Source organism: Gouania willdenowi, chromosome 13 (genome assembly GCF_900634775.1).
Source record: "Gouania willdenowi chromosome 13, fGouWil2.1, whole genome shotgun sequence".
Taxonomy (NCBI): domain Eukaryota; kingdom Metazoa; phylum Chordata; class Actinopteri; order Blenniiformes; family Gobiesocidae; genus Gouania; species Gouania willdenowi.
The window spans coordinates 26,901,265-26,959,923 of record NC_041056.1 but is presented as its reverse complement, the minus strand read 5'-3'; the positions used below and the strand labels follow the sequence as shown (position 1 = coordinate 26,959,923).

General features: G+C 37.0%; 3 protein-coding genes across 4 annotated transcripts; 2 read left to right on the top strand and 1 right to left on the bottom strand.

The window, feature by feature from the left end:
* The first annotated feature begins 10,766 nt into the window (after positions 1–10,766).
* Positions 10,767–14,782, top strand: serpinh1b (serpin peptidase inhibitor, clade H (heat shock protein 47), member 1b). Its single transcript, XM_028465622.1, has 8 exons — positions 10,767–10,887; positions 11,485–11,516; positions 12,506–12,655; positions 12,753–12,945; positions 13,050–13,320; positions 13,392–13,490; positions 13,583–13,815; positions 13,891–14,782. The coding sequence occupies exons 3-8, from the start codon at positions 12,537–12,539 to the stop codon at positions 14,191–14,193; spliced, it is 1,218 nt and encodes a 405-aa protein (XP_028321423.1). The 5' UTR covers positions 10,767–10,887; positions 11,485–11,516; positions 12,506–12,536; the 3' UTR covers positions 14,194–14,782.
* A 2,664-nt stretch (positions 14,783–17,446) lies between these two features.
* On the bottom strand, positions 17,447–33,377 carry gucy2f (guanylate cyclase 2F, retinal). The gene is made up of 19 exons (XM_028464482.1): positions 33,323–33,377; positions 32,427–33,219; positions 28,301–28,602; positions 26,892–27,246; positions 26,671–26,755; positions 26,392–26,488; positions 26,174–26,299; positions 23,650–23,730; positions 23,087–23,263; positions 22,866–23,022; positions 21,922–22,071; positions 20,702–20,850; positions 20,438–20,601; positions 20,152–20,344; positions 19,829–20,003; positions 19,525–19,623; positions 19,344–19,438; positions 19,179–19,264; positions 17,447–17,636 (listed from the first exon to the last, which is right to left on the bottom strand). The coding sequence occupies exons 2-19, from the start codon at positions 33,166–33,168 to the stop codon at positions 17,555–17,557; spliced, it is 3,315 nt and encodes a 1,104-aa protein (XP_028320283.1). The 5' UTR covers positions 33,169–33,219; positions 33,323–33,377; the 3' UTR covers positions 17,447–17,554.
* A 7,108-nt stretch (positions 33,378–40,485) lies between these two features.
* tsku (tsukushi small leucine rich proteoglycan homolog (Xenopus laevis)) lies at positions 40,486–56,794 on the top strand. Of its 2 annotated transcripts, XM_028465770.1 has the most exons (4): positions 40,495–40,652; positions 51,506–51,568; positions 52,238–52,549; positions 54,408–56,794. In XM_028465770.1, exons 3-4 carry the CDS (start codon positions 52,244–52,246, stop codon positions 55,146–55,148), a joined length of 1,047 nt encoding a protein of 348 aa, XP_028321571.1. In that variant the 5' UTR covers positions 40,495–40,652; positions 51,506–51,568; positions 52,238–52,243; the 3' UTR covers positions 55,149–56,794. The 2 variants fall into 2 exon arrangements, with proteins under 2 accessions (XP_028321570.1, XP_028321571.1); XM_028465769.1 differs by lacking the exon at positions 51,506–51,568 and having other exon boundaries at positions 40,486–40,652.
* Positions 56,795–58,659: the final 1,865 nt, after the last annotated feature.

The following is a 58,659-nucleotide window of genomic DNA, read 5'->3' as shown; positions in this document are numbered from 1 at the left end:
TATATGTTGTACAATGACAATACAAGCTTTTATTCTATTCTATTCTATTCAATAGTTGTGTTTTTCATAGTATTCTGAGCAAAACGTTGTATTTTGACAAAGGGGTATTTGGATTCAGAAAAAAAGAAAAGGGGTACATGGCAAAAAAGTTTGGAAACCACTGCTCTAATGCACTCCTGAATGTTATTTATTCTTGTTTATATGATCTTACATTAGTTACGAATGCATACAAAACCAAGCTCATTGTTTTCTTTTTTTTTTGTTTTTGTAATTGAATACATCTTTATCATTATGTGTAAATCATGCTGTATTTGTTTAATAGGTATGGTTCTTATTTGCTAAACCACATGGATGTGTGTGTTAGTTATTTACAAACCACAATTCAATGCATATTTTGCATGCAAATATAAACAATAACATTCCTATATTGTCCATATTTCTTTATAACACTTTGAGCTTCTTTTTTTTTAAAGCTCCCCTAATGACTAAATATAGTCAACTCCATTTATTGTGAACAGAATTATATAAAACATTGAAATATTAGTAATGTCCTTGCAAAACATAAGGTTCAGATGTGTTTCCCAGATTCATTATTTTCCATACATGTCATACAACCCGAAGTGCTTCACATTAAGCAAAAGAAACAAAAAAAAAATAGTAATATTTTTATCTGCCACCATGACCCCAATGACTCCAATGACCCCATGCCTAAAAAAAGCAACCCAACCCAGACAGGTTAAAAACCCAAGGCGTGGAGTCGGTATTAAAAGTAAAACACAACTAAGCAAAAACAAAACCATTGCAGGAGTTAGTAAAACATCTGATTTATTTTGGCTTTGGTCAATGTTTCTGCAAATGGAAATTATCTTAAAAATAAATACAAAATGATGAATGTAATAAAGATCAATCATCCTTTCATAAAATGAAAAACTTCAAGCCCTTCATTACTGCTATTGCCCTGACAACCAAATTCAACTCTCCTGATTATTGGTAATGCCATTCATTGTCACAATGAATGTAACCCTCTTGGGCGCTGCACTCGTCAAACAACGTCATTGTTCAATTGAACGGAAATCTAAGATTTTTTTTCTGGATTAAAACTATCAAAACATTATGTTTGGTTTATTTGGTTTAGAACATAGTAGCAATTGTTCTGCCTGTGATGGATGTTTGTTATGAACAGATTTTTCTTGCTTTAAAAATATCTTAATTGTGATGAAGGCTCGCAGGCTAAAAGGAGAAACAGTTGAGATGTATCACCACGGAAACAGTGCCCTGAAGTTATACCTTTCTGCAGATATCTCATCAGTAGATGGAGAACATAATGAAAAGCTGTACCTATAAATAACACAAAAGCCACATCTGTTAAAATGTGTTTGTCTTTAGTTTTCTTCATTATCACCATCAATATAATTTTATGTTGTAAATGACCAAATCTTGCCTTATTCCGTGATTTGTTGGATGCTTTGTCACAAATCTCAGAGTTTATACAAGTTATTGTTAGTTTGCTTATTATCCTCAAGTAAAGGTTTGATTAACATATTGAGACATTAACCCTTTAACACCTAATATTACCATCTCCGGCTTTTACACTTTTTTCCACAACACTTTAGACTTTCAATAACTGTTTTTTTTTTTTTTTGTTTTTTTGTTGTTTTTTTTTTTACAATTTATTACATGTTAACAATGTAATATCAGATTACAATGAAGAAAAACACAAAAACAAACAAAAAAAAAAACAGTTATTGAAAGTCTTGAGACTTAGTAGGAAGAAAACAATGAAAGCTCACACAAATAACATATTTTTTTCAACAAATACATACAATTTAGAATGTACAGAACTTTTCACAATTACATTTTTTTTCATGTTTCTAAATGTGCAAAAACAGGCCATGTTATGACAACTATAACAATCGCAAGCCGAAGCAATTTCTTCCCAGGCTTTCTACAAAGGAGGGGACATGATTACTATTAATATTATATGTTGTCAGTAAAGCGCAACGTGTTAGCTTTCTGGAACAGTTTGAATTTTTCCAATAGAGTGAGTTTTAACAGAGTTACAGCAAATTTAATGTGCGCATATCAGGATGTGTCGCTGGCGACGCAGTAGGTGTTAAATAATTTGAATAAAGGATTAAATACGGAAGCTGAATAGGGCCAATTTTGATGGAGAAAATAATTTTGGGCAAATCAAGAATAAAGTCGAAATGTCGAGATTAAAGTCGACATTTTGAAAATGAACTCAAACTACAATAGATAAAAGTCGAAGGTCTGCCAATAAAGTCAAATCTATGGAAGCTGACAAGGGCCAATTCACCATGACAACAAACAGCAGATCATGGTTGTCTACAAAATGCTGTGTATTGATGAATGTGTTAAGCTGTACTTCAAAGTTGGGTTTAATAACAAAGACATTCTTTATTTTTTAGCTCATAAACATGCCGTTGTAATCTCTTTAAGGACTTTGTAGAGATTTTGTCAAAAACGTTTTCTGTTCAGAAGGAAAAACCAGTGAAGTTTGGAAGAAGAGGAACATTCAGTCCGTCTGTGCTTTTTGTTTTCTGTTCCATCCATGGCTTTGCACCTGTGTATTTATGTGAGACTTTGACCCCTCACCAGCCGTGCAGAACCCTACGTTCTGCCAAACACCACCTGCTCGAGGTGCCCAGGTCATGTTACAAACAGTGGGGTGATCGTGCTTTTGCTGTGGCAGGTCCAAAATTCTGGAACTCGTTGCCGCTTGAGTTACGTGTCATCAAAGACCTGCCCCTGTTCAAAGCAAAGATAAAGACTCACCTGTTTAGAAAGGCTTTTAGTTCTGTGGCGCTTGTTTTAAATGTGATAATGGTCAGTTTCTAATTATGTATTCTGCTGTTTTTATATTGTATTTTTTATCATGTAAAGCGCTTTGGTCAATTTTGGTTGTTGTAAAGCGCTTTAGAAGTAAAACTTGATTTGATTTTGATTTGAGCTACGGAAACAGGTTCGGGCCCTTTTTGATGGAGACTGTTGTCGTATATAGTGAGTTGGCCCTATTCATCATCCGTAGATTTGACTTCCCTTTGACTTTTATCACAATATTGTGTTTTGAGTTTATTTTCGAAATTTCGACTTCAATGCCGTCTTTTCGACTTTAATCTCGACATTATAATTTTATTCTCAAAATTTCAACTTAATTCTTGAAATTTCAACTTAATTCTCGAAATTTCAACTTAATTCTCGAAATTCCAACTTTCTTTTTGACATTTGGACTTTATTCTTGATTTGCACAAAATTAGTCTCTCCATCAAAATGGGCCCTAATCCTTTTCTGTAATTAACTACCCATTTCAGCATTCAGCAAAAAAAAAAAAACATGTGAAAAGCGTTAATGAGAGCCTTGATCAAGTCCCTTAAAGCAAAGCTTGACATTATCTTCTCTCCCTGTGAGGAAGTAAAGGTGACAGGATGATTCATTCAATGTCATATCCCAGTTTGATGTGGCATTCCTTCTTCCTGCTCCACGGGTTTGCACCAGTCTGCAGTGCCCCCCAGTTGCTTAGCTTTGCTTTGAACTCCACCCACATTAAAATGCCAATAGATTTCCACAGACAGGAAGAGAATGAATGGCAGGGGTTGCCTCTGCAGGGGTTGTGACGTAAATGATGCAGGATAAGAAAGCTAGAAGATCTGTCACCCATGGAACACAAACATGACAACTGTATGGCTTGAGCTGTGGTTCTCCAACTTCTGCATTTTTTCCTTTTGAATGATCTCTATTTAAGTAGGATGTACACAGTAGGCTCTGGATAAACCCTTCACTCTAACTTATCATTTCATTTTTCATAGACCTTGTTTAATAATTCATTAATTTGTCTGTTGATTCAGTCTAATCTAGCTAATGTATGGTGCAATGCAGGGTATATGGAGCAGCACTGCAAATGCACATAACAAACATGAGAAACATTGCTGTGTGCATTAGCATAGTGACACCAGTGGGCGTGCGCTGCAGCTGTTCCCACCCAAAGTTCTTGAACCCAAATTACAGCTCTTAGAGGCACTTCCATCTTGCAAATTTGACATCAGTTGGAGCCAGAGTCTGCGCAGTAGGGTCTGGCGGTAGGAGCCGTGGGAATACGCCCCGCCCATTTAGCGTACTACCCTGATGACTTACGCAAGCCCAGCTACGCCAAGAACTTAAGTATTTTTCCCGCTAAAAATTCTACCAACGACTTGGTCAGATCATAGAGGTTAGAACAAAACCACAATATATTTCAACTCAAATATTTAGTTAAATGGCGTCTCAGCTTTCCTTCACAGCGTAATTGCTATTCACAAAGAGAGCTACACAAGATCCACGGCTGTCAATCATCGTCATACTGTATATGAAGTAAAATCCAGTTTTTCAACCTCAAATAAGTGATTTAAAACAAACTTCATAGAAAAATGAGCACTTGAACACAATGTAGGGTAATAATAACTAACGCAGTGGCTATCCTACGGTTGCCGTATCAATATACTGACATTCTTTCCGTACGCAGCGCCCCTACAGTCATTGGCCAGTTTAGGTCGCGTGACTAAGACTAAACCTTACCCTAACCCTAACCCTAAAAATTGTTGCGATATTGAGTTATAACTAATCCTAACCATAGCCCTAAACCTAACTCTAACCCCATCCTTAAGACGCTACGCACTTGTACTTCGGTATGACCTTTCCTGCAGCGCCACCATCAGGTCAAACTTTCAGTTTTAGAGTTAGTGTATCTTGAGCATTTTTCGTCCATATCTTTTCAAATCAACTCAAAAGTATCAACTCTGCACCTGCAGGTGTGGGAATGTATAGTGTCACACATGGGTCACACTCAGACAGACAAGTTTTACACAGCTGAAACAGCTTAGGGTCAAATTGACCCCTGAGGAACACCAACATGTGCAATATATGTGTTCAGCAGATTGAAAAATAACATCATGATCATTTTACGAGTACTCAATTTTAACCATCAAATTAGGAAAAGTCGTGAAATATAACACAAAAAAAAAAAAGAAAATATTGAATGGGGTCAAATTGACTAAGAATAATATTAGGGTTTAGTAACTTTTCAATTTTATTTTCTGACCACATCCAGCAGGGCCAGAACCTGGGAAATGGGAAATCTATTAAATCTTTCACGTATCCATATCTCAGTATGAAAGTACATTTGTGCCTTTATTATTCAATCAAAAAAAGTGAACTTCAATCAAACAAATGTTTTCAATTAACGAAAAAAGTGTTCAAATGTGATTATATGGGTCTGATTTTTCATTTATTTATTTGCTATTGAACACTTTGAAATTATTATTATTATTATTATTATTATTATTATTATTATTATTATTATTATTATTATTATTATTATTATTATTATTATTATTATCTAATCATTATTCTGTCCCATTTCTATTAGCAAAATAAGTAAGACATTAAATTCCCAATTCTACAGTTAAAACATGCTTTTTTAATTTTTCAATGTTCAACTTGTCACAAAATCCTGTCCAAAGCAACATGCTGCACGTTAGGCTCCAGTACATTTTGCTGCTGCCATCTAGTGGTTGTTTGTTCATATTGCAGTGTGACGTACGAGGTTTAAAATTAATAAATAAATAAATAAATAAATAAATAAATAAATAAATAAATAAATAAATCATTTAGGCTGAAAAGCAGCAAGTCAACAGAAAAAGAAAGAAATAACCTCATGGACAATAAGGCCAAAAGAGATTTAGGGAGTCAATTAAGTAACTATGAAACGACTGATTGTGTCTCAGGTTTCATTTATTTATTTTATTTTGTTATTTTGTTATTTTTTTTAAATAATTGAATTAATTTTACATTTTTTTTTAATTTTATTTATTTATTTTTGCTATCTTGGATTTCGTATGTATTTCAGTGCTTTCCTTGTCTGTTCTGAGGTTTTTGGAACCTCTCTGTGATTACAGCCACTCCCCATCTTGTCTGTATGTACAATATATGGTTAGGTTAAAAAAAAAAAAAAAAAAGCATAGAACATGAGTAAATTGTAATATATACCAATTATCCTTGTTATAATACTCTCACTCACAAGCTCACCTCTGGTAACAATAACATTGTACCCCCAGTGACTGAAAAATAAATAAATACATAATAATAATAATAATAATAATAATAATAATAATAATAATAATAATAATAATAATAATAATAATAATAATAATAATAAAACATTTAAACAACAATAAAATATACAACATCCAAGTATAAACAACCTACAACATACTGTAACATTATTATTTTAATGGATGGCAATTATGCATCTGAAATAAGCTTCAACCAATACAAATAACATCCAAAAAATAACAGCAGCCCTTCAATGTGTTCCATGAGTTCCATCATAGTCATTTAGCAGCAAGTTCTCCACTCCATCAGTTGGACTCATCTTTTCTCTAAATGTGCTCTCATTATTATTTTTTAATCACTTTATCAGAACACTACTGAAACATTCAAATCATGTGGGTAAATTTTTCCTATAGCATCAGGAGATACTGCTTTTAAAGCTTTGAACATTCCCTGTTTGACTATTTATCAGGGCCAACTTAAATCAGTAAAGTTTTTTTTAAGCACAAATGAAAACATGTCAATGCAAATCAAGGCCTAAAAAGAGTGTTGACAAAGTTAACAAACTTTAGGTTATTTACAGTAGTTTGAAGAACTAACACAGATGGTGGGACGGAGAAGTCACTCAGTCACAACCCCATTTTTCAACACCCCCCCCCCACTTCACTCTTCAAGCACAACAGCTGTACACATCTGCTGCCTGCAACATATATTCTGTTTCTCAATTTTACACAAGCAAAATAATAATAAAAAAAAAAAAAAAAAATCACGATTAAATGCGCAATCCAGATCCGATCCAGATGAAACTCTGTGGGGTAAGTTTAGAGCCAAACCTACAACATAACTGTCAAATTTTAATCATGAACAAAGATAGGATTTTTTTTCTTCTTTTTTTTTTGGAAATTGATCCAGAATCAGTATATTGATCTGGATGATAATTCCCAAAATCTAGTCACTTGTTTCTTTAGTCTATTATTTAGACTGTTCACAGCAAACAAACAAACAAATAAAATAACATTGGTAAAAGCACAACCTCCTTGGCGCAGGTAAATATAGAATAGAACAGAATAGAATAGAACAGAATAGAATAGAATATAGAACAGAACAGAATAGAATAGAATAGAATAGAATAGAATAGAATAGAATAGAATAGAATAGAATAAAACTTTATTGATCTCCAGGGTGGAAATTCAATTGTAGCAACAACATGATAAAAAGAAGAGTAAAGCAAGAGCAGACAGTAAGATGCAAAATAAATACCAATATAGATAATAGTGCAAAAATGTATTATATATATATATATATATATATATATTTTTTTTTTAAAAACGGCAGGACAGGCATAAAATTAGAAAAAATTAATCTAATTCTAAGAGGGTAAGAAGGTTGAAGCATTAGCAGATCATTTCCTCACATAACTTTTTAAATACCCAATAATTAGGCCTAAGAGGAACAGAAACTAATAATATCAAGTGAGTGGTATGGTAAAAATGTCAGCCTTTAACAGTTGGAAGCTGGTTCTGAGGTCAGTGTAATGACACCCAGATGTTGTGTGTGCTCACATCCTCAAATAGCATTCCTTTGCTGTTATTATGTAAGTTTTGCTCCGCCCTCTGATTTCCCTTATTCCAGGATCAGACTCAGTTAGAAGCCAGACTTCCTTACAGTCAATGCTCTATTTCACAAGTGTGTAATATCATGAGGTCGCTCGCTGATATCATATAGCATAATAAAAAAAAAAACAACAATAGCTTCCAACCTGTTGGGGTCATCTGAGGTCACCATTCTGACATATTGGTGACACTCATGCATTTATGGGAGTCCCTATTTTGGTTTTCTTGTTCCAGAACTCACCAAAGCACATACATTGATAGAGTATTAAAAACAATCTAATAAAATCATGTCAAAGTTTTACAAAAATCATTGAAAGCATAGTGACAAAATGCAATTATTCATTTTATACTTTTTTTTTATTGCAACGTTTTGCACTTCTTTGATTTTAATACGAATGAAAAAAATAGAATAAAAAAACAACAACTTTTGATTACTTGAATAAGTAGTACTATATTAATTAGGATTTGGGAACATTTTTTCCAGTTTTGAGTGCAGACGTGCAACTGGTGGCCCCCAAAGTACTCACACAAAAAAACAGACTGAAATAGACACACAAGATGACTACAAAAATAGCCAGAAATATGTATAAAACAACCACAAAAATACAAATAATAAAAACCATTAAGAAAAATCTTCGTTGGACAGATAATTTTCGGGTCCCGCTGCAACCATTTCACTGTTTGTTCATGTGGATCTTGTTGGGTTCTTTCTTTCTTACTGTGGATTCTAGTTTTTTTTTTTTTTGTTAAGCGCTTTGAGATGAATTTGTTGTAATTTGCTATATAAGTAAAGTTGAAATGAATTGAATTGAATTGAATGTAGTGTAGTGTAGTCGTGATAGTGCGATGTTACAGTAAATTATACATTTAAAAAAGAAAAAAAAAAGAATGAATGTGACCATTTATTTTGAAATGTGAGACTAATTACAATCATAAAATCAATCCTAATTATGTGTTAAACTTTAAGACTTTTGAAATGTTGATTTAAGACATTTAGATTACAATTAAGGCCTTATTTTTAGATTCATGAATTTAATGCCTTTTAGGAGTTTTTAACGATCTGCGGGAACCCTGTGTTTGTTCAATTCACACCATGAGGTTAGGGTTAGGATTAGAAATAAAGATTTTACTTTATCTCTACCCCAAATGATGCTGTTTCAAGCTGATGTTGCAACTGTCAATGGTTAAATACTACTTCCTCAGATACCACATATTAAGGTGGTATCTGACTGCTACTTCAACTGTGAGAGATCTTAATGGGGGATGGGGCCAGACTTGCCTGACCCCAGGGTGGCCTTCACTCAGCACAAGCTGAGGAATTCCAAGATAAACTCTGGCTCCTGGTCTTTTTCCCCCCACTTTACTTGACTTCCAAAGAGGAATAGTGTGTGTACGAGTGCAGGAAGGCATGTTTGTGAAGTTATATTAAAACACTGTAATGCACTGGTGTTTGAGTTTGTCCATGATCATAATCCTTAGAACCAGAGTAGTCCGAGTTCCTGAATGTTAGAGAGAAAAGGTTAGCCACTCATCAGCCAGCATGTTGTGTGCCGAGAGCTGTAAGAATCTGAGAATTACGGAACTGACGGAATTTCATTGGTAAAAAGCTCTTAAGGATAAATAAAGTGAGTACTGTTAAGCTATAACTTCATTATTCTTTTAACTCTGCATGTGAAGCACATTTATGTTTAGCCACTTGAAGTTAATTTATGGTAGTTCTAAGAGAATAAATTAGCCAGACCTTTTCAAAGCAGTCCTAACCAATAACACGACTCTGCCTTTTGAGATATACTGTAAATACCAATAAAACCTCCAACATTCAAGGCAGAGGCTCATCTATATAGATATCTCCTTGCATTTTTTTTACGTGCAGACTGTCCTGGTGAAGACACAATAATATTTAAGTCACTGTTTCTCTACTGCACCCCCATCCTTTGAGCAGGAGACGTGGCACTGTGATGGTGGGGGCGGGGCTACACAACTTGCTGCTTCTACATGAGTAACAAAACCATGGAGATTTGAGTAACAATACTTTTTTTTTGCAATAAAAAGAAAATGTGACAATGCTAGCAGCTAGAATGAATTATTATTCATGTTTTTTTTCTTGTTTAATACTATAATTATATATCTTTATACTCAATAAATCTATTCATAAAATATATGCAGGACATGCAGTTTCAGAACATCTCATTTCAACTTAATCTGGATCTAACAGCAACACATCCAAGTACGTAAGCGAAGAGACAAATCAGATAAAAATGACTAGGGCACTCAGATTAACACTAAAATGTCAGTTTGACCCAAAATGCACAACGTCTAAATCATTAACAATAAGAATAATTATATTTAAAAATTAAACTTAATACAAGTTAAACAACTCATGTTCATATACCTAAATAAATGAACTAGACAGACACCATAGACCCTTAAATGATAAATAATAATAAGGAATAAATCAATAATCTTGTTTTAAATCACCAGTAAATGACATTTTGAACTAACTACAGTAACTGATCATTTGATTTCAAAATGTAAAACATCTTCTAAATAAAAGAATAGTGTAAGATTTAAACTTTTGAAAACTGTGCTTTGACTTGTAAATTTCGCAGCTATACCTCAATCATTTTCCTACAGAAATACCTAAAAATCTTGATTTTATTCTCAAATCTGTTTGGACAGTGGAAGCTTTAACTATGAGTTACTCCTGGTACTTTTCGTGATCTTTTTTGGAACAAATAACACAACAGTGCTAATGTTTAACATAATTAAATACACAAGGTTGAATGACATAAAGATCACAGCTTAGTCTGATGAAACCCATCCTGGAAGTGAACTCATCCAGCAGTTTTAGGACAATCTGACCTCCAACCAGACTGTGCCGAGTCTCTACATTACAACTGCTTCTTAGAAAGTTTTGCGACTGATCCCAGACCAGGGGTGAGGTGCAAAATCTCAGCCATCTGCTTTCAACCCCACACTGTGATTTGAACGGGGGAAGGACGACCCACCTTCCCACTCCCTGAGCAAACGGAGACACCCTCCTTTGTGGATCCCATTCCCATTTCTAGAAAGTTCTCAGTTGTGGATATAAAAGACAGAGGTTTTGACTACAGTTACTTCCACAGGACACGTCTCAGAGGAGAAGAAGAGAACATCAGTGCATTGCCAGGTAAGGAGAGTAATATATCAGTTCTCTGGAAGACGAATAGACTGCTTTGCTTGAATTTAAGCTGCAGGTCAGAGTCTCTCCATTCCTACCAGTTTAAAATCCTGTATCAGGATGTGAATTATCTTCATACACCAGTTATTGACAAACATTTTTTTCTGGTTAAACTCTGCTTATTTATGCACCATGTTAGGAGCTTTTTTTGTTGCCATTTTTCATTCTGTCACTCCCGTACTAACTTTTAAACTGCATCAATTCTCTAACTGGCATCACACAAATGAGATTTAATCATTGACTTTTAAATGAGGTGGAAATCTTTCCTCCGGAATTTAGTCTTGCATGACTGTGGCACGCCTGATTGGATGAAAAATAAAATGTTTGGGTCACACACAATTAATGAAAAGTGTACATGTTAGATTTTTCGTAAGCAGTGACTGATATAGCAAATGTATAACTTAATCTTTAATGTTGTAAAGCCTTTTAATGAAGGTGTAGAAACCGTACACAAACTCTTTATCCAGAGTTTATTCTCTGTAAGATCCTGAGTAATTTTCACTGCCTGGTCCATGGAGATTACTACATAAACCTCTTGTCTTTCAGAATGAAAATCGCAGACATCAAAACAACTCAAGGTATCCAAACAGTGATTTCTGCTGCATTACAAATATGTACAAATACAGGCTAGTTATATCTGGATTAGAAACAGGATGCCAGTGCAGCTGGAAATTTACAGCCATAGGCTATGCATTTGATCCTTTGTTTTAGCAAGTTATGGGATGCCTGCAAGCACACACCCTTTTCCCGTGGTGAATGCCACAAAAGACACAAAAGTGTAGTGTCTCTAAATGTATTTCATAGCCTGTATTTAAATAAAACTACACCACTAGTGCTGTTTGCATCAATTGCAATCAACGCAGATCCTGTAGGTTGGTGTCATGTTTCGGCCTGGAGTTAAACAGCTTCATTCTTAACGGAACGTGCACAGCTGAGCCTGCAGCCACTGCTGATGTGGCAAGAAAACATGGCTGCCTCAAAGTGGGGGTGGGGCTTTTCCAAGGTTCTCCACCCTGCTCTCTCCCTCATCCCAAGTACAGACTTTACCCTGGAATTTTCTTTCTTTGATATTTTAAAAACTGATTCTACACTGTAAACCTGAATAAGTTACCAGAACTCAAAGAAATCGATTCCCTCAATTGTTTTTTAAGTTGATTAATTTAAAAGTCAGAATTTTCCAGGCCACTTGTGCTTTTTGATAAAAGCTAAATTAAAGTGATATATGAATTGGATTTATTTATTAAATAATCCCCATTTGAAACAAAAGAAATAACATGACTATCATTCTTAGCATGTAATTACTTAATTCTATTAAGTTATACTTAAAATGTGTTTTTAAGTTACTTACTTATAAACAAATGTAGTTCCATTTACTCAAAAAATATTAGTTAAAAAGTAACAAAATGTTACACCAACTTGACACTAAGTTAGGAGAACATTTTCTATAACTTTGAGTATAAACTATTTAATCTATTTAATTGCTTTAAACATTTGGGTTTACAGTGATTAGCAACCAGTCTTCTACTGGTTTGAACAAGTTGATAATGTCCTTAATGCTTCCCAACAGGCCACTGTAGCTGCTTTTGGGGGCGAACAGGATGTGGATGACTCACTTTGTTGCTCTTTGTCTGCTGGCCACCGTGGCCTCTGCAGAGGACAAGAAGCTGAGCAGTCATGCTACCACACTGGCTGATAACAGCGCAAACCTGGCCTTCAGGTTACTATCACTGTTTAAAAATACTGAAGAACATTCAACATAGGTGTTTAAATAAAAGTTTGTGATTGATGTGCATATTCATTGACATATTTTACAGCCTTTACCATAACATGGCAAAGGAAAAGGGCACAGAGAACATTGTCATCTCTCCTGTAGTGGTGGCCTCCTCTCTGGGGATGGTGGCACTGGGTGGCAAGGCTTCAACTGCTTCCCAGGTCAAAACTGTCCTCAGTGCTGACAAACTCAACGATGAGCACCTTCATGCAGGTCTTTCGGAGCTTCTCTCTGAGGTAAGCATCTATACACACCCTCAACAACCACAAATAGTTCATGACTCAGCTCAGACTTTGTTCACTTTCTGAAAAACACAAACTTGTATGTTGCTTCTTCTCAGGTCAGCGATGCCAAAAAACGTAACACCACATGGAAAATCAACAACCGCCTTTATGGGCCTAGTTCAGTTACATTTGCGGACGACTTTGTGAAGAGCAGCAAAAAGCATTACAACTATGACCATTCCAAAATCAACTTCAGGGACAAGAGGAGTGCAGTGAACTCCATCAACGAATGGGCAGCCAAGTCAACTGAAGGAAAGCTACCTGAAGTCACCAAGGATGTAGAGAACCCAGATGGAGCCATGATTGTCAATGCCATGTTCTTTAAGCGTAAGTATTTGATGGCTTGTGTTACAGTGATGCAACGTGTGGCTCATTCTCTGGAGTTTTGTCCTTCACAGCTCATTGGAATGAGCAATTCAATGATAAAATGGTGGACCAGCGTGGCTTCCTGGTTACCCGCTCATTAACTGTTGGTGTTCCTATGATGCATCGCACAGGTGAACAACCCCTGCAGTGTATCAGATGATATACTTGTCAGGTCTCAGAAAGCATTAGTCTCATAAGTGCGCATTGGTTAATTTCTTTGTAGGTCTGTATGACTTCTATGATGATACAGAGAATAGAATCTATGTGCTAAACATGCCTCTGGGCCAGAAGCAAGCCTCCATGATCTTAATCATGCCTTACCACTTGGAGCCTCTGGAGCGTCTGGAGAAGCTTCTTACCAGGAAGCAAGTGGACACTTGGCTTAGCAAGATGGAGAACCGAGCCGTGGCCATCTCCCTCCCTAGAATCTCAGTGGACGTCAGCCACAATTTGCAGGTGCATATTGGTAGTCAGATAGTTTGATCCCAACTATAAATACTTTTTCGTGCCAACAAATGTGTTGTTTTACAGAAACATCTGGCTGCGCTGGGCCTGACCGAAGTTGTGGACAAATCAAAGGCTGATTTATCAAACATCTCTGGGAAGAAAGACCTTTATCTCTCCAATGTCTTCCACGCATCAGCCCTGGAGCTGGACATTTCTGGAAACCCATATGACACCAGCATCTTCGGCACTGAAAAGCTGAGAAACCCCAAGCTGTTCTACGTGGATCATCCCTTTTTCTTCCTGGTTAAAGACAACAAGACCAAGTCAATCATGTACATTGGGAGAGTGGTTAAACCCAAAGGAGACAAAATGCGTGACGAATTATAATGTTAAGCTTGTGCAGTTCTTTACAAGGTAGTCTCTTTTTTTTTTTTTACTTGATTGCAAGAAACTGTGTGTATGTGTATTTTTTTGTATGACTTTCACTTCCAAGAGCACATTCCAATAGACAATATGTGGATTGAATGTCTGGGCTTGCTGTTCTTTCATGGGGATAATGATGTATAAATATTTGAGCCAACTGAAGTGAATCGTCTTATCTGAGATTCCACAGTAAAGAATAAGCAACATGCTTATATTAAGTACATTCTTTTTTTCTTTAACACTTCATCCTTGTGTTGGTTTGGCCTTCACCCATGTGCATTTTCTTGCATTATCTTTAATGTTTAAAGAAAAAAAAAAAAAGATGGCACTTGCTTTGTTTTCAGTTTCATTTTCACAGCTTTTACAGATTAGATTCCAGTCTACACTGAATGCTTCATCTGCCTGTGCTGAGTTCGCAATAGAAGGAGGCCGCCTTGAAGTCCTCAGGTTCATTGCTAACAACATTTGGCATGCTGTTGCTGTAGGCATCCTCCACATTTAATGTATTGGAATTGTGTGACAATGCATCAAGTTTTTCAATAAAAGGGTAAAAACCAAAATGTGTGATTTTGAAAACGAAAACTTGCTGCAGCCATACAACGATCACTGCTGTGAGGAGTGTCAGCATTGCAGAGTTAACATCTCAGTGAAAAAAAAACAATCATCACGGATGGCTGAAAGTCTGACAAACCTTCCAGGTCTGGAATGCAGGGATTACCAATAACAAACTTTTGCTTGAACCACTACCTGCCAGTTAACGGCCAACCAAAAGAATGCAGCAGTTCATGTGTCAAAGCAGCACCACTGCCCTCCAAAGAAGAGATTAGATGTTGAAAGGTTACACACACATAGGAAAAGCACACAATGCATGGCGCAAACTGGAGTGTAGGGTTCGACTGGTGAGTACGAAACAGTTTTCCCACAACTGCTGGGAGTTTTTCTCATTCACATTGGTACATCCAAGATCCACTTTAACATTTGCACAACAGTAAGTGCATTTCTCAAAACAATTCGCGCAAATACCAAAACACCATTAATCACCTGCGAAAAGCCATGCAGTAACTTGCTCGAAATCCTTTGTTCTCTCAGTGCCATCAGAATGACAAGTTCTTGTGTCAATGTGTACAGATAAGACAAACTAATTGCTTAGTCATGTTGTCAGTGTATTCCAGAGGGATGTTCTGATGTAAGCTATGGCCAAAGTTTGGATGTAAACTTTACATATTAGAGTATGTAAGAGATCGATTGCAAGAGACTGGAGAAAATTCACATTTACATACAGCATTTACTGTTTGTTCTATAATTTGTTGACAAACCATGTTATTAAGATACAGAAAGGAAAAGACATCACTGCATAGCACAAAGAAAAAAAAAACAACAATCAAAAAGTTGAAATTTGAACATATGAAATCATTCTCCTTAAAGTGTCTGACACAAAACATTGAAGCTTATCCTAAACCAAACATTTTATTGTCCAGATGTGGTTGTTACTAATTTAAAGCGCAAATATTGGGACATTCTGACGTCTCTGTTCAGTGTTAGAAAATATGAAAGGTGGTTATTTTCGATTAATTTCGAAGAATTGCACAAGCACAAAGCAGAAGTGACGTAAAGAAGGGATACGTCTTTGTGTTTACGTGAATGAACCAATGGCACGTCAAGTGGTAACTCGTATTTTAGCACAGATGTTGTGCATTTTCAATATGAAAGGGAAGAAGAGTGATGTAAGGATGATCTACAATCATCAGACGAAGGCTTTGTGCATGTTTGGGGCCGCGTACTACGTGTTTGAGCCAGCTGGCACACAGCCATGTGATCCGGACAATGGCAGCAGAGGCAATGAAGACACAAAACATTGATTAGTAGGTCAAGCTACTGGACACAATCATCTTATAATCAGATAAAGACAAAGCTTAGGGCTAATATTTTTCCTAGTTTCCTCCTAGTATTCTCCATCATTACGTAAATGATGGAACTTTCCGTGTAAACCTCCCAAACAAAACATTTGCTGATAAATGTTGAACTTCCGCTTTTTAGGCCATATCTGTCGACCTTGTATTTGAGAGACAATTTGTGACAGAAATCCTTTGTTTTTGATAATATGGCACAAAACATGCGATTACGATTACATCGGTTACTACATTATGTACTTTATGAAAAGTATAAGTTGTGGTGGTGGTGGCACAGACACTTTAAGGAAAACTCTATATGTAGTGCTGGAGTGTGCAGTGGACAATGATGTGAAGATTGAACAAGTAGTTTTGAGGATTTCAATTCTGATTTGAGAAATGAACCAACACAACTAATAAAAACTGTATGGAACAGTTAAGAGCAGTGTTGCTAAAAGGACTCGCACGCTCTAGAGAACTTGTCTCTGCATAAACAAGAAAGAAAGTGGCAAAACATAGACAAGAGCCTCGGTCGTCTTTCTTGCTCTTCAGTGAGAAATGAACTATTTTCGAATTGAACTACAGTCAACTGTGTAGAAATCATTGAATTATGCATTTATTAATTATTTACCACAAACCAGGATCTTCACATGTCAGAGATAACAAAAAGGCCAGAGGGCAACAAACCAGGTACAGTCAATCAATAGCAAACTCAGTGATTGAATTAGTTAAATTGCTAATCATGAAATAAGTGATAGATAGATAGATAGATAGATAGATAGATAGATAGATAGATAGATAGATAGATAGATAGATAGATAGATAGATAGATAGATAGATAGATAGATAGATAGATAGACATTTTTAAGAAAGATCTCTTTCCAGTGTAAATTATTATTATTTTGCTCTATTGAAAACAGCTAAAACTTTTCCTAATAGTTTTTGTATTTCAAGTACAGTACCAGCATATGTCTTTCAGTTTGAACATTATACTCTAGAATAGGACCAACCATGCATACTGTAGCTCTTCAACCATCAAAGACTTTTTATGACCTACAAGAACAGATCATTTAAAAAAAGAAGTGATTTCTCACTTTTATTAAAGGCGTCAGGTCGAACCTCTGGGTAACCACACGGTGGCCATTGTGCACAGAGAGGATTGAATCCTTTGTGCATCTGTGGGTTCACCTTCTCCTGCAAAGTACATGTGCAGATAATTTAACAACTCTCATTACATTAGCTCCACTGTGTTCTGCTGTGCTGGCCACAGGCAGATTAGCCAGTCCATTGGACAATCCTCTTAGGGAAGTCTGCATTAAGCCACGCAGTGAGAGACTGGGTGGCGCTCTCTGTCCTGTGACTGCTCTTTGTGTATTTCCTTTTCTGAAAATGTTGTCTTCTCAAATTCCAGCGTGGAATGTCTTCTTTATAGTTAGTCATTTCTTTTTGTCCACTTGCCTGTTGGCCCGACGGAAAATGGTTTTGATCTCCTCCGTCACCATCTCCTGCCAGTTGTCCCTGTTTAAAACACAGAGAGCTGTTGATAGATCACCTCTAGTACCTTGAGACAGATTTTTAAGAAAGCTTTAGGAGGAAACAACAGGCATCACTAATAAGATGGTGAATAAAAACGTCCCAGCCACAATTAAAGCGGTTGTACTGAAAACAGATGTTTTCCCCGATCTGTTTATAAGATGCAGAAAGTGATACGATCAGGAGATTAGGGAGAGCAGAACATCACAAGCAATTAACAAGATTCAAAATTCAATGTGAGAAGATTGTGTTTGGAGACTCAAAAGAAGGCATGTGGTTCACAGCAAGAGGACAGTAACAGAAACAAATCCACAACAGAACAAAACCAAACAACACCAGCTGACATGCAGAGTGATACCTCCTGTTTTTGGAAAAGGCTCAAGCCCTTTTCTCTGCTTTCTTTTTCCTGTATGCAGCTACGTCTTCTGGGTTCAGCCCATGATTTTCTTCCCTGAAGCCACATGTGTACAGGTCAGAATGGCGACATGTAGCATTCATAATTTGATCAATCATCGCTTTAATTCAGTGGATCTGGACAAGTGTGGTTATGGGACTCATCATACCCCCATTAATAATAAGTCACATTATAAAATAAAATAATGAATAATGTTGATACTGACCCATACAAATAGGAGGACTCACATACCCCCCTTTCTAAAAAAAACTTAATTGGCTGCCAGTGTCTTATAGGATCAATTTTAAAATTCTGGTTCTAGCTTTCAGAGCCTTGCAGGGTCAGGCTCCTTCTCACATCAGTGATCTGATCCAACCTTACACCCCTGCTCGGGCTCTGAGGTCTGTGGATCAGAATCTGCTGATGGTTTCTCACACTCGTTTTCGTACCAGAGGCGACCTATCCTCCCAGACTGTTTCTCCCAGGCTTTGGAACGATCTTCCGCTCTTTCTGCTTTCAATTGACTCTGTTGACACCTTTTGTTCAAGCTTTTAATTAGCTACTCTTGGGCCACTATGCTTTTATGTTGTCTTGGCCTTTTATATTGTGTGTACATTTTGATTTTAAACTGTGTTGTGTAGCACTTTGTGGCTTTTGTCTGTGAAAAGAGCTATATAAATAAATGTTACTTACTTACAGTACGGTAAATGGATTTAATTTCTAGTGTGATTTAATCACAGCTAAAGTCCCAGAGTGCATTCACATTCACACACAAATAATGACAGAGGTGCTATGCATTATGCTAATCTATCATTGGAAGCAACTTTGAGTTCATTGTCTTGCTCAAGACACACAAATAGCTCATTGAGAGCAAATCTCCAAACTTTCAATCAGAAGACAATCTTTTTACCACCTGTGCCATGGTTGTCCATATTACAGAATATGAATGTAGATGGAAACTTGGAGTTTATTTTTTTATTAAAAAAAGACCCCTGTTATTTAATTCAAGTTAAAATGATACTGTGCTTATTGTTTTTATTTGTAATTTTCATATTTGACCTAAATGAACACTTTCCATTAAGATGATATTGAATAAATGATGTTTTTTTAAACAAACTCTCTCTGATACATACCCTGGCCTGATCTCTGGTGGTTTTGGCAAAGGTTTTGTAAAATTGGTTTTCCCCACAAGCCAGTATGTTTCCTCAATACCTTTACCCTGCAAGAAATCAGAACACAACTCGTGAAAAAATATCTAGGTGTTTCATGAAAAAAGGCATTCAAACAAAAACTATTACCTTCAGCTCTGTCTTGCCTCGAACATCTATTTTATAACCATCATTAAGAGAATGAAGGATTTTTACAGTACTCAGATTGACATGAATTCTGTAAGCTGCAAAAAAATAAAGGCATCATTGGTCTATAGACCAAAACAAAGAAATATAACAGAATTTGAATGATAGTATTTAGCAAACCTACGCAGACCCGTGGATTCCATCCTGGAGGCAGTATTGACAGTGTCTCCGAAGAGGCAGTATCTAGGCATAGTTAGGCCTACAACACCGGCAACACAAGGCCCTGAAAACCAATGAAAAGTCAAAAATCAGCCTGTAGTCATAGCCTGCAAAACTCAACTGGATCTGAAGTTATACTTATAAAAGAGGTTTGTTAGTTTTTTCCCCTTCAATAAAAGGCCAATGTTGGTTCCTATTCTAAAACTCTTGTTGAACATTTGGTTTTAATAGTTTTGGGTTGTCTTGAGGAAATATAATTTCCAGCCTACCTGAGTGGATTCCTATTCGTATCCTGACGGGTACATCTGGCATATGTCGCATATGGAAGGTTCCCACTGAGCTGAGGATGTTCAGAGACATGTTGGCAATCTCAGCAGCATGCTTGTTACCGTTTTTCTTGGGCAGGCCAGAGGCTACCATATAAGCATCACCAATGGTTTCCACCTGTAGAAAGTCAGTATTTCGACTCAAACATGGACAAAATGCTAGGTTTGTGTTTCTGGGATCATTTAAACATTTAATGATTGTGAAAGTCCTTTAGAGAGAAGTGGGATGTATAATGCTGATGCTGATGCCAATCCAGATCTCAGACCTTGTACACATCGTGGTTACTGAGCACGGCGTCAAACAGCGTGTAGAGGTCATTGAGGAGATCCACCACCTCTATGGGGTCACTGAGTGAGGAGATGGTGGTGAAACCCACGATGTCACTGAAGTAGATGGTCACCTGGTCGAAGTACTCTGGTTCCACCGTGGCCCCGGTTTTTAAGGCCTCAGCCACAGAGCTGCACAGAGAAGGTCAGAATATCTAGAGAACAACACATTTAGCACTGTGTGGTGAAGATACATATATAACCAGTGAGTTTGTGTTTGCTCACGGTGGAAGCATCTCAGAAAGAAGCTTCTCTGTTCTCTGTTTTTCCACCTCCAACTCTTCTGTCCGTTCTCGGATCAGGTCTTCTAGATTAGAACTGTATTGCTCCAGCATCCTCAACATGGAGTCAATGATGTTTGTTTTCTTGCCTTTGTTGATGATCTTAAACTATGGGGAAAAACAAATGAAAATAATATTAATAAAGGTATATATATATCGTATGATTGATTTTGTAATGGCTCACAGTGATGTTGCTTTTTATGCATACCCTGTCAAATATCTCATCAAAGCTTGGCCTGCGTTCAGGCATTTCACTCCAACACTGCTTCATGAGCTGAATACATTCTAGTGGAGCTTGGTCAGGGGCAACAGTCGGGCGACACATTGGAGGAGGCTTTTTTACCTTACGAATGATCTCTGAGGATCAACCAGACATTACAAAAAATGACTCAACATATAAAACATTCAGTTATATTGTGTTAGGTAGTTTAATTATTTTGCAATGGGAACATAACTCGGAAATATCTGTGATACAATTAGCGTTTAGATCGGGCCCAAAAAATTCTGCCCGACCCGAGCCCGCTGGCATTAAGCCTGACCCGACCCATTAACTTAAATTGTAGGCCCGAGCCCGAAGCAAACCCGATGTGAATTATTATTTTATTGAACTTATTGCTGCCGGTAGATTAGTAGCGCGGTGCCTCGCGCGACGAGGGGGGCCGTGCACACATGCAGGTGTTTCGAGCCGTTATCACAATTTTACAGGCTTTAATGGAGGTCGTACAAACATGCCAAAAGTAAACAATCAAACACACAAAGAACCGTCTTACGCCGTCATACACTCACACTACCGTGGGAAAAGAATTGATCACTCTTTTCCCCGCCTACACCCGCCCTTTCCCCAGCCTCATAGCCAAACAACACTCTGAACACATGTAAACAAAGACACACATTGGCAGAGAAAGCTGCACGTAACCATGATGCCTTCTTGGCCATGGGAAATCACAGCATCAGTTCACCACTGAATATACGCAAGTGGAACATAACCAGAACATAGAACTCAGTTCGTTACAGCATAGCAGACCAGACCGGGCGGCCCGTGTGTGGAGCGCAGACCTAACTGAAGCATGCAATCATATTTGTTCCCTGCGCTCCAGCAGCAAATGAGGAATGAGCAAAATCAGCAAATAATATTCAGTGAATGTGAACGCTGAACAACAAAACGCAACACAAAGCCGTCAATATCCCGTCCCACTACTCGCACTTTAGAAATGATACCATAATAATATATAAGTGTTTTTCTCAGCTGTCGGCCTGGCCCAACAGCCCGACAAGTTCGGGTTGGCCAGAGCCCGACCCGAACTTGGCTCGGGCTCTGGCGAAGAATCTAAACTCTAGATACAATCCCAAACCTTTTTTGGGATTGTATCTTTTATTAGTTAGTTAGTTTTGTTAGTAGCTCCTCCTTCGTAGCGCACATGCACTCACCTTCTGGTGGTAGACCTAGCATACAGTAAGGAGGACCTCTCACAACCACCTCCTGGAGGATGATTGAAAAACTATACACGTCTCCTTTGAATGTCCCTTTACGAGCACTTGTAACATCTCGAAGGAACTCTGGAGCAAACCAAAACAGATCTGAAATTTAAAACAGTAGAAATTTCACTGGATTGTAATTTCAAGGAAGCAAAATTAAATAAAAGTATTGTACGGTGTACATTTTAGGACATCCTCAGGTCTCAGAGTGAGGTATCAGGTATCAGGAAACCCTCTGTCATGATACGGCCTCACTTGTCAAACCAAATGCCGTCAAATGACATGTCCTCAGGCTTCAAAATAAAAGTTGTCAGACTCAAAAGCCTCAGGACGAAATGATGTTGTATTTTGAAGAAACCGGAAAAGCATATGACGTCATCAATATTGGCCGCTTCAGATATGAGAGTCAGGGGAAAGCTATTATTTTCTGATTCTTTTTAAAGGTTAAAATTTATCAATATTTCATTTAATTACATATTTGTTAATCAAAGAATACGTTGATATATCTTAACTTTTAAAAATTCATGTTTACTTCTGGTCCTTCAAAATAAAATGCTATGTGGTGTTTTATGGACTGAGGCCATTGAGTCTGACGACTTTTATTTTGAAGCCTGAGGCCGTGTTATTTAACGCCGTTTGGTTTGACAAGTGAAGCCGTGTCATTTGAAGGTTTTTAATCTGACGGAGGTTTTGCTGAGACATGAGTCAGTTTGGTCTGATAAATGACAGAGGTTTTCCTGATTCCTGATACCTTACTCTGAGACCTGAGGATGTCCTAAAATGTACACCGTAGACTTGGCTTTTGACAATCTTACATTTCTCAGTAAGATGCTCAACCATGTCTGAAAGCCATAAAGTGTTGTAAAATGTTGTAATAAAGGTGTTATCTAATGTACCTTCAGGTGGGTGTTCTTCTGCAGGAGCCTTCTGAGACTCCAACAGCTCATTAAAGCCATAGTCTGTAATCTTCAGTACAAACCGTCCATCCACAACACAGTTTCGAGACTTCAGTCTTCCATGGGAAAAGTCTCTGTGGTGAAGATATTTCATTCCCTGGAAAGAAGAATCTAGTACATATGGCGTCGATGGTAACGTAACGGTTTCTTGGCCTGTTTACCTTAATGAGATCGAGCAAAAGTGAGGACTTGAACATCCAGTCTAGCTTAACATCCTCATTCCTCAGTAGGTCCTGCAGACTGCCACGAGAGCAGTGCTCAGTCACCACTGCAAACATTGTGCAGTCCGTAAAAAAGCCCAGGAAAGGATTTACATTCTCGTTTCTCAGATCTTTCATCTGACATAAAGTGGAAAAAGAGACCACACATTACATTTTGAGAACAACAGTTAATACTTAACCACTTATTCACTAACATCTCAGCTATTTAGAAGATAACTATAATTCAGTATTGGATTTTATTTGAAAGGAAGGGGAAGGAAGCTCTTTGCTTCATTCTGTTCCTTCTCAAACTGGTTGTTGTGTTGTTATACATATGTACATTACTCACAAGTTTAAATTAGAAGTACATTTGTATTACTTTGCATTGACTTGGTTGTTATTGCTGTTTTTTTTTAAGGTTTGAGAAAAGAAAAGAAAAAGAACTAAGACAACTAGAAAGACAACCTCAAGTGATGCAAACCACTTAGACATATTTAAATACCTAAAATTAAATGTCACTTTACCTTTGTTAAAATCTTAGTAGTGCTCTGTTTTGTTTCTTTGAAGTGGCCTTCTTTAAACTTCTTAAGCCACACCCAGTCACCCTGAAAGAGAAGACAGGCTGTAAATACATTCAGTCCATCACAGGCTAATATGAAGACAATTAAAGCCACAAACAAGAGCACTCAGTAAGGTCTCACTATCCTCTTTGCCAGATATTGGCAGTTATTTGGATCAGTGATCCTGATCATGGTACTATGATCATTCACATTTTAAAGGCTTGGAAGGAATTTCTATCACCATTAATAACGATATAGTAGGTCCAAATGTATGGGCAACCCCATTAAAAAAATAAATAATGAATGAATGAAAAATCACAATGAATGCACATTCCGGATCAAATCCAGATGAAACTCTGTGGGGTAGTTGAGGAAACAACCTGATATATCTGAGTCAAATTTCATAAAGATCGATCATAACAAAACGAGATATGAATTTTCTAAATTTTGCCAATGATCAGAGATCTTCCCGACAGACAACACAGGCGACTTAGGCCTAGGGCGCCATTTGCTGAAGGAGCGCCAAATTGTACCCCCCCAATTTTAATTTTTTATTGGTGAGTATAATAATTGTGAAACACACCGTTTACAATCACTGCACATGTTTTCTCTTAATTGAATGTTCATATTTAAAATCTGTAACTATACCTGCTAATCTTCTACCCATATTTATATTTATTTTATTTGAATTCTTGTTCTATTCTATATAATTCTACTGTGTTGTTTCCAAATTGTGTTCTTTGGTTTTGTGATTTCTGTTACTGACTAGTAAAACCAAACAGGAAAGTAGAAATTTCCATGCACTGAAACTTTTATATATTATTTTAACTTTTGATTGCACTGTTTTGCATTGCTTTTGGATTTTGCACCTTGCCTTGACATAATCCTGCTAAACAAATAAATAAACAAAGCTGATAAAAATATTATCTCCATGGCATGGGTAAAACCTAACATATAGAAATTACTACCTGTAAAACCTGCATGCATATATCATCAGCAGTAGCGATACAAGTATGTTAGGTACATTATCAGCAATTTTGACAGATGTTTCCCTGCTCAACACACCTGAGGTGTATTCCATAATGGAGGGTTAACAAACTCTGAGTCTATCCATAAACTCTGGGTCAACATACCCAGCGATGGGAAACTCTGGGTATCGGATTCCACTACAGCTGGTATGAAGTGGGTCAATCAACCCTGAGTATGTAAATCTTGGGTTACTGATGTGCATGCGTGCGATAAAAAGCCATTGTCAATGGATCAGAGATTTACTCGAGCTGCCATGGCAACCACCCGGAAGAGAGTGATTTATTCACCCTAATGGGTGAAATAAGCCGGTGTTTGAGGAATATGAGCATGTTCTAAAGGTGCGTTCAGTCTTCAGTGGCTATAGTGGCTTAAATCACCTGTAATTAGTCACACTTTTTGGTCACTTCATCACTTTATTGCTTCGGTGATGTGACGAGCGGTGAATAATATGAATAAAATGTGTCTGAGGAGACGTGTCAGCAGCATAGGATGGCTGCATAGGGAGCCCTCCTGTTACACTGGATATTAAGACAGTAAATGCCGCTTGATATCGCATCATTTATATTGATTTTTAATGTAATATTGTCGCCAGAGTCATCTCAACGTCCTTAAAAAATGTCATTATTTATTAATACCTGAAGCGGGACGCGAACTCCGGACCTAACACTTGGAAGAGCAGCGTCACAATTCACTAAATTGTCATCTCCTCCTTTATATTATCCACAGGTTTGTATTCAGTGAACTTTACTACAGACGTCAGTAGATGTTTTAATGCAGATCAACCTCTCAGTGACTTTCACTTGATGCTCTGCATCCACAATGTTATAAAGAAAACTACCATTTGCACAAAAAAAAAAAAAAAAACGTAAAGCAACACAACATTAGTAATGATGTGAACACGTCTGTGGTGTGTGATGTCACTAATGTGTTACAGAGAAAAGTGTTAAGGTAAATTAAAGTGTTCAGAAATGATGTTCGGGCGGGGGCTACTTGAGCAGTTAAGACACGCCCATTGGAAATGATAAAATCTCCAAACAACAATCTATGCAATGCTAACTACCTACTCAATACTCTCTTTCTGCAATTCTTTCTATCCAACCAACTCACTACAGAGCGCAGAGTCGACAGTTGCTACTTTTTATAGGTGGGGCGGGGCTAACAGTTGTGGTTAATGATGTAAGAAGCCACCAAAACGCAAATTTCAATTGTAAAAGCTGGGTTTCAACCCATAGAGGGCAGCCACTCTTACATCTTTACAACAAAATTGCCAAATTGAAATACTTTGACTAAAATGTCAAAATTTCAACTAGAATCAATCAACAACTTCAACTTCACACACGTTTTGGGTTTAAAGAAAACTCATCCAGTAAATTTATTTGTAATTTTTGTCGAACACAAACCTGTGAAAAAAAAATGTTTTAAGTTCTCAAATATTTGCAGTATTATCAGTGTGACCAACCTCATACACAGCAACATTAGTAGTTTCATGTGTCGCTGCGTGAATGCTGTTCACTGAATGGGAAATGTCTCCAGATTTATCCTCCAGAGCACTCTTGGACTCACTCAGATCCTCTAAAGTAATCCTCTGTGTGACATCAAACATCAACCATCAGTTGGTGGGATAAAGTGGTAGACTAGGACGAGTATTGAACATGGGAACCTGGGGCGGTTTCTTGCCTTTTTGCTGAGCTGAGGGTTGATGAATGTGAGATCCTCTAAAGTCAGAAGGATCCGATTTGGGCCTTTGACCAACTGGATTTGTTGAAGTCTCCTCCTGCCGAAAGCATTTTCAAAATAAAATTTAATCAAGATGAGATGTTAAATCTTAAGCTAATCTTTATGGTAAATTAAATATTGCTTCACTGTCCTATAACCAAGAACATTTTAAGGGAAGCCACATCAACTAAAAAAAGCATTTCAGTATTCAACATTACTTAACATAAACTCAAGTTGTACCTGATATACAGGCTAATCGTAAGCCCTACTGCTGCCAAGGCAAGGACGACACCCAACACCACCATAATATAGGTGATCTCCACACCTGTGTGCAATAACAATTATTTAAGGTAAAAAAAAATGTAGAGAAACTCTGTAATGGAAAAATACATTTAAAACATTGAGAATACAGGAACACACAAACACAGGCAGGTAAACACCAAAACTTCAAAACTTCAAACCTCCAGTGCAGATGACATTTTTATCAAACCAGCAGTAGGAATCTGATGGTGGAGGAGATCCTCCTGGAAAATGAATGGACCGCCCTGCGAAACGGAGTCTTCCTGAATTAAGGTCCACCAGATAGGTTTGGTACAGCTGACTGCTCATGCTGTCGGAGTCCAGGATGATATAGTTGGTCTTGACTTCCCCTTTGTTGTCCACCTTGACCTTCTGGTTGAAGCCATTGAATGTGATGTTCTTGGTGAAGTAGGCCAAGTTTGACCCTGACAACATCATACCAGCTCTTCTGGCATTGTGGATGGACTTGGCCAACAAGTATATGCTATTGTAGATGGTACCAAACAGAGGGTTGACCTGCAGGTTACAGTAAACCTTTTAGAAGAAGTAAGAAAGCATAAAGCATACTTTTTTATGTTTCACAGCTCAATGAAATCACCGTTTTCTTTGCTTTGCTATTGATCAACCGAGCTTCTAAAATGTATAGGCACAGTAAATAGACACTCCACCGTGCTAGAATCAGGCAGTAATTTTCAGGTTTGGGGTCAATTACATTTTTCAGTTACAAATATAGTTTCAATTATTCATGTTCATTTACAATTGGATTACGATTACAGGTACCAGCATTTTTTCCAATTACAATTAAATTACAATATTTTTTTATCCTCAGAAAGTCAATTTATTTTTTTAAAGGGACAATGCATATTAATAAACATATAAATGTAAATATGCCAGAATTAGCCAATGGCTGCTTTCCCTCTGTAGTCCCTGGCAGATCAGTGTAACAATTACATTCCTAACTACTAAATCAATTAAAATTAATCACAATTACTGAACCTGAAATAAATAACCTAATAAAAGGTAATCTTCCTCTTGTGTTAGCTTTCTCCTATGATAACGGGTCATAAATCAGCTGTGAAATACACTAAAAACACATATTTATCATCTAATTTCTTTCCTATCAATTGGTTACCCTGTTAGGCTTCCTAATCAATGAAAATATAGGTTTTTATTATTTTTGGTGTGGGTGTCTGAGCCCTTTTTTGTGTCTGTATACCCCTAGATTTCATTTTTTTTAAAATTGTAAAATGTGGGAAAGCTTCATATGAAACACGTTTTAATAATTGACATATTGACATATGTGTAGAACTGTGCATAGAACTGTAACATGGCTCCCCAGTTTTGCGTTAAATTATAATTGACAATTGTTGTACAGTTTTCATGGCAATTACAATTACAAAGTAAATTATCTAAACTCAATTACTATTTATTTACGATTACGACAGAAACGACAATGTTGTACTTTGGGGTTTTCCAGTGAAATATATGTACATTTAGATTTTTTTTTTGTTTATACATAGTCTTGGAAAAAAAAAATCCTGATGTTACATCCAATGCATTCATGCCATACCTGCTCCACTTCTATTGGCAGCGTCAATTCCTGGCTTCTCTGGGCTGCAGAGAAGGCCTCGTTAAAGGAGAGCGCCTCGGAGGCCACGGTGATGGTGAGCACGGCATCGTAGGCCTGTCTCAGCTTGCTGTTGTTTTGCAGAGGGAAGTAAGAGACGTTGACGTAGGGCACGCTGTAGTGGAGAGTGTCGTAGGGGACAAACACATACTGTCCTGAAGTCAGACCCATCTGCTGTGCTTTGAGGAGAAAAGCAGCCTGAGGCTCACCTCCTACCAGGATGGAGTGCATGCACATGATGATGACTGAAATAAATAAAAGAACACATTACAATGATACCAGGGGTGGGGTCAATTACATTTTTCAATTGTTATTATGTCTTCAATCATCCATGTTAAATTATAACTAAATTATGATTACAGTGGCTGGCATTTTTTCCAATTACAATTACAATAAAAATTATTATTTTCACCCTGAAAGTCAATGACAATGACAATCTTAATTACTACTAAAGTTCAATTACAATTAATCACAATTACTGAGCTTTTAATGAAAAAAACCCTATAAAACATAATTCCTCTTGTGTTAGCTTTCTGTTAGCATCTTTTATGATAACGGGTCAGTTTTAACCCATGTCTTAAATCAACCGTAAAATACACTAAAAATATTATACATCATCATCAAAATATTGGTAATAATATTTTTGGTGAAGAAAGTTTTTTTTTTTTTTTTTCTGTCAGTATTCGCCTAGATTTACTTTTTTTGTTTAATGGTAAAGCAATTCTGAATAGAACCAGAAAAGTTTATCTGAAATATATTTTAATAAATGTTAACTGTGTATGTGTAAGACTTAGAACTGTAACAGGTTTCAGTTTAATTAAAATGTAAATGACAGTTTTTAAAGAATTTCTAATTTCCAATTATTTAAACTCAATTACAATGCAATTACGATTTCAACACCAACACAATTTAACAATTAGTATTACAATTATAATTAGGTTATAATTATAATGAATTACCAATTATGCAATTTCAATTACAATTGACCCCAACACTGAATGATACTGTAACTAAGAAGGTAAATGTACGTTCTTTGACTCACAAAGTGATCTACCATGATTAAGTGTAGTAATGCTTGTACTGTAATAAGGTTAGGGTTAGTTATTAGCTTTAGGGTTAGACAGAATTCCTCTTTAACTTTGCAAACTCTAGTTCTCTGAGGAGAAAATTCAAGGCCACAAGTGTTTAGTTTAACAATTTCCTCTGTGATTATGCATCTCTTGTGATTAACTGTACACAATCCACGATAAAGCCCTCAGTGAGTTATTAGTAAGATAGAGGAACATGGGATCCTTCATTGATTAAGGAGGCACTAAAGATTTGTGATGGACTAGATCAGAGCCATTTCATAGCTTGGTGGGGGACCCTTTTCATATTCTGGTTGTGGCCCCCAGTTTGTCAAACTGGAGAGATTTCTAATCCATTAAATTCTCATTTTTACCAGCTATTCAAAAAAGATAAGTGACAAAAAAAAGTGAGAATACAAGGAAAACAACAATCTACCATATGTTAACAAAATCAAACAGACATTGGGTGTTTTATTAACACAAATTAATAACCCTAGCCTTGCCACAGCTTGTCATTTTATTCCTATATCCTTTATGTTTTTCCCAGTGATAATAAAGGTCAATTTTATTCTCCTTAGATGAGGCTAAGAATCATTAAAGTCCGAGTAAAGCAGAAATACATTTGTGTTATGAGTTTGTCACACCACAGAAACGTGTCACTGACCACCGAGCCAAATTTGAAAGATGAAAAAAATCAATCAAAATTAGGTCTCAAAATCATGAAAAAACAAGCACAGAGTAAAGTATTCAGCTTTGGGGCTAATGTGATCCTTATGCAATTGCATTATAGCCGGAAATTGCTCTGGAGTAGATAAAGGAACTTTGGGTATATTTTTTATCATTTAGGATCTTAAAAAATGCTTATTTCATAGTCATCCTTCAATAAAAAACTTTAAAAAATAAAAAGGAAGTATATTGTTATTGTATATTGTTGCAGTGGGTAACAACTAAACCTGTCTTTGGGAAAATGTTGTCTGTCTGTGTGAAGCTTTAAGGATGACAAGTGGGAGGGACAGGATGGAGCAGGAGTTCCCAAAGCTAAATGCATCCTGTTGTCAATTGTTAATTGGAAAAATGTAATAAGTATGGCTCCAAACATAAAACTTGTGTTCTTACTGCCATTTCTGGTTCTAACACGGGGCAGAGCTACTATGACTAAGGCAACAAATAAACTGATCCAAGAAGAAAGTTCAATCAAAGATCTAACTGGATTAGGGTCCAAATGTCACAGATGAGGTGATCAGGAAAAGCCAATCACAATCACAATCTGATCCATACAATATCAGCAGGTGAACTGACCTGATCTGAGTAAAACTTGTCAAATGGTAAGGAACACAGAGCAATGGCAGCAGGTTAATAAATGGCAAAATGCTCATGGTGTAGAAACATGTTCAAGTTGAAAGCACACGTCCAATGTACACAACACCACATGAACACACAAGTATAACGCACTCAACTGATCATGACTGACTGTGTGTTTGGTCAACCCAGTGAGTCTCACTCTAAACCGTGTAATGACTACGCTTGTCCACTGTGCAATGCATACGCCTCTGAAAGCGTAAAAAGACTACGCATTATTTGCCCAGTGTTTTCTATGGGGCATAAGTCAAGTCATGTAACCACCTGTCAGCCCTTTTGAAACAGGGAAAACATGGCAACCATTTGTTAGATTTTCACTGGAAATTGCTACTCATTGCACAGTGACCAAGCATAGTCATTACATGCTTTGGAGTAAGATTGGGTTAGTTTGAGGGAGGGGGAGGTGAGCTGTGGCCATCAACTGTGGAAGAACATGGAAGAAAAGAGAAAGTCACTCTCAGTGACAGAGGCTGGATGAATATTTAATATAATAAAAGTGAAGTGTGACAAAACATCTTTTAAGAGCTATTCCTGCACACAGTGATCACTCTGTTATTAAGTTGAATGAACAACATGTGGAGTACTTAATCCTATTATCCTTGGGGTCAATTTAACCCCATTAATTGTTTATCATTCAAAAAACAATAGTTGACTCTATTTTTTCTTTTGCTTCATGTTTCACGACTTTACCTAATTTGAGGGTTACATGTGATTAAGCATAAAATTATCATGATGATATTTTTTTCAAAGTGCTGAACACATATTGCACACATTGGTGTAAAACTTGTATGTCAGAGCATTGTAATCTGCACGCTCTCTTTGTGTCTCATGAAAATGTCCTCAAGAAAAAAGTTTACTATCAATGAGGTTTTGGAACAGCTCTTTCACAGTGAAAGTGGCGCAGAGGAGAATGTGTCTGTAAGTTTTTAGTGAATAACCCCAAATAAGTTGCAAAAAGGAGATAAAAATACGTGAAGAAATATGTTTATCAGAGGAAAGGAGGAGTCACCAACATCAGTCAATATGGTTCATCCTGTGAGAGTCATGAATGTGTGCCCCAAATTAGAAAACATTTGGATGAAAGATTTTCAAGATACACTAACTCTAAAACTGAAAGTTTGACCTGATGGTGGCGCTGCAGGAAAGGGGATATCATCATCACAACCAATATGGTTCATCATTTATGTTGTCAGTAAATTGGAGATGATTCATGTGAAAACTATTCAACTATTCAATTCATTCTAATTTAAAGTTTGGTCTGATGGTAGCGCTGGAGAACAGGTCAATGTTTCATTATCAAGCGGTTATTTATGTATTATGGAGGCAAATATCACTGGGGGTCAGATTGGCCTTAAGGGTAAAATGTGTTAGTAATATTTGAGTCTGTGTGTGTCTATTTACTGGTGCACTCATACACAAACACACCACTCAAAGGCATTTCACAGCTTCAACTGTGTGTCCAATGAATGCAAACAGCAATGGTGCCAACATAAGGGGCACGGATCAAAAATGGGACAAGGCTAACAACATGAGAATAACAGAGAGGGAGAATGATGGAGGGATGGGTGGAAATGTGGTGGTTATAAAGGGTCCACCAGTGAATTATTATCTCTAACCTTCTATGTTATGTTCCACACACTCACCCCTGATGTTTGCTGCATTCTGGATCCGCGTGAGTGCATTCTCCATCTCAGTCTCATTCGTCCCGACAGATGTAACAAGGCCAACAGGCAGACCCTTACTCCTCAAAGTTGTAGCCACTCTCCCAGCTGTATCCAACCAGATGTCTTCATTGGACGAGACCACTACCACACTCGCCCACTTGAAGTGTTTCAGTACAGTGTATAGTACATCAGATGGAAACGGCACAGTATTTGCAATTGTAGGATAGGCAGCAACACGGTCCACCTCATAGGTCACACATCCATATGAGAAGAGGGCCTTATCCCAGGTCTTGGCCAGCAGAGAGGCAGCGATGCAGTATCCTGGATTGGTGGGGCCAATGAAGGCATCAGCCATCTTTTCGTTGTAAATAAACGCAGTAAGCGCTTTGGAAGTCTCACACGGCTCTTGGAGGACTTTGAAATCTAGCTTTAGGCCTAGATCCAGACTGGAGTCCCCATTTATCCTATTTACGGCCAGCTTGGCAGCTGTTGTTGGCAGGGCCCTGTAGTAAACAGGATCGCAGTTCCACGGTCCCAAAACTCCTACTTTGAATATCAAGCAGCGGACACAGGAAGGTAATGTCAGAACTCCCAAGAAAACCCATATGAGGATGGTATGCAAGGGCAGCACCGGTAATGACAGCCTGCCTTTGGTCATAGGCACACATGGATTGTTAGACTCTAAAAGCATCCCTCTAAAAATGAAAGGGAAATGTTGCATTGCGCTCCAGCTTGCACAGGCTAATGCAACTAATTGTTCATTATCTAACACCTATTAAACACACACACAAAGAATATGACCGTGAGCAACATTTCATTCTCATATTAATGTCAAATGATTGTAAGCAATCTCAGAAGAAAAATAAGGTACTTACTGGTTATTCAGTTCCACCAGAGAAGTACAAGTTTGATTAGCCAACCATATACATGTAATCCCAAATGTTTGTTTATCTCCACAAAAAATTATCAGCCAACAATGCCGAAACCTCACCCTTTCATCGCATTTTGGTTCTGGTGAAGAGATCTCCTTGTCTTGGTGAGATTTGGACGAGTGCTGCGCTTAGCGTGTTTGGAGACAACTTCAGCACCCTGGAGAGCTACTTATGTCCCACTGTCAGCGTCTCTGATTGCTCCTGTGCTTTTAAACAAACACATATGTTTGCTTTAAATGGCACCATCCCTTTAAAAATGACTAAAATTAAAACATATACACAGTTCTCCTTTTTTTTTACTCTGGTAAAAAAAAGCTCCAAAAATAGTATTGAAAACAAAATATCCAAAGGGTCCAATATGTTTTGTTGGAATCAAATCATGAATGGTGAGAGTCCATCAATCTGTAGGGCTGGTGTCAGCTTCAGGTCCATTCAAAGAAATCCTTTCAAAGTGACAAGGAGCCAAACGTAGGTGATACTAATCCATTTTCAGAGAGGCACAGTATAAGAGGATTGACTGTAGGCCTTAGTCATCTCTGAAAGCCTCACTGCAGTCTAGGCCTTGTCCTATCTATGACAGTAATCAAAAATATATTTAAACATTAGCTGTGATGATGAAATTAAACAATACCCTACCAGGCAGGAAAAAAAAGAAAAAACAAAAAAAACATAAATCTGTACTTCTCAATGCTTGAGACCATTCTGCCTATACTGAGAAGAGTGTTCAACATACAGACATTTTAAGAGTGGGGTCATTTGTCTTGCCATGGAGACATCTTTAATTGGCCTAATGTACTTGCAGTACAGCAGGCCCCATGGATGAAATAAATTTGAAACCTGCAGGAGAACAATTAGAGATAACGAAGGGGCTTTCCCTGTGGATGAGATGAGTTCTGCCTGCCTCAGTCCTTTACGGAAAATTGACAAATGAGTCTTTGAACAGACGGTTGCCACAACATCAACACATGACGAGGTTAGGAAATCACCATCCACTGAAAAGATGACTGATATCTTAGATAGAGTAAGTAGAATAATGTTAATGTTTAATGGAAATTTGCTACTTTATCAAATTTGTAGGACTTTTGTATGGGGCGCTGATTGTAAAGTTGCTAAAATAAAGTGCAATGTTTTGCAACATTTAGCATCAAATTACCTTTAAAATAAGTATGTGATTTTTTTGTAATGTTATTTTTAATCAGATCTTCAGCAGTATTTGTGAAATTTTATTTTTTTTTCTCATAAAAATATAATGTCAATCTTAAAACAAAATGTTTAATCTAAGACTAAATGTTAAATATTGAATCTAAATGTTAATGCTCAATGCTAAATCTAAATCTAAATGTTAAATTTAAATCTAAATGTCATAAACATTGCGTGTGGTTTGTTACTAAATGTTGCAAAAAGTTACTGTTTATTTTAGCATAATACAACTTTACAATCGGCGTCCCATACTTTTTTATTATATTATTGCACTAAAACGATGGATTTATTCACATCTAAAAGCGTTAAAAATCCACAGAGTAGGGCTTGGCCCCGGGATAAAAGGAATCACTGTGCATTCAAATTTGTATTCATTATTGGGGTGTAAATCATAGGTGTATGATTTAGTATTCAAATCTAGGAGAGATAGTACAATGTCTACTTTGCTCTCTCATTCATCCCTTTCTCATGCAATTATCAGACTTTTTATTTGGAGAGTACCATCTGCAGAGTGAGAACCTGATAAAAAAAACTGCACCATTGTAGTGGATTTGTGTGCAAATGAAGCCAGAAAGTGATTTCACCTTTGCTGACCCATATCCCACGTAAGCTGAAGAGCCTCTTAACGCCTTGACGATGCTGTCCTGCATCCAGGAATAAAGGAGAGAAGTGATGACACAGCACTTGTGTCTACCCAGTGAACAGTGAGGGATGTTGCCACCATAGGGACCATAGGGCTGTTTGGGACAATTAGGGTTACATGCTTTGGAGCAGAAAATAAATCATACAAATGTAATTGAAGTTAAAAAAAATTAAATAAACTAATATTATACAACAATTCTGATAAGCATCAACCTTATACAAAAATGTGTTAGATCACCCTTTAATGAGATGAGACTGTAAATACATTAGCAATAAGTCAACACAAGAAAACATCTTACAAAATAAACATGTCTCCTAAAATAGATGTAAGACACATTTATTCATTTTCAAAGTTACAATATTTGGTAACTTTGTCATATTTTAGAGTGAATTTTATTTTACTATGAATGAGGTATTAAAAAAAGTCTCATTAAAACCAAACAGAGAATATTTAAATCTCTGGCCCCACCTAGTGGCTTTTAGAAAGTTGTGGGTTTGCAATACTTCCAGTTCTACATTCTCTCCCAAAGAGAATCTTTGTTTGTTTGTTTGTTTGTTTGTTTAGTTGTTTTATTCTTTATTTTATTGGTGCTTTACTTTTAAGTGATTTGGAATGACTGTTGTATATATGTTGACCATGCAATTGTCAATTAGAGTTGTTTAAAAGCACTGCGGGCCTTTAACATCAGCACCAGCTATAGCTCTAATCCAAATAAACAGGTCAAGAAGATTTTTTTGAATTTATTGATCTATTTATTACAAATGTAAAAAAAAACACATCTATCTATAGAAGGAAGGAACGTCTGTGCGCGTGTGTGTGTTTGTGGAGCGAATATCTCCCCGATACAGTGTCTGATCGACCTGAAACTTTGTCAACGGCTTCCAAATACCCTGAGTGTGTGTATCTGTAATTTTGGAGTCATTTGATCATTCCAAAACCAATTTAAAACCAATTTGAAATGACCAATCCACACTGTGAAACTCCTGTCAAACACTGTTTCAGAACATTGATGATGTAATCAACACTGATGCCATCAGAGTTCCAATCAGAATGTTCTAAGTGATGATGTCATCAACAGTGATGTCATCAGTGTTCCAAGAATGTTCAAACTGATGATGTCATCAACGGTGACTTCATCATCAGTGTTCTATTCTATGCTAATGCTAATGCTAAGCTAATGCAGTGCAACACTGTCAGTCTGTATGCGATAACTTGAAAAATGGGATATATATACAGTATATATATATATACTGTATATATATCCCATTTTTTTCCCATCCACACTTTGGAGCTCCTATTAATGTCAATATGAATACAAACTTCCGACGGGCACTGTACTCATATTGTAAAAGCACCAGAGTTAGCAAAAATGCTAATTTGCACTTGTTGTCCCTTGGCAGGTCACAAAACCATGCACCATTCATATATACAAAATCAACAAATGCAATATATATATCGCAGTGGCTATCTGTACGGTTGCTGTATCAATATACCGACATTCTATCCGTACGCAGTGCCCCTATTTGGCCAGTTTAGGTCACGTGATATGTCAGTCATTGACTAGTTTAGGTTGCGTGACTAAGACTAAACCTTACCCTAAACCTAACTCTAACCCTAACCCTAAAAATTGTTGCAATAGTGGGTTATAACCTAACCCTAACCCTAAACTTAACCCGAAACCTAATCCTAACCCTAACCCTAAAACGCTACGTACGTTTATTTTGGTAATCGTACCAATAGCACCGGGGGTTGTCTGTACGGAAACAGAACAAATAGACACTATATATATATATATATACACATCTATGCAAACACATAGAAAAGCAAAGAGCAGGGCTAGTTGTGAGAACAGGTTTGGTTGATTATGAGCCAGTTTTTGGGATGAGATTTGTGATGGTGGTGAGAGTGGTGCATTCTCTGATTGTAGGTGGTATGGAGTTCCAGGTGTTCGTACCCCTGACTGACAATACACATTGACTAAAGCTAGTTAGTCTGTGGGGGACCTCACAGTGTCCTCTGGTGGTGGCTCTTGTGATTGTACCAGTTTTTAGTTTGATGTATTCCTTCAGTGGCAGTGGTGCTTGCCCATTTAATACTTTATATGTGTAGCAGGCATATTTGAATCTTTTATAGTTCTCAAAGGATAAGAAGAAGCTGTATTTGTGAAGAATATGACTAACAGTGATACGAGTCGTTTTTTTCTGTCAAAGATCTCTAAAGCTTTTTTGTACAGTGATCCAATGGGTTTGAGTGCAGTTACTCAGTAGTCAGGGATGGTCTGATTTGTTTAAAGTTATCTAGGTTGATATTGATTGTGTTTGATATTTTTTGTGTATTTTGAAGGTGAGGCAAGAGTCTAAAGTGACACTAAGGTATTTAAATTCCGTGACCAACTGCAGCTATTCTCCTTTTAAAAATACATTTAAATGAGATTTCTCGTTCAATTAAATCGAACCATGAATACATAGATAGATTTACTTGATTCTTTTAGGTGTTAAGGACAAACAAAATGGTACATTATGATAGATTAGAGCTCTAATACTGTAATAGTTAAACTGCTTTAGTGGTGCATACAGCATGCAACATAAAAAAATAAACAACTTTTAAATGAGTTTTTCCGTCAAATTTAAATAAAAGTACAATATTGTACTGGCAGAAAGAGTTAAATATTACATTTTCTTTTATTAACAAGCATGTTAGGCACATTGTGATCCTTTAGTGGTACTTATTGTAAGAGGGGAGGATAAAACAACAACCTATATTTTATGTAGTATTTAAATCTTCCAAAATGTTTGTCTTTCTATCTATTTAGTTTTAAATTTTATTTGTTATCAATATGTGGTTTTCCTGTTTTTATAATATATCATGTATATTTATCCACATATACTTTTAGTCAATGAGGGAAATGCTATATCTGTCATCATTATGGTCATTATATTATCTTTTGAGTTGAAATATATGTACTTTTTCTTTATTTGTGGGTAAAATAAGTGATTGAATGAATATTGAAGGTATTTAAAGAATCCTTCGTGGTTACTGTATGTCTGCGTAGGTTCTCATTCATCCAGGTCGTGTCATGGACTTTTGAAAAGAGATTATTATTCTCAATGAGAATCTCCTGGTTAAACAAAGGTTATGTTGTATTTGGTAGCTTAGTTAAGATAAACGGACAGTAACATTATTGAATGACCATATTTGAACAGAGGAGGAGGAGAAGAGAACAGAACAGGATAGAGAGACAGAACATCAGAGTGTCCCAGACTAGTTGAACCGTGAACCACAGATCAGGATCTACCAACTCCAGCTTCAAGACACCTGAAACAGAAAAGAGAGAGAAGGCACTGACTGCAGAAAAAACAAGATACAGTATTAGCAGATCTGTCTGCATAGAAACAACTGGTGCTAGACTATGTGTGAGTGGAATGAGAATGAGTATGGTGTTGCATGGTATAGACGAGGATCAGAAGTGGGGGGTTGGCTACAACCCAGCATCACTGTGTCTGACTGGACATCAACCCATTGAGGACTATGTGTAGATAAGGGACTGTGTTTGAATATAATGCTGGTGTTCTGCTATATAATCTTAGTTTTTTGTTCCTATTTTTAGGTTTAGGGCTTTGTATACGTTTTTGCTAATAAGTAGGTTTTGAGCTTATTTTTAAAGGTGGAGAGCGTAGCAGCCTCCTGTACTAAGACTGGGAGCTGGTTCCAAAGGAGAGGAGCCTGGTAGCTGAATGCTCTGCCTCCTGTTCTACTTCTAGACATTTTAGGAACTTCCAGTAGACCAGCAAACTGAGAGTGGATTGATCTGCCCAAACAATATGACAGGTCTTTAAGATACACAGGAGCTTGATCACGTAGAGCTTTGTATGTTAACAGGAGGATTTTAAATTGTATTCTAGATTTTACAGGAAGCCAAGGATAAGTCGGTATCAAAATTAACGCCCACATTTTTTTTTTGCTGTGGTGCTGGGTAACATGAATAAATGTTTAGACACATCAGCACAGATTTTCCTCTCCCCCTAAACACTTTATTTCCATGTGTTTTCAGACCTCTTTCCTACATGAGTAATGCTGCATGGGTGTGTGCAGGGATGTTGTCATGCTCCATGGCGACAACAATGGCTGAGGGACAGATGAAAAGTTGCAGATGTTCTCCCTATGATTTATAAAAGGTCTACTCTAGACCTTTGCATTTTCCACTAGATCAATGCCAAGTATTTAAAATAAATTTGTCTTTCAGCCCATGGCAGAAACCAATGCCCCATTTAAGAACATTTCATCTCAAACAGAAACTTTAGCCCTTAAAACTATAAAACACTAATCTGAGCAAAGACAGCCCTCAGACAAAACACAGTGTGTTTATGTTCGCATCATTAAAAAAAGAAGAGAAAAAAAAGTTTTCTCACTTTCATCAAAGTGAAAAGTTAAGACAAAATCAAAGTGTTGCGCAAAACTTTGTCTCAGCTTTTCTTCTCATGTGGTTTCCTCTGCTTGTGCTGCAGTCAGATACGTCTCAGCGGTGCTCCTTTCAAAATAAGATGTGTGCTGTAAACTAACCACTGACTGACTGAACCCACTGACCCTGGTGTTGTGAAGAAAATTATGTTTTTATTTTATTTTTGGCCATCTCACCAGTGGATTAGAAAACAACAACAGCAACAATGAAATGGTACAGTGACCTACTAGGGTTTGGATGTCCAATTTTTGCTAACTGAAATATTTTGGTTATTTTGTGTATTTCCCTGACATTTTGTACGTTTTTGGAGTAATTTTTGTGTTTTGGAGTTTTATGTTCATATTTTTTTTGTAATTATTTGTGTTTTTGGAGTCACATTAAAAGTTTTTTGTTTAGGTTTTGGGGTTATTTTGTACGTTTTTCATGTTTTTTTTTTTTTTTTTGTGTGTATTTATCTGATTTTTTTTAATTTTTTTTTTACGTTTTTGGAGTCATTTTGTGTAGTTTGCAGTTTTATGTACATATTCTTTTGAAGTTAGTTGTGTTTTTTTGAATCACATTGAACGTTTTTTGTTGTTCCTTTGTGTATTATTATTATTATTATTATTATTATTATTATTATTATTATTATTATTATTATTATTATTATTATTATTATTATTATTATACTTTGGTTTCAGAAAGAACAGACCGAGGGCCACATGTGATGTGGCTCCCAGTTGCCTATGTAATATTAGAAGAACGAACATGGGTTTGGGTCCGTTTTATTTTGAAAATCTCTCAGCGGAAAAGCTGAGGTTCACGTTAGTTTTGTTCATGGAGCTGTGGGATGAGAGCAGACGTCCATGTCCCAGCACTGTTACCGCTGCTGATGGTGTTTTGTAGCGGGACATACACACAGGAGCACCGCAGGGCTCTGGAAGATGGGAGCGGTAAAGTGAAAACACACCAAGAAGATGAACAGCACTAAAGTAAGTGAAACTTCTCAGTACACTGGTATTTAAAGTGGAGAGGCGCTGCTTTAACGACATGTTTCCTGTAAAAGTTTTTTTTTTCTTTTCCCCCTGAACTTAGAGAGCAGTGTGTGGCTCTGAAAAAACTCTGCAAAGCTGGACTATCTGTGACTAGATCAGGTTTCAGGCTTTTAAAACCGCCCATTGTGTGTGTGTGTGTGTGTGTGTGTGTGTGTGTGTGTGTGTGCGTGTGTGCGTGTGTGCGTGTGTGTGTGTGTGTGTGTGTGTTAAAGTTGCAGATGTGATGTGACAGCTGTAAGGGGGCGGGGCTTGCAATGCATGTCTTTGATCAGCACCCTTTGATAATGGTGTGATCATTATAAACATTGCAACAGGTTCTCCCTTCCACAGCTGAAGGAAATGTGTTTTGCTGAGTGTGCAGTTCACCCACGCAACGTGGCATCACTGCTAAGTTCTCCCTCAGACCTATTTATTAAAAAAAAAAAGAAAAAAAGTCTATGATAGAGGGGAATGAACAGTGTAGTAACAATCAGAGGTAAAAGTAACGGATTACAAGTACTCACGTTACTGTAACTGAGTTGCTTTTATGGGTACTTGTGAGTTTATTTTTTTAGCATATTTCAAAATCAGTAATTTTACTTGTACTTAAGTATGTTTTAAAAGAAGTAAAGTAATTTGTTACTAGGAATGTGCAATATTTTATCGTTTATGATTTATCGTCAAAAATATTCTCACCGGTAACAATATGTCATCCCACAATATAAACGATAAATTCCCATGTCGGAAATTAGTGAGGGCCACGGACCATTTGTCTTTCAATTTAGCCAAGAATGCCCATAAAAACCTTGTTCCACAGGCCAAAACTACCCCTGTATGTTGTCAACTTAATATTCTCCGGAGCAAAACGCTGTTTACGGGAGCTTCACAGCAAAGCCTTCGCGGCCGCAGTGTGCACCACGCCTCCATCCCCCAGCTCTCACACCCACAGACGGCGGAGCTCGTCTCAGCTACCTGAAGCTGCCGAGCTGCGATACGTCATGGACCTCTACTTGGTTAAAACCAGAAAACCATCCAACAAAGTGAACTGATTCAAGTTCCTCCGTCATGTTCACCCAAAGTTCCACAAACAGGAGGACAGAGATGAACCCGTAGCAACGAATATGAACTGGAAACTCAACTAAAGCTAACTATGCTAAGCTAACCCACAGACACACAGACTGGGCTAAGAGCTAATGCTAACCATTCCATAGGAGTAGGCCAAATAAAAAGAACACGTCTAACTGTCATAAAGCCACAGAGAGCCATTGATTTGTTTGTGGTCAGATTTAACACTTGTATGGAAGAATAAAAGCTAAACATGTCACACGTTGTGTAAAATAAATGTTAGCATAATATTAATGTCACTATTCATCCGTCCAAACTTGTGAAACGCAATATTTTCTAATTATATTTCACGTGTTCACAGACAAAGCTGGTCCCATTAAACTAATGTAACTATTTAGATTATTACATTATAGGAAGTTATTTATTAACCATAACTTTATGTAACTCATAAGATGAATGAAACAAGATTCAGCAACAGTAAAAACACTGATGGAGTTATTTGTGCTTTTCATGTGCTTTTTTTTTTTTTTTTTTTTTAGAAAATAATTTCATTTTAAGTGAGGAAATAAATTAATTTCGTACAATAACACTAATAGAGTGATCAGCATGCACTGATTTTTAATGTGTTGATGTATTCAAATGTATTTGTGTTTGTAAGGAACCTGTTTACACTTTAAGTTGGGAATTGTTTAATTTAATTATAGTTTTTTTTTTATTTATCATGATGTTTAGCGTTATCGTGATAAATACCAAAAAGTATCGGGCTAATTTTTTTCGTCCATATCGCCCATCCCTATTTGTTACATTTGTACACCCAACCATTGCTGAGTTAATTATAAAAAGAATTGAACATTTTGGAAAAGCTTTTATTTTATGCAGAGGCCTTTGTGGAAAATAAATCCTAGAAAAAAACGTTATTTTTCTGTACGTAATTAAGCGCAGTTATCGCATTATATACCCAGCCCTAATTGTAATACATAATATGTATCACATAATATGTAAAAATGCATTACAATTAGGAGTTTTGTCGTCTAAATTGTTTCAAGTATAACTTTTAATGTCATATTTAGTGCTTTATTTTCCATTAGTTTGGATGCTAATGTAGAAATCTAAAGAAAAGATGTAACAACGGCAACAAAGTGAACATTTTCTCATAAACATCAGTATTTTCTGTTGTATTTCATTCATGAATATTGTTTGCCAACTTATTGTTCAATGTGTTGAAAAAAAATGCAGTAAATAAGCTGAGAAGTTCTCCACTTGACAGTGTTCTGTCTATTTAATTTTTTTTTCGTTTTAGCAATTTGTTGTTTTATTATTTTCTTGCAATACATCGTGGAATTGCCGCATTGTGATAATTGTACCGTTAACCATGTATGGTATAACGTATCATATCGTGAATAAGCCTGTGACTATTAGCGTCTCCAGACACACTCTGGGTACAAAGCAAGTTATTTTTAGGCCGGGCTTGTTCTTCTTTTTCTTCTTCTTGTTATTGTGTACACTAGTTAAAATCGCTACTACTCTGTTAGTCGTAAACAGATCAGGCTGAAATTTGGTAGGCTTAATCTATGGACGTGTACGCATTGACGCTCGGAAGAAAAAATGAAATTCGATTTCTCATTATTTGCAAGTAAAATATTACAGCGGTTACTGGGCCGAATCGTATTGGCACATACCAATATATAAATGGGGCCCATTACCCCGTATGTGTCAATGGGGCGCCAAGGAGCCCCATTTTTCAAATGACTAATCATTGACACATACCAATATATGAATGGGGCTCATTACGCCATATGTGCCTCGGGCCCGGCCGTAGTTAATCAGAACTTATTTTAAGTTTTATAAGGTCACATCAATCAGAATACATGTGAAAATGTAAGTATGAATAACCTTTTAAACATCAAAAACATATACTCTGGTAATGGAATGGATTATTGTTTTCTTTCAATATTTGCCATCAGTCATAAATGAATTCAGTAGTCCAGTAAAAATAATTTCATATGACATGTTTTCAATCTGATTATTACCTAATCAATACCTATAATGACCAAAGGAATGCTTTTTTACAAGCTGCAGTCCTAATCTTGCATTTGTATTGCATCAAAAACAACTACTATTTAGCAGCAGATTATGGTGTTGATATCGTCAGTCAGCACATGTGCAAACACACACATTAACCCTTCCACTTAGGTTTATTTATCTGCTTTTTATGACTGACATTGACACAAACTGCCCCAACAAGATAATAAAAGGGTCTTTGAACTTTACATATCGTCTCCAACCTCTGCCTTAGTGTGTATCCAGTCTTATATCAGGTCAGATTGGCATAGTCCAACTTTGAAGGCACCACGCTGAAGTTTGGCTCCACAGATTGTTTGAAAAAAGTTCTATTGAGGTCATTTGTGAACAAAAATAATCATGGAGATAGCTTTTCCGTGTGTAAATTCAGGTAAACGCGTTCTCAAGTTAACATGGAAACACTGCGTTTCCCCTGCGACTTCCAGTATGTACGCTATTTAGAGATTAGAATTGTGACCTGACAGCTGATCAGTGGCCAAGTGGTTAATGTAGCGGACATATGGATTTAGTTTTTCTCATTGACACAGGATCAGTGATGTGCCGTGACCACTAGGGTTGGGTAGGCACGTTGCAAATCGAGACCACCAATGACGATTTCATATGCTTCTGCTGTTGTGTTAATTCAATTCAAATCAATTTTATTTGTATAAAGCAATTTCCAACAAAGTCATCTCAATGCGCTTATCAAAATATAAAATTCATAATAAGAAAGAAAAAACCCAACAAGATCCACATGAACAAGCATTTAGCCATCTAACAAAATCAACATCATAAACACCATTAAAGAAACATAAACAATTATTTAATATAGCCTCCATACTCTCCCAACAAGATATTTCTCATGACACGGCAGCGCATCTGTTGTTTGTGTTGGAAACACAGAGAAAATGACAACTCAAAACAGCCTCAGTGAGGAGCATCCACAAAGCCAATCCTTCCTTTTGTTCTATTCACTGTAGAAAGTACCAACAATGTTCTGACCTTACCTTTGCTGAAGGTTTGGTAGCTCAGGTGTTGGTCTCCCATCTTTTAAAAGCTGTCGTTTTTCCTCAAAAAAAAGTTTCTCCATCATCTCTGGCGCTGTTATCCTGCCTGTAGTGTTATCCCGCCCACTAGCTGGCATCTATTCACTAATGTACTGTGAACTTACGTATAGCATTTAGCATAGCGCGGTTACGTGCAAAGGCAGCTCTCTACGCTGCCTTTGGAAGTAAATGGTTGTCATCTTGGGGACCTGACTGCGCATGCGCAAACACGTAAAAACACGTAATGGGAACGGAGACAGAGGAGCAACATGCCTTTGAGAGGGGGCGTGGCCTCCCTCTTCCTTACAGTGGAGTGAAAAAAAAAAAAAAAGACTGTGCAGCTGTTCCAGGAAATGGTGCTGTTTAGTAGTAATTTGGGCTATGAAACGCACAAAATGCTGACACTTTCAAATGTATAGGTACTGTAGGCTATTGGAAATGGAAAAATAAATAATTTATAATTAATATTATAATTAAAACAAATAATCAAAATATCAATTCACCCTTGGGTAGGCACTGCCTACCTTGTCTACCCTGACGGCACGTCACTGCACAGGATTGATTCCCAGTGGAAGCGACTCAAATGTTTATTTATATTTATGAGTCAGATCATCATGAGACAGTTCATTGCTTTTTTCATCTCTTTATACAGACTGTAGATTTAGTAAAAAATGCAGTAAAAACACATAGGGTTGAAGAAATGCGAGACACGTAACTTCCTGTTTACAACAGCCGCGGTGAGTCCACTTTGCACCGAGAAGTCCAGTGTTGTACATGTGACGCATCCGCACACAGATCTGCAAACACAATCACATATTAACACTTTAAACAATTGTACAACGTAAATAAAAGATACCCGGCATCAACGAGGGCAGCTTAGCACTAGAGGTCGACCGATATATCGGGCGGCCTATATATGGACTTTTTACATTTTTAAATTAAATTAAATTTAGCACTTTAGAGTAGCCAGTAAATGAAAAAAGAAAGAACATAAAAAACATCCATTCAGATATAAGAATATACAACAACAACAACAAAAAGTAATAATAATAATAGCATGTGCATGGGAGAGGTAGAAGCCAATAGGCTGACAAACCACTTTTCAGGTTACTGTTTGATTGTATATTTTAAAATATTTTGTGAACTTAATTACTAGATACTGTAGGTTAAGAAAGAAGCTTGAAATAGTTTAAACTGACTACTTGCACATTGTATATTGTTGTTGTGCTTTACTGCTTCTTACCTGTCCTGTACTTTTTGTTTTACTTGGTTGTGTACGAGTATGTTTAAAGTTCATTAAATGTTAAGAGTTCTATTGGTGTATTTAATTTAATTTCTAATATATACATTTATATCATATGAGTGTTTCAATTTTCTTTCAAAATCAATGTGCTTTGAAAAAAAAGTATATCGGCTTCGATAAACGGTTTTAGATATCGGCCATCGGCTGAATTAAAAAAAAAAAAAAAAAAAACGGTATCTGCATCGGCGTTTGAAAATCCCATATCGGTCGACCTCTACTTAGCACCCTGGTCCTCTTTGACCGCATTTGCCGTTGCTGCAGCAGCAATGGTAGATGTGATAAAGGTCCCATGTCATGCTATTTTTCACCCATCTCCATATGTTCTAAGAACCCCAAAAACATAGTATTTGAGGTTTATTTTCCCAAACTCGCCTGTTTTCCAAAGTTTTAGCCTCTGAAAAGTCACTTTCTGAGCAACTCTACAAACAGGCTGATTTGCGGCCTACTTATGCATATTCATGAGTGGGCGTGTCTATAGATGGGACACTGACTTCCCTCCATGTCTTGCTCTGTTACGAGGGCGATCAGTAATCACCAAAGCAAATTTATTTTTGATATACACACAGTTGTGATTGTTTTCTGCCAAAAAACTGCACACAACAGTAAAACACATGGCTAAAGATGCTGTTGAGTGGGAGTCCGTCTCCCCTCCCTTCACGGTGACGTAGGACCAGAGGATGGCCCGCCCTCCTCCCACCCAGTTGACATGATGTCAACAACATGTATCAACAGCGGCAGTTGCAGAAACAACAGCCTTCGATGTGCAGCGGTGATAGACTGTGTGAAATGCTCACTTTTGTGGGTGTGTCTGTTTACATGTCATTCACGGCCATTCGTTTTTTTAATGCTTTTGTAAATAGGGCTCTTGTTTTGAAGTTAACCAGATGTTTAGTCAGTTGCACCAAAAATCTAAAAAGTGTCGGCATGAAACGTGTTTCCGCGAGTTTTATGGATTAAATGGCTACATGTTGATATTCTACTTGGTCACGTTCTCGCCTAAAATGCTTTCATTATTGTAGATTCAAAATGCATCTTGCGAAACTTGGAAGTATACTTCAGTGGGAATGCTCATCATACTAATAGTATGTAGTAGGCGGTATATACTCATTGAGTTTGTGGTGCATAGTACGGAGTGTACCATTTTTATTGTAAACTCAACTACAAGTATCACACATGTAGAGGAATGAAGAGGACGTTTCTCTCTCTTCCACGGTGACAGACACAAACACTTTAGCACATAAAGTGAATTTAATCATCAGATAAGGTTGTTGATTGGTTGGAGCCTATTCCAAAGTAAGAGGGCACGACAACAGGACCAACTGCAAAGACCAGTCCTATTAAAGTAGAGACTCAAATGAACCTTTTTACAAGAAAACAAAAATCCTTATTGACAGAAAGATTTTCAATTTTCACGGCCTTGTATTTCAGTTTAAAAATTGTGCTGTTAAATGCGTTTGTTCATCCATTTTCTGTCTGCTTATTTCGATTTAGTTGTAGAAGAGTTGCGTGTGTCAAACACAGAATAGAAAGCAAACAAGAAGGAAAAAACCTCACTGACACTTTCCCACTTTTACTGTCAGCACATGGCGTTTCATAACAAAGACTGTGATTTCCAAAGCCTCTAGTTTGATGTGTTGCAAAGCAAGCTGACGAGTGAACATTATGTAGTGAAAAGAGGTTCACGGAAGCTCAAATAGTGGAGGTTTTTTTTTAAATGCTCATATCTCTAAAAGTAATAATGCCACAAAATCGATGTTCCTATCAATTATTGACCAACTGAAGTCTGTACTAGTTTCATATCAAATGTTCCACTTTTGCATGTTATTTTTTGAAAAAAAATACATATTTTGTGTTTTTCTCATTAAAAAAATATAATGAAATCTTTATATCTATGGTTTTGTCTGGAGTCCTTGAAAAGATTGGATGAGAAAAAAGTGGGAAAAAATATTTCTATATGACATTTTGAACCGTTACCATTTTGGTACCTAAGGTCAAAGAGTGTTGTTTTTTTTTCAATAAATGCTCATAGCTCTAAAAGTGATAATGCCTCAAAATCAATGTTCCTATCAATTATTGTCCTTGTCAAGGCTGTAATAACTTCTTATCAAATGTTCCACTTTTGCATGTTTACTTTTTGTTCTGGAGTTGTTGAAAAGATCTGATGCAAAAAAAGTGGGAAATAATATTTATATACAACATTTGTACTACAGTTTTATGAAGGGTTCCGTTCTGGTACCGTGAAGCTGTACAGTGTAACTTTTTTAAAGGTGCCCTGAGGATTAAAAGCTAACTTTATCCTGTTTCCCTTTTTGTTCATTGGACAATAATCTGGTGAACTGCTTTGTTAAAAACTGTCAAACATTTGTGTTGTACACGGTTTAATCAATCATCTTCAGACATGCTCGTACCAGTATGATCTAATCCTACTGCTGCAGGGACTTTGGCCAAAGGTACATTACCAGAGATCTTTATTACCATTACGGCTTTTACAGTTTATTACAAGCATAATAAAAACAACGTCTTCAGAGGAGGATATCTCAGTCAGAGTGGACTTGGAGCAGCCATGAACCTGCATACATTTTTGACCCTCCTTGTGTACATTTCTGCTGCGTCACCTCATCCTGTTACATAAGCCAAGATAAATAACCTTCACCCTGATTGAATAATACCTCTGTAACCAAACACTGCACAAATGCAATCACAGCGGATTTATCTAACAAAAAAACTGAAAAAAATAAGTTTTTAAAACATTTTTCTTTTCTTATTCTATTTTGCTTAGATTATTTAGGTTGAAAATACGAGTCCACCAACAAAAGTGACAACACGCACCAACAAAAGTGACAACACAAACAAAAGTCACACCACACCAATAAAAGTCACAACACACCATCAAAAGTGACAACATAACAACAAAAGTCACAACACACCAACGAAAGTCTCAATGGAAAAGGGGGAATTTTTTACAAAATAAAATACTCCGTACCGACCATCTGGGGCCTCTAGTGGGCCCATTTCAAACTGTATCCAAAAACCAAGCACATATTTGGACTCGGGGGGGAATAAAACCTGTCCCCTGATACCACATTTGACACAAAATGAAGACTTTTTCTCGGCCCAAAAATTGTGAGTTTCGTCTTTAGCGGGTGCAATTCGGACTCGGTGTTGTGGCTTTTGTTGGTGTGTTGTAGGGCTGCCAACTTTTGTCGTTTAGACGACTAATTGGTCGATGCCGTCGTGGTCGACAAAGATTTTCATTAGTCGACTAGCAATGACATCAGTTTCAATACCGTAAAAAAAAAATGCAATGCACTTATATAGGTGACAAGGATTACATATCAATATAATGTATTTAATGCCTAAACATGATTCTATGTCCAGCAACAGCTGTGTGAGTGCGTGCTGCGCTGCAAAAAATTCAAAAAAGTGTTGCGCTTCAGCTGTCAGTGCACAGTGTGTTGTCCTCAGAGCAGAGAGGGAACAAATTAAGACAGGCTTGAAACACAAGCATCCATTATTGAATCAATCCTTTATCTGCACAAGAACATGGATTATCCTTATATTTGATACGTGGATTATGTAAATAGATCCACTGCTGTCTCTGGCACCACGGAGCACACTGCGCACCTGTGTTTGACGTGCGTTTGTTTCCCTGTGTGCTGATCTGATGTTGACATCAACAGTTTATTAATAACAGTAGGCTTACCACTAAATGTACCAAACATAAGTATGTCATTTGTATAAGGGGAAAATAGGTTTTAATTGTCAGTTTCAGGTTGGGCTCTGATATAAATACCTAATGGCTGTCAGACCTGTAGGTTTCATTTTTGCCTTGTCGGGTAGGGATGTAACGATTAATCGTAAGGCAGTTAAAAATCGATTCATAGGTATCACGGTTGATATCGATTTTCTGAAAATTGAATCGCAGTACTTTTTTTAACCAGCAGAGGGCGCTATCCACAATTGTAGGCGGCTGGCGGAGTCTGCTAATACTTTCTTTCTGGCCGCCTTCTACTCTTAAATATGTTAATAAATGATTCATTGCCCCTTTAGCACCGAAAGAATATCTGTAATATTACTTGAATATCTGTAAAAGTCACGTTTTTCTATTAGCTCTGTCTGCTAGCATAGCTTCTCTTCTTCACTGCAAGAATTTCTGCATGCCAACCGACCACTGGGTTACCAGCGCCCTCTGCTGGTCCAAACAAATATGGCGTAAATCAGTGTAATCACGGTTTTTTTTTTTTTAAAGTCCTATTGTTAAGGCACAAAATACATTTTCAGTTGCACTTTTAAAAAGAAAAAGAACTATTATGCAGTTTTGCATTGTTTATTATAGAACCAGAATTTAAATTAATAGGCTTCATTTTCATTTGTATTATTCCTTTATTTATTTCATTCAAGTTTTATTTTTAGTTAAATTGCATTGTTTTGAATAGTTTATCAAGGGATACCTTTGACAATGAAATATAAAAGGAAAATAATACAGTATTTTCTAGTTTTTTTCCCCAAAAAAAAATTTGTCTACAGTCCCATTTTGTAAGATAAATCGTGAGAGAATCGTATCGTGAACCCAGTATTGTGAATCGAATCGTATCGGGAGTTGAGTGAATCGTTACATCCCTATTGTCGGGTTTTGGTCAAAGCTTGAATAAGGCTCATATCATAAATGGTCTGTGTTTAAAAGAAAATCGGCACCACCGAACACCAAAACAGAATATTTGTCTCTCTTTTTCTTTCTCATTGTCCTCTTCTGCACCTGCTCATGTGATCTGCTTTTTCCCATTCTCTGTGTTTTTTTCTGTTTTTGTTTTTTTTTTTTTGGTCGACTAATTGCTACGTGTGCCATAGTTTTGGTCGCCCAACAGTTTCCTTGGTTGACCACAGCCCTAGTATGTTTTTTTGGCGTGTTGTGGTATGAAAAGTCTTAAAACAAGACAAACTTGTCGACGTAGTTGTGTGCATACATCACTAATGCACTCCTCTTAAAAGCAGCAACCACACCTTTTATTTACAATGAATGTGGAACAAGCAAATAGTGAATCCGTGAGAGGAAACAATATAGTGCATTAGTTTAGTTTTTTTCTATTTGAAGGCGTTTCCCAAGTCAACATTGAAGAACAAATATCTGTGTTCAGTACTTGGGCTTCCTGCTAGCATTTCACAGTTTGACTTAAGATGAGGCTTTTTCCTTCATTTCTCACTGGATTGTCAACTTGTCAACCAGCTGATTGTATCTTTGACAAAACTTTGCTGTGTCATGCCTGAGCGTCAGATGATAAATGATTTTTTCTACCTGTTGCACAACTTGTAACCTCTGTCCATTTGTGTTCAAATAGCTGGGAGCTCAGACCAGTTCTATTTGCACATTTTAGAGACTACTGAGCAAGAGCTGCACAAAGGTTTGAAAGCTTGTTCAATTTAACTGTAGCTTTGAAATAACTTTTTGGCAAAAATGTATTTTTTTCTGTCTTTTCCATAATTTGAGAACAATCACGAGTTTTATTTTATTTTACTCTGCAAGTTGAGTTGAGTTTTATGTATGTATATATATATATATATATATCCATTTAGAAGTTTTTCTATGCTTTAATTTATTCTTTTTATTCTTTTTTTCTTTTTTATACAGATCTTTGACGATAAAGCAGAATGTTTTTAATACATTCGTTTTTTGTTTCCCAAACTACTTTTCAGATTTCCAGGTGGAGTTTAGATTTACATTTATATTTATATTTGTCAGTACACCTCAAAGCATGCAAACTCAGTCTAGTAAATTGACTTAAGTGCAGATGAATTTAATGTTTAACTAAAGGTCACACCCATTGGGCAGCCCTGAGGGAAAGAAATGCTGCAACTCAAGTTACACAAATAAAGGCCTACGGTCTATTCACCAAGCTTCACAAGCCTTGTTCTGCATTGGAAAGGAAAACAGCTTGTGGAGTTTGTGAAATTCACACTAGTATGGTGTGGATCTGAGCTTCATTAGAACTGCTATGCTGTGCATTTGAACAAAGTGTAAATAATTGAGCAAGTTGTTGAATTATTACATTGTGACTTTTTTTATTTTCCAGAGCAAGATGACACTGCTCTCGCTACTTGGCTTCTCGCTGCTTGCAGCAGTTCATTCCAGCATGGTCAAGAACTGCCACCCGGGATGTCACTGTGAGGTGGAAAGCTTTGGCCTGTTCGACAGCTTTAGCCTGACCAGGGTGTACTGCAGAGAGCTCGGACCAGGAACCACAATGCCCATTCCTATCCCACTGGACACAGCCCACTTAGATCTGTCTTCCAATGCTATTGGCCCACTCACTGACAGCATGTTTACAGGCCCTGGCTACACCACGCTTGTTAGCTTGGACCTCAGTGACAACCATATTACTAAGGTAAGTCATCTTTGATGTTGTATGCAAAAAACATTTTAATCTTTCTAGTTGAGACAGTTTATGCTTTAAAGATAACTCTAAATCAGTGGTGTCAAACTCACTTTAGTTCAGGGGACAAATATGGACCAGTTGGCCGCAGATTAGTCGAAAAAAAGAGCAATTTCAACATTTCACTTAAAATGATACATAAAGTATGTAAGGCACCAACTATGGCAAACAACAAGTGACAGATATCAGTCCCTGCAGGATCTTCAATACTATTTCCTTGATTTTTCCCCACATTTCTTAGATAATTTGGGGGCATGTTTGGGAATAATTTTTTAAAAATTGCAGGATTTTTGCCAAATTTAGAGCTCTTTCAACAGTTTGAGATTAACAATGACTGCCTTCTTGTGATATAAGCACAGAAAAACTGTGCAAATATTGTGAAGTTTCACTGAATTTGTGTATTCTGAGGGGCTGAGATATCTACAACTAAATTAGTTGTTAATTTACACAATTTACACAATGATTCATATTTTTTCTGTCATCTTTATTTTCTCTTGCGGGCCAAATTGGATACTGTAAAAGGCAGAATTTGTGCCGTAGGCTTTGAATATGACACATTTGTTCTAAAACAATCACAACACAATGGAAACCTAAAAAAAATGATGATGGTGATCTATTTAGACTTAAATACTTTGTGTTTAACATGCAAGGGATAGGAGTATGGCTGCATTTCAACAAATATTTTTTCAAATGTATTAAAATAATAAAAAGAAAGTTTAACATACATTGAAGTACAAAAATGTACATATGCAGCAAATATATAAAAAAAAACTTAAAAGAAATTTCCCTTTGTAGCACACGGCTCATGACGCTCCTCCTAGGCTGTCTGACGCACCCCTGAACACTCCCCCTTTCAGTACTCATACAAACACGCATGGTTGTTGTTTACCTCTGTTCTTCTGTGTGCTGTATTTGGCTACTTTCTACATACACACACACCCGCTTACCCGTGCTACTGCTGCTGGCTCTGAAGAAGTAGTCCTTTTTACGAGTAGGGATCGCATTGTTTTTTAGTGTCAGTGTACCTATTAATGCACTTTCAAATAAGCTCTTGTTTGGAACAAATATAGCAGATGTTTTTGGGATGAGGGCCACTTCCAAAGATAAACTCCAACTGTTGTTGACGAATTGTTTAATCCAAAAGAGGGCTGTTTTCTTTGCATCCCAAAATAAATGTTCTCGCTGAAAGCATTTTTAAAAACTAAAGGCAGGCAGCTACTACAGTGAGCAGAGTAGACCAATCGACACGCAGTTATCGCTCAGCTGTTTGCTGTGACTGTAGTTGTTTTTACCGAGCTGGAAGCGGGGGAGGGGTGCAAGTTTTATCTATATATATTTTATTTTTTATTTTTTATTTAATGTGTACACTAATGAGTACAGACAACATAAGCCATGGGTTTCTTACAAAAGTATTTAAAATAAGTAAATCTGCAGAGGTGGGTGCTGTGGGCTGAACTAAGGAAGAGAACATAGGAGGGGGGAGGGGCCTCGTCCCCAAGGTGGAGGCTTGTCCCCAAGGCGGAGCCTCATCCCCTCGAGCATAACATCAGGAAAATGGCTGCTAGCAGGAGATTTAAAGATTACTCAAAAATACGTGAATCAATCTGAGAAACACTGGAGATATATTTTTCAGGACGGAATGACACACTAACATGATATAAAGCTTGAAAAGAGATTTTTTCATGATACCCCCCTTTTAAGGTATTGTAAAGGGTCAAAACCAGTGTAAATCATGGAGATTAATTGAGTCGTGTAAATCAAGTATGGGTGTTCATGATTTTCCAACCTGTTTCTGTGCCTTTGTTTCCAGGTAAGCCCCAGTGCATTATGCAAGTTGCGTTACCTGGATACCTTGGATCTAAGTCACAACCTCCTGCAGAGCCTCCCATCAAGCTGTTTCTCTGGGCTTCCTCTGGGCGAAGTTGACCTCAGTCACAACAGCTTTCAGGAATTTGACATGGACGTGTTTTCTACTAAAGTCAATGGTGAACCTGTCAGTGTAGATCTTTCTCATAACCACCTGGTGTCTGTAACCAGCACCTTGCACGGAAAGGTTCTACACATTCAGACTTTAAACCTGTCAGCAAATCGACTGTCAAGTGTACCAAGCCTGGCTGGACTCCCTTTGAGGTACCTCAATCTGGATGGAAACCCCATCAAGGAACTCAAGGAGGGAGCCTTCGCTCATTTGAAAGATCTAGTTTATTTGTCAATCAGTGGCCTCAAAGAACTCCAGCAAATCTGGCCAAGCAGCTTCAAAGGTCTTCAGACCCTGCAGGTCTTGGATCTCTCAAACAATCCTAATCTCAAGACTTTGACTCCTGCAGTGTTTAGCGGACTAGAATCCCTGTTGGAGCTTAACTTGACCAGTTCAGGAATCACATCGTTGCCAACAGACATGCTGGCCCATCTGCCTAGCATCCGTAGCATCATGCTGGGACGAAACATCCACTGTTGGAGGACACAGAAACAGAAGCAGTTTCACCCGCAGATGGGGCAGGTTCCTCATGATGAGGTGTTGAACTGTAACAAGGAAGGCATCGTTCTGTAAAGCCAAGCCTGCAGACACAGACCACTTCTTACAATCCTAATGCCCAAGCTGTGCCTTATCTGCAAAATATTTTTTTCTACGCTTTGTTTTACCATTTCAAAAGAGAAAAAAAAATTGCACTCATTTGTATATAATGTATTTTTTTGCACATTGGCAGAATGTGCCAAGTTTTACAAAATGCAGAACAATGTCTTTATTATGGGTTTTCTAGACTTAACCATGAGATGTTTGAATGTTAGTTAGAGGGTTGGATTCATATCGATCAAAGAGGGACCACATCAACACAAATATTGCACTGTGGCTGGATTATTTCCAATGTATGCCAAAATCCTCTGGTAAAGTTCTCTTAACCACTACGATTGTTGTTTTGACTTTGAATGTGATGTCAGATGGTGAAGTTGGAAAAAAAAACTTTTCCAGAGTTTTCTATAAAAAAAACAAAAATAAACACCCTCCTATCAGGATGTTGCAATTACCTTCTGTGTACATGAAGAATCATTGCTGAATGGTGGAGGGTATCTGTTACAGACCAATCATATTTTAGAATCATCTGTATAATGGGATAATTACTACTTTCATCCATTGTGTTTTGGGTCACTGATGTGCTCACGGACATTAAACTGTGCTGCAGCTTTTCTCTTCCCATTAGACCGACAACCCACTAGAGGCTGGTGTGTATTTGTATGAAAATGATATATTGGAGCTTTAGAACACATTTTAACAAATTATACTGTTAAATAATAACAGTGCTGCCTATTGGCGCTGTTGATTTTAAAAATGAGAAGTCATTTTAATCTGGACGAGAAATGGCCATAAAAAGACAGTTTATGAATTAAGGACGTCTGAAATCATGTAGAAGTCATGTGACTGACTACTGAGGTGGATCAGATTACAGCAGCATTCTTTGAACGCTCTGACAGTTGGTCTTCAAAACAAAAGTATTTTGATTAATAACTGACGGTGTCAAATACAGCGTTAAAAAGTGTCAGGACTTTATACTATAACAAAATGTTTTTTTTAGCTAAAGGTTTTTATTTTATCTTTTGCTTTAAGTTGAAATGTGTCTTTTTTTCTGTTCATTTAGCTAAAAGCATTGTCAAATGACAAACAGGGCTGCAGATTACACTTGACACTGGGGTCCTTTCTGTGTGGAGTTTGCAGGTTCTCACTGTGCTTATGTGGCTGTTCTCCAGGTTCTCCGATCTATTCTCACCATCCGAGAACAAGATGAATGAATGATGTGTAGTTGGACAAATGAACAACTTTCTAGTGACAACGGTGACCCCACTGTGCGTTGATGCTTAAACATTTTTCAGTTTTATCCCTTTCTTGGCATTCCTGTGGTATTCCGAGTCGTGCCTTTTGACTGCCCGTTAGGCTCGTGACTGTAAACATTCTGTTCAGGTCACTGAAAATCAGACAATAGTCTTGGTTTAAAATTTGATATATCTATATTTGTGTATGTAACTATTTTGTATATAATGTTATATATGTCAGAGAAATGGACTATTCTTTTAAATGTGCTATGTTTGCCTTTTATATACAGTATTGTCTGGATTTATGAACACAGCAAAACCCTTTGCAGTATTTGAAAGAGTTTTGCTGTGATCATTAAATGAATTAAATAAAAACAGAAAAGAACAAAAGAGAGAGTGTTTTTATTCTTTTTGCCAGATATCTTTCACCAAGTGTCTGTTTAGTGACGATGGGTGTGTGAAGCTTCCCTCCTCTCTCTGCATGACATCTTAACGCTTAGATCAGTGGTTCTCACACTTTTTTGGGGGGGTATTCCCCACTTTGAACGAAGGTAAATTTTCAAGCCCCACCTGTACCCATTGCCCCCCATATAATCCTGACTAATTGCGCATTTTCAAATGTACTGAACAAATAGGTAAAAAAGTTACATCCTATTTCATAATAAATCAAAAACTAAATGAAACTGATAATTACCTGCATAAAAAAAACAAATGTAAAAGTGCAGTATAGTCAAAATTACTGGAAATAACAAAACATTGTTTACAATCTAACAAAAAGTGTAGGAAAAGGAAATACCATTTTAAAAAGTCAGCTATTGAAAGGTTGTTTACTTTAGTTCCACGTTACATTTTGTTCCCGGTTGTATATCTAATGCAGTCTAATAATCAATTTAATGCTCTTTTAATTTATGTTACATTTTTAGGCTTCTCATTATCACTTTCTTTGTGTGCAGACATTTTGTTTAGTGTTAATGATCTTTGTTGTGAATGAAGAAGGGCATTTAAAGTCCTTATAGTGGCATGATAACACAAGTGACTTTTAATAAAAAAAATACAGTATGCAATGATAATTTTAAATTAAGCCATGCTTTTATCTATTGGACCCTCTGTGTGCATTTTGCCTCCAGCAGCTCATTTCAGACTCTACTGCCAGTAGAGACACATTTTTAGACTAGGCAGGACCGGACCTGACTGTAAAATAATTGCCTGTCAGAAACAGGCAGACAAAGTCAAGTTCAGAATCAGAATCAACTTTATTGGCCATGTACAGTATGTTATACACACCATAAATTTGACTCGGTGAACTGTGCTCTTTCTAACGATTGAAACTTTAAATGATAACAATCAAATAGAAAATATAAACAGTAATTAAAGACTAATAGGTACAAAACTAAATAGGATAATATAACAAGATTATAGGATCATAACAATAGCATAATAGTGCAGTGATGATGAGTAGTGCAAAAAGGATGATGAATTAAACATGAGTTAATTCTATTTCAGTATTTGCAATGAAGAGTGAGCTTAGGTGAACATTTAAATGAAATAGTATATTATTCACAGTGACAGTAGTTCCCCCTATGATGTCACACTACAGAAAAAGCTGAAGCTGATTTCACAGGTGGACGGCAGCACAGCGCTTGGAAATGTTGGCTTTATTTTCATTTTAAGATACGATAAGATAAGATATCCTTTATTTGTCCCACAAAGGGGAACTTTGCAAACTTTCAGCAGCAGATAAATAAGAATCTATATACACACACACACACGGGCCTGTACACAGTACAGATAGAAAGAGGGAAAAACATGTAAGAAAGGAAATTGCACAATAAAAACTAAAAAAACAGAATATATACATACTGTATACACACTAGAATTCTTTTACGACGGTTGGCAACCAAGGCAAGGAGCATTACCGCCCTCTCATGTTTGCTCTCAGGGTTATGTACCGTATGTTGCTCATAGCCGTAGTCAAAACACAGCACAGCCTCCTCAAGTCGAGGCTTTGGTGTGTGCTGTCAGTGTGAGATGGTATCTGGCATGCTCAGGGTAGTCTGACCTGAACCGACCAGGAGAGAGTTCTGTAATTACTTATCAACTATGACTTTAAGAAGATTGGAATGAGATTGAAAAATTCCCTCCTGTTTGTCACACCCCACCTGTCATGACACACACTTTGAGAAGCACTGGCTTAGATCTGTGAATTTCTTGTTATGGTGTATTTTTAAATTACTGTGAAACTTCATATTTGTGGG

Excerpts from the sequence above, each read along its gene's own strand:
- gucy2f (XM_028464482.1), bottom strand. The coding sequence starts at position 33,168 with ATGCAACATTTCCCTTTCATTTTTAGAGGGATGCTTTTAGAGTCTAAC. Across the intron at positions 23,731-26,173 it reads CTAATGTTGCTGTGTATGAG|GGTGACTGGGTGTGGCTTAA; the intron begins GTTGGTCACACT and ends CTTCTCTTTCAG. Across the intron at positions 19,439-19,524 it reads GATGGAATCCACGGGTCTGC|CTTACAGAATTCATGTCAAT; the intron begins GTAGGTTTGCTA and ends ATTTTTTTGCAG.
- serpinh1b (XM_028465622.1), top strand. The coding sequence starts at position 12,537 with ATGTGGATGACTCACTTTGTTGCTCTTTGTCTGCTGGCCACCGTGGCC. Across the intron at positions 12,656-12,752 it reads AGCGCAAACCTGGCCTTCAG|CCTTTACCATAACATGGCAA; the intron begins GTTACTATCACT and ends CATATTTTACAG. Across the intron at positions 13,816-13,890 it reads ACGTCAGCCACAATTTGCAG|AAACATCTGGCTGCGCTGGG; the intron begins GTGCATATTGGT and ends GTTGTTTTACAG.
- tsku (XM_028465769.1), top strand. Across the intron at positions 52,550-54,407 it reads GTGACAACCATATTACTAAG|GTAAGCCCCAGTGCATTATG; the intron begins GTAAGTCATCTT and ends CTTTGTTTCCAG.